General features: G+C 28.8%; 1 protein-coding gene across 2 annotated transcripts; it reads right to left on the bottom strand.

Annotated features, from left to right (window-relative positions):
• Positions 1–2,524: 2,524 nt before the first annotated feature.
• On the bottom strand, positions 2,525–46,840 carry LOC107171299 (uncharacterized). Of its 2 annotated transcripts, XR_016191507.1 has the most exons (5): positions 46,349–46,840; positions 24,329–24,964; positions 9,768–9,993; positions 5,426–6,171; positions 2,525–3,669 (listed from the first exon to the last, which is right to left on the bottom strand). XR_016191507.1 is itself a non-coding variant. In XM_089226413.1 (4 exons), exons 1-4 carry the CDS (start codon positions 46,491–46,493, stop codon positions 5,487–5,489), a joined length of 1,692 nt encoding a protein of 563 aa, XP_089082539.1. In that variant the 5' UTR covers positions 46,494–46,840; the 3' UTR covers positions 2,525–5,486. The 2 variants fall into 2 exon arrangements, 1 of the variants encoding a protein (XP_089082539.1); XM_089226413.1 differs by having other exon boundaries at positions 2,525–6,171.
• Positions 46,841–60,948: the final 14,108 nt, after the last annotated feature.

The raw sequence follows: 60,948 nt of genomic DNA, 5'->3' as shown, positions 1-60,948 counted from the left end.
ATAACTTACACAGTAATTATTAACACTGGTTTCAGATATTCGTAACCCAAACTTACTCTCCATGTGTTGTGTTAGAGTTCTTAAAAAAAATCCAATGTATTATTAAAATTTCACGGCTGCAGTGAGCACGTTCAATGTACGAATGTATTATTGCATCAAAATACATGCCACCCAAGTACCGTAATTGTATAGTATCATTATAGTTATTGTACAGCCTGTAGAAGTGTAGACTCCCATATTTCTATGTATAATTTACATATATGGAAACAAAATGTCATGCTATAGATACAAGTGTATATCGTAGACGTTTATATTTTATTCATAATATACAAAATCGTGAATCTTATAAATAAAATGTTCAACTCAACCCATAAAACGTACCTACATTTATAAGCGATTTATTTATAACAAATTTATTTTTAAAATAATTGAATATCTTACATATTTCTCCCATTTTTAAGTCATTTTATTTTCCAGTACTTTAAATAAATCTAAACACAAAAATATTCGCTTTTTCTGGAAAAATTGAATTGAATGGTTGTAAAATTTTCTAGAAATCCATGATATATAAAAAAAAAAAAACTTCTCAAGTAATTTTATTTACCAGTACTTTTAATAAGACTGCACGTAAGTATGTTCCTGTATTTAAGAGAAAATGAAATTGAACGATTTTAAATACCTATATAATATAATATATATTTTAAATCCATTCAATTTCATTTGACTATCATTTTATCGTTAAATAATAATTCAATTCAGTATGCACTTACTTTTTGTTTCCAGTTAAAATTATTTCAAATTGTCGTTTTATACATAATTGACTCTTGAAAAAACGTAATTTTTTTTTAAATAATACGATCTCAATTCATCCATAAATTTCTATACAATAAACATTATTCAACAATTTTTAATCAACATATTATATTAAATTATACAATTTATTGTTCTGCCACTTTTTTAATGAACTTCATTAATAATCTTACTTCATTTCCATGGATATCAGATTGTCAAAAAGAATAAAATAAATAATAACAGACAACAGACAACAGACATAAATTAAGACTCTAAGGTAAGAAAATAAGGTAAATTAATAAAGAATGTTGCTATGGTAACATTTTTGAAAATAAATATTATATTATAATTTACAATATTCAATATAAATGAATAAACTTTGAATTGACGGAACGAATGCAAACTTTTTTATTTTTACAATAATAATCAATGCAGAGTCCATGACTTGCAGTATGATAAAAATGTAAGATTTTATTTCGGCCAATCAAACTTAGTTAATTTTAACTTTATACCACAATTAAACCCAAAATATTAGTGGAAAATAGAAATAATATCAATTTCTAGGTATGTGCTATTACAGAATATTATAATTTATAATACAGACTCAGAATCGGACATACGTGGCTTACACACAGCCTTCTCATGAGACACGACGATCCTGCCCAATGTACAACCTGCGGAGAAGCTCTAACTATCAAACACGTCCTTCTACACTGCCGAAATTTTACAGATACCAGAACCTCCTTAAACATTCCAGAACACCTCTACGAAGCACTCGGACCGGACTATGAAAATTCTATTAATATTCTAACTTTCCTAAAAATAACCAAACTTTATAACCTCATATAATTTCATATGTTTTCCTAGATATTCCCCTACTTTAATTACACATACCTACCAAGAATAATTTTATTGTAATATTGTAAATTGTACCTGTATATATAAGTAATATTTTAAAATATGTAAGCTAATAACCTTAGTTGTTGAGGCTTTAAAGTAATAAAAAAAAAAAAAAAAATTATAATACGTTTTTATATGTTAGGTAAAAACTAAACGTTGACGGTTGGTTTTTAAAGAAATCTGAAAAGTCTATCATGATAAAAATTCATAATATTTAGGATGTTCATGCTTAAACACCATCACCTAAAAATTTAAAACAGTGTACATATAATTATGAATATGTTTGCCTGTCGTTAGTTTATGGTTTTTAAGATTTGAATAAAAAATAACACTACATGTCACTTACTCGGACGTACTCGTTATAAATTCTGAGTAGGACCTTAGGAAAATCATCTAAAAAAAAAAAAAAAGGTTTGACAAATATTTTATTCGCAAGGTCTCGACAAAATATAATAAAACGATTAACAGGTTTATAATATAGTTATTATATCCAAACAATATTATTATTATTGTTTTACAGAAGAAGACAATAAATGAAGTTATGTTTTTTCTTTTAATCTTATTAATTTATAAAACACACATACGTTGAATATCGATTACAATAATAAGACAGTATAATATATATTTTTAGTATAACTATTTTATTATGTTATTGCGTCGCTATATTAAAACTAAGTTTTTAAGTGTAAAATGTATATATGTGTATAATTATATTTAACTCTACTAACTGAAATTATGTTTAAACATTGAAAATGTGATGTATAATACAATAAGCTTCTATGAAGATATCATATAATATTATTACACATAAATAATATTCTATAATAGAGCGTAGTACAATACAATAAAATGTATCATTATTCTTTGGTATGTCTAGCCTTGTAGATTCTATATAATAAAAAATGCGTATTTCGTAGGTATTAGTATAATAAATATTTTATAGGATATACGTAATAAGTAAGTAATAACAATAAACATTTATAATATCTCGTTTGGTGTTTAAGACAACGAACCCGAGAAATCAAAAATTAATCATAAAAATAATTCAACAAACAAACACGACTTATAGTAGTAATATAATATTATAGTATAGTAGTGTCCCACTACAATAAATGATTATAATATCAACACAAAATTTCCTTAAATTTTAGCTTAACTAAATTTAAAAATCGATTTTTAATTTTTCACTACATAATTATAGACTAGAAATGTGTATATAATAGTGATGGTAGTGTTAAAAATTACATATTTACAACAAATAATAATAATAGTAAAAATAATTAAATATAATAAAATAAAGCTGCGGGGAGGAAAACATAAATACTTTAAGACATCTGCAAAATGTCAACACGCATAAAAATGATTAATTAGAGATTGGTTTTATATTGGTTTTAATATATTGACACAGACTATATAGGTGGATAGTAATATCGTTTATGTATTGGTAAAATTAAAATTGTGGTGACTATAATATATCATTATACCAGTAAAACGTGATTTAATAAGAAAAATTGTACATAATTTAAACATATTACATAAGTATAATAAGAATAATCGACTAGTGAAAAATAGTATATTTATAGTTATGCCATGCAAAAACGGAGTATGTGCAATCAAGACGAAAGTATATATTATTATATTAAATATACATTTTATATTAATTATACAAACGCTATTTGAATTCTCCCTGCCGAGGGGAATAAAAATGTGATAACCATTTTACAACTTCATCTGCAGTTGACAGTTTTGATCGCGTTTCGATATTTTGTAAGCACACATATACAATGATCGTTATAATTTTAATTAATTATACATTTATTATAACTTTATGACGGTAATGAATTTTAACACGTGTCTACGGACGTCATTAAATCGACTTGTTACCAGTAATAATGTTGTTCAAAAACCACAAAATATAAACAAATTATTTGTGAGTAAACACTTTTGAGTTGAATGATGGAGTTAGGTGTATGATATCTGTAAAAATATGAATAATTATAGGTATGTAATATATTATATTTATTTAAAATTCTCGTCATTAAAGAACATTACGCTGAAATATATGTTTGTCGAATGTTGAAGGATTCAATTCGATGCATGTATAATTTTATGTAAAAATTCGGTTGGTTTTAATTTTTATACAAAGAATATAAAATTTTAAGAAATATCGTTAGACCTGTTAAATATTGGATATAGAAAATTCAAATAAAACAATTTTTTCAGGTAAAGCGGAAACGCTTCAAACAAATCTGGGCGGTTCAACATAACTTAGAATAGACGATTTTCGACGGACCTTTTGCCAGTTATTGTATATTTAAATCGGACAATCATACTCTTTTGTAGATATCACTATGTATCAATAGAATTAAGATGAATGCGCAACACGTATACATAGCTATTTCCGATGAACTACGATATTATTTTACAAGTCATTACCTAGTCACAATCAAAAACGAAGTGTGATTAAATCGTGTTTTCTAAATAATTACTATGGCTATAGTCTATATGATTAAATTAGTTCCTGATGATGATTGATTTATACTCACTAAATTAATTGTTTTCAAACTGAAAATCGAAACGAAATCATATTAAAACCACCTACACGGCGGAATTCTATAAATTGGATTTCTGCGTTTTAACTGCGTATAAGCGTATCTCACAAAAATTCTAATAAGACAGATATAGTCGCTTCGATACATATTCTCATTTAAAATAACCTTTAAGATTTTTATTTTTTTTTTCAAATATAAGATATTAAAACTCATTTTATGAGGTAATATTTTTGCGGTTAATAAAAATCGTTTTGGATGTCATACGCCAAAGCTGTGCTCGGATCATTTATATAGTGGTTTTCGATTCTAAAAAAACTTACAATATTGTGGTTTTTCTTTTAAATATTTTTTTCGTTATTTATTATATATAGGTAGGTACACATTTTAACTGTATTAAAAAATTATCATCTACATGTTATCAATCATACTATTATATATTGCTGTATAATATATTTGAAAGAATAATTTTAAAATGTTTTAACTAAAAACTGAATCTATTTTGTTTGTTTTTTTTTTCAAATGAAAAAACGATTACCCGATTGGTTTTCTAAAGCAGCCACGATAAAAACAAAACACAATTTCTATGGAACTATCCCAAATCAGCAATTCAAAAGTTTTGTCGATTATAATTACGTATTATATGAAATTATAACGAGTTAAATCCAGCATAACATACAAAGTCCGAGCAATAATATTGTAGGATGGGTTATAGTAGGAGGAAAATCGAATGTAATGAATACGACAAAAGGTTCCGGTACACAGAGGGTAAGACTAAGCACCGGAGCACGTTCTGCTCTCGGATATGAAATGATTGACAGCATGATGTGCGGTAAACCAGGCGTAGGATATCTAATCGCTGGTTGGTCGGATTGGATGTTGTCCGAGGACAACCTTATGGTATACTTAGCAGCCCATGCGCAAGAGAAACAAAGTGAATTCTAAGCATCCCGTCAGCGGCGATCTGAGGACAACAACATCGCAGACATACTTTAATAATAAACGATATGGTGACAAGTGGACCCTAACCTATATGGGTAGTAGTGGTTAACCGGAGCTTACCATTTCGTTGGTTCGAAATTAAAATGAAAACAGGCGAGAAATTAGGTAACACTTTGCAGTGTCACTACATCATATGATATTACAATGTTATCATATTATTATAATAATACTATGACTAATACCATTTCACGTGATGGGGTCGGAGGCGGTCGGGACAGGAGCGAAGTCTTCGCATCACGTGGTTTAATGTCGGGCGGCGGCGGCGGTGGCGGTAACGACGGCTACAGCAGCGATCGTCTGCATCAATCGGACGACGACGGCGGAGAAGGACGGTGTGACGCTAGTGGCTCCGGAAGTAGCGTCGTCGTCGGAGTTTTGGGAGTTTAGGGCGTCATCGCTGTCAACGCGGCCACCACCATTTTCGTAGTTGTCGGCGTCGTCGTCGTCGTCGGCTACAGACGACGCTGAAGACACGGCGGCGAACGCGTCACCGGGCGGCGTCAAGTCGTTACGGTACTTGTACGCCACCGACTTTCGGGCAGAGTAGTAATGGTCGGCCGGCCGGTCAGCTTTCCAGTGGCCATTGCCGGCACCGTCGCCGGGCACGCGCAACCGACACTCCACGTCGATGGTGTTCCGCCGGCGCTGGTGCTGATGCGGCTTGCTGTTCCGGTACTCCTCGGCGTCCTTCAGGGACACTACGCTAGTGGCGGTCACCGCGTACTTTTTGTACTCCTCTTCGCCGCCGCCACCCCTGTTACCCCTGTACCTGTTCCTGTAAGCCTTTGGCTTGGCTGTGGTCGTCGTCGTCGTAGTCGTCGTAGTCGACGTCATCGACGCGGTGGTCGTCTGTGCGGCGATGCCATCATTGCTCTCGTCATTGTCCCCATCGTCCACGGTGACCACCGACTTCACGGAATCCAGTGACCTGTTCGGACAAAAATCGATAATCCGGAATGAAATCACCATCGATCAATACGTAGTAGCACTGTGTCACTGTATTTATTATGTTTTTACAATGATTTAACAATCTTATTATTTCATAAGTTCCATCGCTAATGGTGCCTAAATATTATTATCTAAAACCTATTGTAAAGTAATGAAAATCTCTCGACCCAGAAACACGATTCAAATTTCGAACATATTTTAAGGATATTTATTGGTAACCTATGTAAACAACAGAAAAATGTAACAGTTAATAGGTACATTTTGAGATTCAACACTCATCAAAGGTGATGGCACTGACGTAATTTTTATTTTTATAGGTGCATCATGTTAAATTCATTCATCCTTTAAATCGCTATCGTAGTTATTACCCTGTATTACTGTCATATTATAAAATAAACCGCAATCTGCATGAAAAATATGCAGCACGACAAGATCAGCTTTCACCAGAAATTATTTCTACGCATTTTTTATAACACAATTTTGATATACTTGAAATTTTATACCATGGTATTATTTTCGAGTCAAGAAATATTTTCAATATACGCAACTGATGATTTTCGAATAACCTAACAAAAAAAAAAATGTGATTAGTTTTTAACGAGTTTACGATGGGGACACGTGTATTTTTCGCTCAAAGGACTACCCTCATAATTACAAAGTAGTTTAACCCACGTAATTGGTATTTTGTAATTGAAAACGGTTTTTGCGTGTGTGAGAGAGAGTGTGTGACGTGTGCCTAGTGTGTGCCATATACCATCATGTTTATTTTGTTGCCGCCAAAGATAATAATCCGGGTAAAACGACAACAATGACTAACGAATCTACACAGCCACACACACGTGTATTGTTTTATCTACGTTCGAAGGGTGTTTAGACTATATTAATATTATATTCACTGGACTGAATATTACACGTACAAAGTATTGTTTCACATAACGGAAAATAGTTAATAACGTTATTTCCTACGTCAGATATAGGTATTGGATTATATTATCCGCACAGTTCACTCTTGTCTGTTTCATTGATGATTACACTGTTATTTTGCCACATGTGTTGAAATAAATTAAATTTGAATCGATTCATTTATAAACTGTTTTAGTTATGTTTTTGGTGGTAAGTAAGATATCTGTGTGGTAACGGTTATTATTACCTATGATATCAACGCCAAAGATATTAGAATGCATATCACTTGCGTCAAAATTAGTAGGATATAAGCGTCAAAAATGTAAAAAAAAAATATAATATAATTTGAATATGATAATTATAAGATAACAATCATTAATCTATTATATTATAATATTGCATAGCAATAGATATCTATAATTTTGTTCATCAAGCAAAATTCTTAAAAATCTTTTATACACAACTAGTTTTCTAAAATTAACTGTCACTAGTGTCAATACGGTATAGCTTATAATAAGACAATACTATAATAAATAACAATACAGGGTATCCCACAGAGATCTTACATTCTGACAAATGAAATAACTTTTGTTCTAATCAACATTTTTAAAAAATTTCTTTTAAATACATAATAATAATTAATTATTATTATTATTATTATATTATATTATATTATTATATATTATTGTATTATATTATATATCATATTATTATATTATTATATTTATTATTATTATTATTATAGTATAATTCATAGACACTTGCGCTACATTTTTTATTTTTTAATACTGAAAATAAAAAACTTAAAAATTGATAAAAAATATTTTCGAAATATTCAATATAGCCAATTTGTAAATCTGATTTTTAGAAAAATGTATATGGTAAAAACACTTATTTAAGTCAAATGGCTGATTTTTTAAAAAATTTTTAAATATCAATATTTTCGTTAAGTAAATTACGATCTAGTTTATGTTAGAAACCTTGTAATTTCAAATAATAATAAAGTTTAAAAAAAATATTTTATAAGAACATTTTTAAATAAGTGCATGTTAAAATCTAATTATTTTTTTATTGTATTTATTTTAATAATATTTGATGTATAAACTATAAATTACTATAATTTACCCAACGAAAATATTGATATTTAAAAAAATTGCAAAAAATCAGCCTTCTGACTTAAATAAGTGTTTTTACCACATACATTTTTCTAAAAATCAGATTTACAAATTGGCTATATTGAATTGAATATTTCGAAAACATTTCTTATCAATTTTTAAGTTTTTTATTTTCAGTATTAAAAAATAAAAAATAAAAAATGTAACACAAATGTCTATGGATTATATTTAAAAGAAATTTTTAAAAAATATTGATTAGAACAAAAGTTATTCCATTTGTCAGAATGTCAGATCTCTTTGGGACACCCTATATAATGTAGTAATACAAAACTTTGACGCTCTATTGTGATCATATAATACATTTGTTGATTAAGATTATACGTTTGGTGTTTTTGAACGATAAACCCCTATTAGTTCTATATTTAATATCCGGGATGAAGCACACAATATATTGGATTTTGGCGCATTTGTTCTATATCCGATTAATATTTTTTTCGATATTGTCTTGACACTAATGTATGCCTATGGTAATGGATACTTTACTGATAAAATGATAAATCTATTAATTTTACTGATATGAGAGATGACATGAATTTGAAACTGGATTTTATTTAACCACTATTAAACGATATTTTGTCCATATGACCATATATAATATATTATAGAAATTTCATTTCATATCAATAGTTGTCTCATCTGCATTAGCTAACAGCTTTCTATTGATAGGCCTTTTTTTTTTTTTTAAATAACTTTTTACGGTAGGTACATCAAAACTATCCGATTTTCTACTAACATACTATTGTATATATTACATTTTACTTATGATCGTCACTGGTGTTGAGAAACTCAAAAAACGTGCGTAATTTCGTAGTTAGAATTTCAGAATAGAATTAAACGGTGTTCTTTTTTTAGATAATTTTACTGTAAATGTAAGAAGTGTGTCTAATCTGCACATTAAAATAATACCTATAGGAACAACATAAACGTACCTACATAATAATAATTGGATAAATAGATGCACAATATACGATTTCACTAAAGCCCACAGACATAAATGCAGAACAAACGTGGTTTTTGATCGCATCATGACGACAACAGAGCACAGAGTAAAGGAAATTATAAAATTTATGCACTACATTGTCGTGCAATCTGTTTTGCAAAAAATAGAAACCATTTACAGTCAAAGAAATTCTCAACCTCAAATATAATAATATTATAGTGATTTTACCTGTGGGTACATGGAATTTAATTATTTAGGGTGTTAGCAGTGCGCGTCTAGTCGTCTACATCGCCGACGGGCACACGTGATATTATTTTATTATAATCATGGTGTAAGGACACGCGGCGAGTAGAAGGGCATGAGGAGCAATTGTGATGTTATTGGGGTAGGTAGAAGTAGGAATTATAAACTTTGTAGGTACATTAAAAAAAGTTATTTCGTTTAGGAAAAAAGCCGAAAATGACGTATCCAAAGTCACAAGTACCAAATAAAATAGAAATATGTAAAAAGAAATAATAGTATATCGTATTAGGTAGTTATATAATATAAAATACGTACACTCCATTCACCCAAATGCTCATAGACGGCTCGGGATGCATGCCGGCGGCGTAGCACGTGATGTTGATTTCAGTCGGCCACTTTTTCGGGCCAGTCGACGGGGCGCTGCTACTCGTCGGCTCTGCCGGTGTCGTGAAATTCACATCGCCGCCACTGCCTTCTGCGATATCATCTTCGTCATCATCGTCGTTATCGTCCACGGATATTTTGAAAATTCGTTCCGGTGCTAAAAAATAATTATAATATTAAAAAAATTAATAATCAAACTACAATAAATTCTAACTTAAATTTCGTATTTTAAAATTCTGAGACTTTTATTAACTGATCCTGTTAGTTAATTTCAGAGAAAAACACAAGCTCATTTATTCACTGTAAATTGTAAATCGAGTAGTTTTTTTTATGAATTCTTTAACTTATCTGAAATACATCGCAATATGATATAACAATAATCATTAGATCAACGTAATTTGTCTACAAATTCGAGAAACGTGATTTTTTAGTTAATCATGATGATTAGCTATGTAATGGGAAATATTGATGATAATAACGAACTTCATTAGATATGCCGGATATTTATTAATTATGATTATGCTATTCATCGGTGTCTGATCGAGTCAGGTTTAAACGAACCAAAATTCTATATGCGCGAAAACTGGTAGTAATTGTTGTAACTTCTACCTAGCAGTATAGTTGAGTTACAGGCTTTAAGGGTGTCTGCGCTTGCCACTGCTAGCCTATTTCAATAATAAACCTTGTGCTTGCCGCGGGGATGACAAGTTGTGAAACAGTTAACGTTTTGGAAATGCTTCTTGTAAAAACAAACAAGTTATAACTAATATAATAATAAAACGCCGTTTTAGATTTTAACAGATTCCTTCCATCATGGTGTTTCAATTAATAATATTTAACTCAATAAAGTTAGCAGCACACTCACATCATGTGTCTGTCAAAGTTGTGCTCTGATAACTTTATGAGGGTATATTATTTGGGATTCATGTGAACATCTGGTGTATGGTGAAAATTACCTGTTTGATATTTTGGTGAATATACGTAGATTATGACCGGTAAATACTTAACGTTATTTTTTGTATTTAATTTATCGGACCATAATAATATTTATAGGTATCATATTATAGGTTTTATGCTTGCATGTATTAGAACCATTAGTCCTTATACCATATTCTAAACTTATTATTATAGACTATTGTCCTTAGTAAATAAAGATTAATAACTCGTTGCTTGTTTAAATTTAAATCAAACTAACATGTTCCAAAAAAGACATTTACCACCATTTCATAGCAATAAAAAAATAAAAAATAATTTAATAAGGATAATTCATAAGTGTACTGATTAATTCAAAATATCAGATTTTGAATAAATTTACAGTTAAAGCATAAATTCAGAGTTGAGCGTGTTTGGTGAATCACTCTATATAATACATTATACGTCTTGACGTAAAAAGTGTTATTTATATAATATTGTTTATAAAAATTCTCTCTCGTGGACTAAGTCCCGTGGTAAAATACAAAGTTTACAAATCTGAACGTATACGTTAGAGTTGTGCACTTGTACAGTTGTACCTTTATAATATAAATGTTACAAATATGTAGATTTCAGGAATTTCCATAAAATGCAAATTTACGATTATAATATCATATTTTTTAAATGACAACGACGAGCTGTTCTAAAACCCAATAGGACTTATATCCTATACTTATCCCTCATGCGCACGGTGCACGCACATCACTTGTTCGTGGGGTATTATTCAGTGTTTTTAATAGTAATTTGTTTGCGTAGGTAATGATGTGTGTATAAAAAAATAATCCTCATATATATATATATATATATGTACAATATTAATCTATGTACTGTGCAAGAATTAACATTATACATAGGGAGTATAGATACGGACGATACGGTACATATATTATAATATTGATGTATAAGCAATAAATAAATATATTATACGTATATATGTATATTATGTGCATCATAAAAATATATATCATATGTTCTCGTACAATTTCCATTTATTCGTGATGGTTGAATAAATATTATATTGTAATTATACTTATACTGCAGAATTTCGCACTTAAATCCTATGATCTAAGATTTTCCCCTTTCCTGTACAGTAGGTACTATGCAAAACCAAAAACGCATAGACGATCGTGAAATAAATTTTCCAAAATTACACTAATACATGCACTTTAATATGATATACCTATATATAGTACCTATACCTAGAGAGAGTAAAATTTGTTTACTCCGTTTATTTTTTTTGATTTAACGGTGTTTAACAATAATGAATTGTCTGCAGTTTGGCGTTTTTAAAATGAATACATGATATTATTCGTACCGTACTAAAGCCTAAAGGTATAATGAAAATTATTTTTCAAAAATAAATTATCCCGAATAATTTTAATGTTAAATATACACACAGGCTACACTATATATATATATATATATATATATGCATACTTAAACCAATTATATACGAATATAACATTATTTATATACCTGAATAGCCGCATAGGTATTTTGCTATCTGCTTACTAGCTGTCGTGTAAGTAAACATTGGGGTCCGTTGTTTTTTTAGCATATTATTATATATTACACCGAAAGAAAGAGTGAAAAGAGTATTTTTCTGCAACGCACCATTAGGGTTGGTTTGTGAAAACAGCATACGTCATAGTCTTGTTTGCGGAACACGTACGAAAAAGAAAAATGTATACAGAAAAAAAAAAGAAAACACATAAGTTGATCGGTGGGGATTAAATTGACCGATTCATCTGCTACAGTGTGTACAATATTATATGCGATGGGCAGGTAACTTTATAATAAGCGAGCAATAACAGCTGAAACGTGTCCAGAAAGTTTGGGGAGACGCTAAATTTCCAGCGTAAAGTCAACCAGCATATTATAACAGCAGCTGTGGGTAACTATACATATGTGCAGTTTTGTATGCAAATATATTTATATATTTATGCATAAGACGAATGGTTAATTAAATTAATCTCGGAGTATTATCACTTAGTTATAGACACCATACGATGCACGATCAACCATCAGGCCGAATTAATCTTGAGTTTCCGGAAACTTTCTAGACAGATCTACGCTGTGCAATGCGTAAACCAAAATGTATATTTATATGTATTTACAGTTGTAGGTACTTGTAATGGCAAACATAATATAAAGTAACGGAGGTTCAGAAGCTACAAGCTGAGTTTTGCACGCAATATCCAATATTATATATGCATGTATTATGTATATTGTGTTTGCATAATGTATGTATGTGCTGATTGTGAGTGTGCATGATGTACAAACAGGACTCGTGGGGTGATGTGCACATGACAACGCCAGACATTTTCCACAAGACGTTTACTTATACGTCACAGACATTTCTGCAAATCCTATTTTATCTCATAAATATAATAAAATAAAATATTATATTTTATAGCCTATAAATAAATAAATAATAATTTATAATATTTTATATTTATTTATTATTAATTATTGATTTATTATTATTCATTATAAATTTAAATATATATATATTATTTTTGGTGCTGCTGGAATGAAAGGTTGCCACGCAATTATATGTTGGTTAATAATTAATAAATAATTGTGAAGCTAAAATCCCGTCACGGGCATATAAATATGCAAAAATCTATAAATGTAGATTGTCTGTTTGTGAATAGTTAGATAGGTACTTAGAAAATATTTATAACACACCAGTATACTTACAATAATTATCAAACAATATTACGCACCTAGTAATTATCTGTTAATTTATAAGATTCTATATAATTATATAAGTTGAAATGCTTTGATATTAATACATTGAACTTAAATAATTTTGTTTACCTAGTTTACCTATTTTGTTTAGATACCAATTAAATCCGATGTTCTTACAAAAATCACCCCAAAGTTGATGAAAGATGCATTTCTACTGCATGCTCCAAAAACTCAAGTGGCACTAAAAACAACAACACATATATTATCGTTCTAAAACGAATGCGTTCATCGTATCGTTGAAAAATATAAAATATGGTTGGTTCACCAGTTTATTGAAAAATCGCCAGAAATACTACAAATTACAGAATGACTTCACCTCAATCGACGACCACCAGAGGAAAAATAAATTAAACTATAACATCCTTTGTTTTGTAGGCCAGTCACTATATAGTTGGGCTACGAGCTGTAATAATGCTGTAAACTATCTGTAAATTACCAACAGTTGCGTTCCCAAAACGATTCCAGTTTTGCGGTTTATCTCGATTTTCCTATTCAATAAGCGTTTAGAAGATTCTCAAATCACATTTTTTTTTTTTTGTAAATTTCATTTTTTTTTTTCATGTTCAAGAATTAGGCTATATGGTCTTATGGATTCTTAAATTAAGTTATATTAAACGCAAGTTTTGTTTTCAAATTTCAGAGAATAATGAACTCTATGTTATTATTAAATGTTTTAATATTATTCGCGTTATCACCGCGAATTCCAATCCAAACATTTTAAACGATGCTTGTACGGATAAAATATGAAGTAAACATTGAAAATAATCTAATAAACAGAATACGAATGAAGTAAAGTATACCCAAAGGCCGAAATTAGCTTTTACGTTTCTAGTTAATCATTCATACAAATATCTATGAATAATAAATATAATATTATGTATAATAAAACGCACAATGGGCAGGTGGGTCAAATTTCCCAGAGCCAAGTGAAAACTTCATTATCCTCTAGTTATAATTTTGTTATACCACACTCGAATTAATTAGGACAAGCCAAAAATCATCCCTTCGTGGTATAAAATGAAATGAGACGTGTTTTTTTGTTTTTTTTACGGATACCTAGTACACCATCACCTACAGTTTTTCCGGCTAAAATCTATACACAAACAAATATATCACAACGTCATCACATTCTATCGTTTATATAATATTATCGTATAAAATTTTACAGTATACGGCGTAGTCTATAAAAAATACGCTCAAATCCGTTCGAGTGTATAATAATATTACTATATAATATCAACCAGCGATGCGGCCGATCGATTTCCACTATCCGGTTTGCCTGTACACGCGTACAAATGACATCTTCGTCGCGCACAATTACGCACTGCCGGATTTGGAAAAATTTGCTCAACGTGGCAGCTGTGTCGGACCACCTCCGCCTAGCCTCTATTCAATACCGTCATGTACTATTATACACGTTTATCGTTTTTGGTATACAATAAATCTTATAAACTATGTGCATAAACATTATGTTCTTATATACTATTCAAGACGGCCATCGAATCTCGTTTATAAGTCTCATGCCTGCACCGTTACGCGTCGTATACTTTTCGCTTTGAATATTATTCACTATTCTGTGCATCCCCAATAATATACTTAATATTATAATCTAAACTTTATTATATATATACGATTTGTGCCGACTACGGAAACAATCGATAGAGATCAATATACGAACCGTCGACGAATCGAGTCCGCCCTAGTCGTCTCCGCGTCTTCGTTTGCGGTATCAATTATTCTACGCGTATTATATAGGTGGTAACATGCACTTACCTACACATATACGTCTTTAAGGCGCGCGGAGAAACTACAGTACATTGTATATACTATTATTATTGTATATTATTATGTTATAATTTATATATAGCATGTTCGCCCCAAATATGTGCCCGTCAAACTTTGACAGACACGTTTCCACGGTTTTCAAAAACCAAAAATTCGCTTTACGCAGCGACCGGATAAACGCGTTGAATTTAAATACGAATGATTTTTGTAACATAATGTAATATTATGTGTGTGTGTGAGCTTATTATAATATACAACCAGTATAGTGCGGATATAATTATATTTTATATATATAAAACAATATTAGGTGGGTAAATCAAATATATTGTTGTGCAAACAGGGTAAGTCCGTGTGTGGTAGTTTCAAAATTATATTTCCATGTACAAATCGAATGCGCAAAATGTTATTTATATTTGAAGATATTGCAGCAAGCCGTTTAATTTATAATTTATATAGGTATATGCTTTCCGTTCACGTCGTGCGGCGTATTTAATTAACCTGTCTTCTACAAACTTCAGTTAAACTTTATATTGGGTGGTTATTTAAAAAAATCCAATTAATCTTTTATAACAATATTCAATAGAAGTTTATTCAGAGTTTTGATTTTTTTTCAGATGAGATGAACGCGTGAGTATACATATACATTATTAAAACTTTTTAGCGAAAAGAATGTCATAACATTTTTACTACATCCTCATCGAACCTTATAAAGTTATAACGATATAAAACCACGTAAATGAATATATCGCTTGTTGAAAGAGTTATATGAAAATGATAAACATTACGTCCATGATTTGAAATTATTTAAAATTAAAATTTTATCATCTTTCATTTTAATCATTAACCAAATTTTTAATTGAAAATTTGAAAATTTGGAAACTGTATAGAAAGTAAAGAAATCGTGTTTAATATCAACCAAACGTTGTAATGTTTAAAAATACTCACTGATATGTGCTTAGAAAAAGTATAAATTAAAACTCTTTGAAAATTGACGTGACCAAGTAGAATCAATCAAAAACTAAGAAATTTTATATTGCAAATCGTGATCGTATTATTTGACGCATCTATTAAACATAATAATATATAGTTGATAAAAACAATTGATGAGAGTGTAGCCTTCATTTGTTTTTTCCCTTTTCCTTTTTACGATTATTATTTAATTCACAATGCCCATTGTTACTGTTGTACACATTCTTAGAATCAAGTTATAATTTAATTGTAAAAAAAAATATTAGAAATAACAAATCACTCCATGTGTTATAGAATAAATGTTTATTATAGTTTTTTGTATCTAAGTAATGTAAAATACTAAATAGCATAAAGTTGACAGAAATATAGAACTCATGATTGCAGTAAAGAGAACTATTATTAAACGTCAATCTTTTAAACTAATTTTAAACCAAATGTTTGGCCCCTTATAAAAGCATTTCAGTTAACCCCCCGCTGTGGACACACGTAGTATAAAATATGTATAATATTTTGAAATATCACACATCTCTCAATCTTTCGAATGTATAAACAAAACCGCTTCATGATTTTGTTTCAGTTTAAACACCACATGGATAAAATAATCTGTTTTTAGTTTTTTACATCTATCACATTTGTTGGTGCGCCAAAAAAGTACTGTCGCATTCATAAAAAGAATCTGGGAGGAAAAAACTTGGATACCTAAAAAAAGATCCAGGATTCGTTAAAAACAAGCAGTTGCTCAAATTAGTTTATCGTGTTTCGTTGTTGTTATTTTTCATGATTATTTTTAATGGGGGAAATCTCAAAAAAATGGCCAGTTTTCGAATGCAATCTGTGTTCACTATCCTACAATTGCTACAATTTATGTGTTTTGTGAGACTTTTTCTAAATGTTACTACTACAGAAAGTTTGAAACAAAAAAAGGGCATATTATTGTAAAATCTGATTCTTTATTCATTTGACCCAGACCCAAAGTATAAAAATATTATCCAGGATATTTTGTATTGAAAAATTATAATTTTTTTTTCTGTACGTATACTATTTAAAATCTGAAATTCTCAATTTCACGAACATTTCTTACTGTTGATTCGTCCATATCGATGCACAATAATAAATAATATCAAGTCATGCCTAATAGTCTAATGCTTTTATCTTAGACAAAAAAAACCAGCGATTCAGTGTTTTATATGTCGTATGTTTTCGATACCGTTACCATTAGAGTATAGTGTCACGTTGTATTATGTAATTATGTAAATAGTGTAACGCAGCAGATTGCTATAAAAAAAAAAAACTGAGGTTTTTTTCAAATGATTTATATGTGGTATGTACTATGTATAAAAATTAATATACCCGCCTGTACATTATACTATAAGAACCGTAATTAGGTTACTTTGTGTCTGTTTCTATGTCTGTGTCATTCTCATTCACAATTATTAAAAAAATATGTCAAATATTCAGATCGAATAAAACGTGACGAAAATGTGATAATTATTTTCAAATTTTTTTTTCTCTTTTATTTTCTTGACCGCGAGTTTTATTATATTATATATTGTCCGGCGACGGCGACGGTTTCCTCTCGTCTCCTCCTACAACCATTGCCTACGCGCAACAAATAACATTATTTTATTCATACACGTATAATATGTAATATAAATACAATGTCTCCGTACACGTAAAAATAATAATAATCGTCCAATAACGCGTAGTTAAACGCGTGTGCGGGTAGCACGCTGGAACACAAAAAATAAACACAGGGAGGTGAAGATAACGCTTCATAATAATAATAACGATAAATAACAATAATAACACGACCATCATCATCGTGTGCACATATTACAATCATATATTGTTATTATAACGTGTATGCATCGTACTATTATTTTTTTTTTTAAGTCGAGGGTTTTATTGAATAGCATGCTCTATCGAATAAAACGATATACAATAATACGGCTACAATGGCTACATATTGTATTTTGGGATTTTATTTTCTAGGACTTGCAAAATATAATTTACAAGCGAAACACATCAATATTGACCAGCGCGTGTACGGTACCTATATGGTTGGGGAATAAGATAATTTTTTTTTTTTAATTATATAATTCGGATGAAATTGAGTGCAGTTTGGACATTTTAAAAACATTTGCTAGTTATTATGAAGCACTAATGACTTTTTTTTATCATATTTAAATTTTTAAAAATTTTCTGATTTCAACTATTATCTTTAATAATATATTGACATATTATTATAAGCAAAATGGTGTTTAAAAATAGTACTACGCCATTATTACCATTCTTATAAAATTAAAATATTTACATATAATCCATATTATAATATTAGACTGTTGAATATATTTTATAAAATAACATCTCCAAAAATATTCCACTTTCATTTTTCAATAATGAAATAAAAATATTAAACTATATAATAATATATACATATGGACGATTCAAAGATGATCAACTATTTGATTTTTCTTTTTAATTTGAAAATGGAATACTATATAATAGCAAATATCAAATTGTATATAATATAAAACATTTCTTTTCGATAACTAAAAAATCGACTTTTAATATTTAATTTATGCCTATGATTATAATGTTTTCAGAGCCGATGATAGTTACCTATAGCTTCTATGGTTGATGCTCACGATTAATGACAACCAATGGCCACACACTTAGGTGTGAATATCAGTATATCTAAAGAATATAGGTAGGAACCAACAAGATAGGCATAATATTGCTATAACAAAAATTACAATACATACCTACGTGTGCAAGCGCGTGCGATCGTGTTTTCCAATCGCGGCGAATTGTATTATTACATATTTATTATTTGTGTTTTTTTTTTTTAATTTAGGCCATCGGATTTCTTAAGAAGTAGTTCGTCGCGGTGGACATCGCGAGCATAATATATTATATTCATTACATTATATATTATAATAATATAATGTTTTTAGTTTTTTTTTTTTTGAGCTCGTTCTCATTATTCAGGACACACATACATTTACTTGCCGTCGTTATTATGTTTTCAAAAGCGTAAACAAAACTACCGCAGTTATAATAATAATAATTGAGGTTCGGTGTTGATTTTTCAGTTTTTTTTTAGATACTTATCATAAATAAACATAAAACGTACATAATATTACGGAGATTATACTATAAAGAATAATAATCTTCGCATGCTACACAATTATATTATAAAAAAAAATATAGTTATTATATTCTTGCTATTGATGGCTCAGATTTTTTATTTTTATTTTTTAGGTCTTCTCTCGCACATCAGCAAGATGATCCGCAAAGAAAATACCATTATTATTTATTATATTAAACACATACAGTTTTACAAACCATCTAATATAATCGTTTACCATAAAATAAAATCCACATGAAATTCGATTATTTAAAAAAAAAATTTTACGGCGTTAAACTGTTTACTATATTGTATATATAGTTGTGTTATATAGGTCATGTAAGGTAATAGGTACACAGCAAACAAGCTTTTAAATTGTTTTTAATTAAAACTTACAACATAGTGATAATTGTTTTATATTATAAAATAAATTTTTTAACATTTTGTAATAATAACAAAATATTAAAACACTCATACTTTTCACATTATGAAAAAAAAACATTGAATTGTTCATTTTAGTAATAGAAAATATAAATTGTTTTCGCTCGAATAAATAAATGATATTGTTAAACGTTGTTTCATATATTTGAAAATAATAAATTATGTTTGTAATTTAAACCGATATTGTTATGGTCGCTCGTTAAACAGAATGTGTGCATATTTTAATAGTTTTGAAGTGCTTGGGCTTCCGGTTGCTGAATATAACCCTTTCAACGTGTGTGTATTAGGGAACAGGAAATTATACTCAAAGCTGAACGGCTAAAAACCACTAATAATGATTCAGACAATATTCTGTAGTAAAATATAAACAAAAAACTAACCTACGTCGGTTAAATAAAATAATATGTTCTCTTAGGTTCATGAATCATGATGCATCAATATTTCAGATAACATTTGATACGTGCAGGATGGACATATATTTATTTTACAGAACAATAATAATGGACATATTATTATAATATATTTCAGTTCATCGAGAGCATAAATGCAACATTTGGATCAAATTCCGTTTTTGATTTTTTATTACCATTATTTTTTTAAACAACATATTCTTATATTGTATAGTATATATAACAACTATTATTATAATAATAACCTTTTTAAATTCGATGCTCTTTAGGCGCACATCACGTTTTGATATTGTTTTTCTTTTCATTTTATTATTTTTTTTTTTAACCACATACCATAGTAACGGAAACTCCATTGAAAATCGAAGACACGCCTTACATATTTACATTGTTCGCTAATATAGCATTTGAAATTAAATACAAATAATACATGTGTTGAGTGGTAGAAAAACACTGACTATACTTGTAAATGTTTCTGAATCACCCACGACCTCCATCTTTTTGACACAGTTCTTCTGCAGAATAATATTTTAACGTATATATATATATATCGGTACAAATGTGGCTATTTTCATTGATTGTGTTTAACCATGAAGAAAAATCGATCGTATCAATAATACAACGCAATCATGATGTGGAAAAATTAATTATATATTATAAAAATATAGTATTGTCGTTGAGTTAAACAAAGAAGATGAAATTTATTGTTAATGTAAGTTCAACTGACATTTATTTGTTTACAATAGTATTGAGCTGATGAAATATCAATGTATGATGGCTATAGCCTGCAATGATATTTTAAAATACGGAAAGTATAGTGGTTATTTATTTTATTGTAACAGCTACAGCAAGTTATGATTGTATAAAAACTACACTAATCTTGAGACAAATGATTTTTTATAAATGTTTTTATATAATTATAGATTTAATAATTTTATGAATTTGTTTAATTTTTTGTAAATACAAAATATTAAAGAGTATGTGATTTTTCTTACACGTGCAGTATGCAGTGTGTGCACGTTGTATATATTTTACCAGCGGAATGTTTGAATATTTTATTCATTATAATATAATTTATGATTAAATTAAAATTGCCAAAAATATAGAGAAACGCACATATAGTTCATCCAATCTTATATTTAACATCAATCTGAATTAATATTTCTTATTACACGAGTAAATCATGATGAGTTAAAAAATGTCTCTATACCTATACCTACTCTTTTATTTCATCATATCGTTTTTATCTATAGCTTTTTAATTTCATATATTTTTTAAAAGAATTTAAGCAATGTTATTCCATTATACAATGGGAACGTAGAACTAAATAATCAAATCGTTTGTTGATAAGACATTGTGCTCATGATGTCTGCTTGGTGAACTTAATACCTTTACCAGTACCATCTGACAATAACGAAATTATCCTAAACCTGATGCTATTACCCATAGCATATACCTATATAAAATATAAAAGTACCAAATTGTTTTTTTTTTCCATTTACTCGAATTACATAAATCAGGTTTAGAGTGAGCACGTCTTAAATTGCTATACTGCACATAATTTCAGGACTCGCTATACAGCAGCGATTTAATGCAATGCCGTTTTGTATACTTACATATATTGATAATACAATGCGAGTATATATACTGGATGATACGTATTTCAGCTAATGAGAACACTTCTTTATTTTTGTAACCTTAAGTTGAAATAATATATTACATGGAATGCTTAAATACTTTGATGTTTTTCTTTAACTCTTTTTAAATTTCATATTTTTTATATTACCTATACCTCCATATACTATACCTATACCTACGTATATCATATACTATTCAACAAGAAAATAATGTAAGTACCTATACTTTCAGACTACAATAAATATTTCATCTGGTGGTCACATTTAGACATTCGGAAAAAATCAAAATCAAACCGTTTTACCCAATTATTGTGCTATAGATCTATAATACACAAAATAATAATATGTGTGGTATTGTATACTGGATATTAACATCTACAAAGTGATCCATTTCAGTGGGCACACTAATTTTCTAGAAAAGTATTAACTTTTTTTGAATTTTTTTTTAAGCTTTTAAGTTTATGTTTTTCTTAAACCATATGATGTTTCAATTTTTTCATCCTTATATTTATTGGTGAAATCATTTTCAACTTTTGATTTTTAAATGGTAACAAATAATAAAAATATGATGGATTAATAAAACTATTTTTTTCATGAATTTACGTGTTTAAATTTTATTTTTCGTTAATTTGTTTACGAGATACAGCTACTAGGGAATTGGTGGTTTTTAATATTTTTCTAATAACCGTGAAGACCAGGAATCAGTAATAAATTCGATATCACTGATTCAAAGGTAACAAAATAAATCCAATTAGTTCAATTAGCTGATAAGTTAATAAATGGTTAGGGTTCAAAGAACAATAGTAATCTTTAATTAATTTTCATTAATTTTGTTATTTTAGTTTCAGCGATATCACATTTATCACAAGCTTCTGGTCTTTACAATTATTGGAAAAATAGTAAAATCCACCAATACTTTGAGGAGCTGTATCTCACAAATCAATCAACGAAAATAAAAATGTTAACACGTAAATTCATTTTTTAATTATAATATGTTACCATTTGAAAACCAAAAGTTGATAGTAGTTTCGCCAATTAATATGAGGGTGAAAAAAATAAAAATATTATACAGTTTTAGAAAAACATAATCCTAAATGTTTAAAAAAAAAAGTTATTACTTTTCGGGATAATGAGTGTATACACTTAAATGGATCACCCTGAATATGTGAATAAAACAAAGGGACGATAACGCAAAATATATATAATATTATGCTAATATGTCATTCGTAAATTTTACTAAGATTTTCAAGCCTAGAGTTATATATACATTGAAAGTACAAAAGTACGATCGAAAATCGTTTTGGGCTAAACTGACTAAAAAAATGACAATACGACAAATCATGTCATAAAATGTCATAAAATGTCATAAAATGTATAAAAAAAGAAAATATCACGGTTAGATTAGGGTCTTTATAAATGAAGAAATAGTATAAACAAAGTCGCATTCACTGGCCATAACACCTTCTTCAACCTCTAATAATTTGAGGAGATAATAATTAGAGTACCCACTGAAATGAATTACTCTGTATAATAATAAAAGCCTATTAATAGATAATTACCACTGAGCATTGCTAGTAGGTATTATTTATTACAAATTAATAACTATGTATGTATTACTCAGGATAATAGTTCATAACGATAGAGAACAGATTTTATATGCGAGTAATTAGTGATAACATGTTTTTACCCAGTTGTAATATTTGATAAACTATGGTTAGTTATATAAAACATGTTTCATGAACATTTCAACAAACATTAAATACATTTGTATGTAACAGATCAACAATAGATACTGATTTAAATGGACTTTATTAAATTTTGACAATGTCCTTTAAACCTTATATTGAAATATGTTATTCCCAATGCCCATCATATAACTTATTATAATTATTAAAAATATAATTGAATATTACTGTTTACATAAATAAACAGCTAGGTATAAAAAAATTTCAATATACTTTTTGACATCATCTCTAAAAAATAGGTATTATTATTGTCGAAAATACGTTATTTCTATGTTTTTAAATTTGAATGATTATCAAATTCTGTAAAATTGATGTAGAAAAAATAAGTGCTATATTGCATATAGTCAAAGTTTTCGTATTATTATAGTACCTACCTTAATTTATTATTATATTATATATATTTATACACATAATAATAATACCTACGTAATAATAATTTTGTAATCACGAAACAACTTGAGTAAATTATTTTTAATGGATATTTAATGAAAAAAAAAAATTGTAGAAATATTAAAAAACGACCTATGCCATGAAAAGTGAGTGTAACTTGTGAGCAGTCTGAGTTCTAACAGAAATAGGTGACATAACTGCATTAATTAAACCTGAAAAACATATTTAAATTAAAATAGTATATACAAAAATCTGTACTCACTGTATACGACCATGGGGTGCCAGGCGGATCGGCGTTCAGAGTTCCAGTCCTCCACTTGACACCTGTACTCGCCGGTGAGCTCGGCGGTGGGCCGCTCTACCCGAATGACCCGGTGCAAGTACGACCGGTCTGCGCGTGGCGTCTCTGCGGTAACGTCGACCGTCCTTCCGCTGAGAGGACCGAGCCCGCCGCCCGCCTCGGGCCCTCCGCCAGCTATCCACTGATACACCTGCTCGTTGTCGTTGATGATGGCCATCGCGTCGTTGGGTGCTACCGGTATGGGGTTACGCCGGAAGTACCACTTGACCACCAAACCCCGTAGCCGCTGCACCTCCTCCATGGCCTCGTCCATGGCCAGGTCCGGTGCCGGCGACGATGACCGCCGGTCCCGGGCGCCGTTCGCCGTGGACGCGGTCCCGTTGACCGTCCGCGATGGTTTCGTCGCAACGATCACATCGCCGTTCTCGTCGTCGTTCTCGCCACCCTCCAACGCGTACACGCAGCCCAACAAAAGCGGCGGAGGTGCACCGCCAATCGCAGTGGTCGACGGATCGGGTTTGGCATCGTATGACCGAACCACTGACGGCACGTCCACCCTGACCACTCGCACAACGTTCACGGCCAACGCCGCCTGATCTGTGGACAGACAACAACATCAGTTTGAGATAGTCGTTCACATCGCGGCAAAAAGCCTCGTCCCGAATCACGGAAATAACTATTAGTGTATTACTGATGTTAATCATGGTTTAGATTCCGACTTAACGGTGTCAAAAAAAAAAAAAACTATAATTATCGCAGTCTGTCAACTGAACATAACGCATTACTGTTCAATTATTATAATATAATGGTATTTGTAGTTTTCAAGTTTTGTATCCACTTTTAATATTACGTCTCATCATAGATGAAACAATTTTTATTTCAAGCAACTGCAATGTTTGTGCCTTAAAAATACTGTTTTTTTTTTCAATTCTATTTTTTATATATCGGATTTTAATATTTTCGATAATTTAATATTTTGAATTTTCTGACCTAACCAAATAAAAATTAACGAGATAACTTATAATCATGCTTAAATATATTTAAAATAAAAAATTTGAAAACAAACGTATTTACTGAAATAATAATTATTTTAAGTTAATTAAACTACTATCCATATCTTATAATATATTATAAAATTATAATATATTGCATTGTACATACAATATACATATCTTATATATATAATATAAAGGATAGAGTGTATATTTATTATATTATACATAATACGACATATCATTTTTTTCTATTATAACATTCTTTATTGTCTTCTGCTTGAATTATGACGATAAATTACACATTATATTACTTTATATAAAGCGGCTGTTGTATATATAACATGTAAACACCAAAGTTTGATTATTTCCTATTACGCCTCCAACCGATAAATCACCGGACCAATATATATATATATATATCTGAAACTCTTCCGGTTAGTATAACACGGTTTATATATCATGATTCATGATGATCAATTCAAATACAAGTAGGTTCAGAAATTGAAAAAAGAATATCACATGATAATATTGAAATACACTTTTGTGTATTCACTCTGTGGATGAAATATACCACTATTGAGACAAATACGTTTTATACAATATATGATAAGTGAAACAGTTTAGGTATACAGTAATAATAAATAATATAGAGGCAATCGCTGCAATAACTGTGTAGGTACAATAATTCCAATAAAAACTAAACATATCGCTGAAATCGTACAGTGACCGTTTGTAATGTAACAGATTTGACACCATAAGGCAGACAGTGCAGATGTTTTAAAACTAAATAAATTATCGATGAAAAGTGTTTTTTCCAGGTAAAGGGGGCGTGAACGTGAGTTCAGATCGTATAAATATTAAATAACAACTATAGCTAAGAAAAATATCGAAGAGCATACTAGGACCAAGAGGTGTGGCATTTGCAGATATATTCATTATACGATTATAATATGTGAGAAAAATACTGCTGACCTTATAGATACCCTATTGGCTCATGCGGGGTAGTTCACATATTGCAATATGGGACCGATAGGTGATGCGCAATCATATTATTGAAAAAAAAAATAAAGGTAGGTTATGTATGAGAATAAAAAATTCCTTATTCTCCTTACGATTCACGCACAACAGTATTATATACCGAAGCGGCCTACGACGACAGGTATATATCAATCAAAACGAGAAACATATTTATATGCGTTTGTACAAATAATATATTTCTAACAAAACTATAGATAATAATATTGCTTATATGTACGTATATTATATTATAATATGAATAATTTGTTTTTTTCTGTGTATACTCGTGGGAAATTTCTAACGTAATATTATCTATCTCCTTCTCTCTCCTCATATAAGTATGTATCATAAATATATATATATATGTATTCGTATGTTATTATATGTTTTACTATCCTACGTTCGGAGGTAAAATATTATATGATTTAATATAATAATAGAAAATTGGAAAAAATTTGTATTTCCGTAGACAACGCGTATACTCACCACATTGTTGACTACCTATGTTTGTTTATTTGTAACCACTGATGCCGAAAAATACATAAAATATTATTACTATTAGAACCAATTTGACCGAGAATAACGGTGTATAGGCCGGCCGTAAATGTTACACATAATAATTTTCGATGGCGCAACGATATCGAAGGCTGCGGACCGCAATGGTCTCATCTGCTGTAGTGCACTTAATTCGACATGGTGTCTATCATTTTTGGCAGTTACGACAGATGTTCGGAACGTCAAAATAACATTAAAAAAATATATACATGCTTACATTCACCGACCATGCATTCGGTTGTTTGTTTCAAATTGACCCCGAATTTAAAAAGAGAAGAAATAAAAAAATGAAGAAAAAAGCTGTATACGCATAACGTGGCATAGGATTGTGCAGTGCATATCTAATTAAAAAAAATCAATATTGGGATATGAGCTTTTGAAAATTTTTAGTACAGAAACCTGACCGAAACCCTTTGTTTATTCTCTGAGAGCAATGGCTACCGTGGTGTCCGGTAGTATAGATTTTATTGTTTGTAAATTAAAATATTATTTTATTATTTTCATAAGTACCTAGTTCTTTGATAAAACGTATATAATATATTTAATACTCAATAGTATTGTATATAAATTTAAAAACAAATAATTTAATATTATTTTCTTTATATGATAATTACCTAAGTATTTATATGTATTGCTTTTTATCATTCCTAAGTCACAGGTTGCAAAAACTGTAGTTATCTTAACTTTAAAAACGTGTATTCGATTAAAGTAGAACTGAAAACCTTTTTATGTTTTATCTGTATTTTTAAGAACCAAATAAAAAAAACTATAAATGTTTTATTCTCTGGAGTGGTCATGATTATAATAATTATTGCTTATATATATATATATATATATATATATATATATATACACTAAAAATATTATTATAGTAACGTAGCGTAAGTTTTGATGAATATATTAATATTTAATCACTAACCGTATGCCTTTCATTAACAAATGTTTAAATATAATAAGCTTTCATATTACATCCATAATACGTATTATAATGGGAAAGTAATTCTGATTACAGCGTTTACCTGTGTGTGAGATAAATAATGGAGCTATATTATATTATCATGACGAGGGATTTAGGTTTATATATTATAAGTCGTATTCGTATACAAATGTCAAATATACAATTACGTATGATACAAACGTGATAGTAGCTGAATAGAGAGAATTAAAGGTGCGAATTAATGTACGCGTTTCGTAAATGCGAATTAAATCCCGAAGACCGTGTTTAAAACTGCGTATAGGTAATATTAGTAATAACTTAAGTTGATAGGACTTATTATTTTACATTATAATAGACATTATTGTGAGCAGGCTAATAGTGTAGATCGTAAGTTAATCAGAAATTAGCATTCTTGGACGTGAGTAAATGTGAAACGAAAAATAAACATATTATATATTATACGCAATTGTACAATATTGTGCGCACCGACGAACGGTGTAATAAATTATAATATCACCGCATCGCAAATTGAAAATATTAATATATTGAGAATATTAATTGTAGACGGTTTCCTGTAAAACATTGTATTAAAAATATAGTTGAATTAGATTTAAAATATTCGGTCACCGTATATTTGAAATAAAATATTATCATGAATACCTTTTCGAAACGTTTTGTTAATTTGAAAACTAAACGTTGTAAAAATATTTTGCTATAATATTGTGAGGACGTTTTTTCTCTTGCCAAAAAAACATTTCCATATTATGTTTTCACAATATTTTCACATTGTGATGAATATTATTTTCAACAATATTTTCATTCTGTTCTAATATTTTATTAATACTTTTAAAATGTTATTTTTCTCTTTGGGATTGTATGCGGCTATAGTGTTGGTCGTAAGTTGATTCAGCAATTCATATTCTCGGACGCGAGCAAATGTGAAACGACTATACACATATTTTATAATATAATATTGGTACACACGATGTAAATTACTATAATATTATCATTCAGACTATTTTATAGTAATATTATTTTTTAACGAGTATTAACGACACAACTCTAAATAAATGTCGAGGGAATAATACTAGTTTTGCGCTATTCGTAGTTTAATGGGACACGTTGTGGAAAAATGATTTTTAAACGAACGCCAAATTGGGCAATGGGCTGTGAAACCGACAATAACCAGTCAATACTATATATATGTATGTATAGGAATATTTTATACACTGTATGTAATATTATATTATATTGTGTCAGTGTCTGAACAATAATTATAAATCTACGCGTGAGCACACGCGTGAGGTGAATTTCCTTCCGGTAAACGGTGGTGGCAGACTTCCGGTGTGGGACCGGTCGTCAACCATGCACGCAGACGGTGTGGTACTGACGGGGTAGTACCAGGTGGATAGATCACGGTGGGTGTGTCATAAAAATAGACGATCCGAGACAATAATAAATGACTGGACACGAGCGCACCTCGTATACACAATATTATTATTATTATTATTTATTATTATTATCGTCACGTAATCCTATATCGTTTTAATAGTGGCCGCGAAAAAAAGAGTCAATATAATGAAACGTTTGGCGTCCGTCTTGCGCCGGGGTCGTGCACGGGTTTTCTTCGGGCAGAAATCGACCCCGAGCTCGTCTTACCGGATGTGTCGTATATAATATTTCCCGTCCGAGACGAAATCTTAGTTGTTCTATGACAACGACCCCCGCACATATTGTGAACATCCGTTGTAATATATACGTATTCCCGGAGAAAGATACAATTTATTTCGGAACTAGCTTTTATTTTCGAAATCCTATTAAGACTAATGGACGTTTCAATATTGCATTATATACGCACGCTGTATATTAGGATATAGTTATAAAGTAATATAATACATACATATATATATAGCATTATAGCCGTACACGAGTATTACATTTTGGCGACTTATTATTACATTGTTGTGCATTTTCATTCATGAAATGTTGTTTTTTTTTAACGAAGTCGATTCGTCGAAATTCATAACCGATTATTTAGTAAAGCCTGTTTTCATGAAAACGTTTTTATTTTCTATTTCCAAGTTATTTCCGCGGACTTGGGCGATATTAAGTGGAAATAAAATAGTATTATATAAAAGTATAATAAATATTGTATTCCATTGAAATACGGATACCTATAGAACAAAACGTGGGCAAAGTATAATGCAGGTTGGTACGTCAGATCTTAAATCATATTTTCCAAAACCAATTATTTTCCGTCTGTAATCGTGATTAATAAAACAAAATGCATGTCATACACTCATACACATAATAAAGGTTTAATTTATGGTACTAATGTATTTAAGAAAATCGAAAGATGTCATAATGTATATAATAATATAAAAATGTCATACAATATTATAGAGTTCTTTCGATGAGTAAGATATACCATAAATATAATGCGTTCGTTACGTTTAAAATAATATACTTAGCCTCATCGCTAAAATATTATTATTAGCAACGAAATCACAAAAACGAACACGGTCGCTTCAAAAAAAAAAACATAAATATATAATAAAAACTGCTGCACCGTCGTCGTCGAGTTGGCGACCCAATGCAACGTTTAAATTTAGCAACCACCACGCGCGAAATCCTTTGGCCCGCCGCCGCCGTTTTATAAAATATTACGGAAAACAGTTTAATTTGGATTTTCTGCCATACGCGAGGTTACACTATCAATGGCATAATGTTGAATATAATAGTCTCAACCTCAACAAATAAAAATATATAGAAAATCAAATTGACTAAATCTAGGCCCATTTGATAGAACAACGATGGCATAATAACTTCACTTAGACCATTTGACCATCAATAATGGTTTAATTTTAAAAAACAATATCATGGTGTAGAGATCTTTTAACATAGAAATATTAATTCAAAACTAAAAGTGTCATCATTGGGTGGCTTCTTTTATCAAATTTCTCATGTTACTAATTTAACTTATAGCAAATACTCTTATTGTACCTTTTAGGAACAGATTGTGTATATATAAATAAAGAAAAAAAACAATATCATAATCCTTTCATGATAATAACTGTTATTGTTTATTATTAAAAATTCATAAGATTATCGACTATCGCACTATGTGTCTATATAGTTTGCATTATAATATATCGTACGTTCGATTTCATATAATAAAAATGCTAAGATGTTTACATAAACGTATGATAATATTATATACGTATAACGTATATAATATTATAACGCGCATAAGCACAAAATAAATAGGACAATTTTATCATTTTTTTAGCGTCGGAGGTCGTAATTAAGTCCAACGTTACATTGATTTTTTAAAAAAAGTTTTGGCGCTTAGCCCTTCACGTCTCATATATTTATGGGTAGTTATCGATATACGAAAACAAATTATTAGGTAGTATTTAGTTACATAATCTATATATCTACAATTAATGTGTAGGTTAGATTGTATTGTACCTATATGGAATGTATGTAAGTATTTTATATTAATTATAAACGGTATTTTATCGTTAAAGTAAACGGAGACTTATAATCATCACCAAAGTTAAACCGGAAATTGTATTTACAGGTTAGGTTAGTATTTGAAGCATAATTATTACTTTTAACGTATAATATACTAACTATATTAAATAGGTAATGTGCTATATTATGTCTATACCGTATAAATACTCGAAAATTCTCGTAAAATTCCAAAAAAATTGAACATTGTTTATTGTATCATAGTTAATGTTTTAAAATAAAATATTATTTAATAATATTATATTTTGTTTTTAAATATTTATTATCTATGCTGTTGAAGAATATTGCCTATATTACTATTATATGAGTTATAATAGCCAGTAATACGCGTGCGTTTAATGTTTATAATATGCTAACACATAGTTCAGTTATCACCATAAACCATAAACCGCTAATATGGTTTTTTTTTTTTATATAAATTCTCAAGAGTCCCAAACCATATATTATCTTTTGATTTTCAAAGTAGTTTTAAAAAAAACCATCTGAGACTTCTTCCGTTTTTTTTTCTGATGACTCAGTTATTATTCCTTACGCTTAAAGTAACAGAACAGAAAATAAAAGTAATAAATATATCTACTTTGAAAAACCTACCAAAAGCATCAACCAAAATGTTAAATAGGATACAATGATAAATAAAACTTTTTGATTAATCCTGATCGAAAGTGTGCACAAACCAAAATTTTAAAAACGATGAGGTAAGTACATAAATTATAGTTTCGAATTTCAATGGGAGTATAACACATTTTTATTTTCGTTGTTTGTCAACGTATAAGTAGTAGAATAATACGTAATAATTGGTTAATAATTATATTTATAAATAAGTAATACAAAATAAATAATTGATGCATTAAACATAACATGATGTAATTAAACACAAAATGTTAAATTGTATTTTTACTTAAATGTACAACATAACAAAATCAGCGCGACTAATAACGTTAATTTTTAAATTTCAATGAAATAAAAGGTAGGTAAAAATAATTATTATTATAACCAACTCATTATATTCTATGTAAGTGTTTTACAAATTTTCCGCCAAAAAAAAAATCGATTTCTCAATTATTTCATACTGTTGTGATATTATATTATACACTAAAATATTATGGTACAGTGTACACACACTTCCATATTTATATATATATATATATATATATATATATATATATATATATATATATATATATATATATTAATACAAGTTCATATTACACAGAGAAATTCGCATTTCTTCAAGCACGTCCTTGGATATTGTCAAGCGCCTTGTGTAGAGTAATTATTTATCGTAAGCCAGTGGATTACACACATTATAACATAATGCATAGGTATATAATTTTATTCTGCTGTATCGTTGTTTTATGACGACACGACTATTATTATTATACTATAATATAACGTATTTCTAGAAATCATACTCCTTTTAAATTATTCTGCATTGCATCTCTAGTTATAATTAGTGGATGAACATATCACACGATTAATACATCTTGTCAATGTTGATATTTCCCGCCTCGGTTTATAGTTATACCATCATACCTATGTATATATATGTATAAGAAATATGTATTTTTCTTATCTTGAAATTGTAACTATAATTTGATTGTAAATCTGTATATATCTAATTTTTTTCCCAAAAGGATAGTCCCGTAGATATAAATAATTTTAAACAATGAATGTCGCTGTCGTCGAACTGTCGGCTACGCACTCGTGATATAAATTATATAAAATAAATATACAGTCCACTATTACTAAAATTCATTTTTTTAATAAAATAATTTTATAAACTAACCGTGTTGGTAAACTGCGTGTCATGGACAAAACATAATGGTCGTACCTCATATGATAAGATGCACAGTGGAATGTGCCATTTGTACGCACGCATTGCACTTTTCGAAGGATTGCGCTTCGGAGGATAACATAATATTATAATGGTAACTAATATTTTTGTTGTTTTTTTACTCCTCTATTTTCAGCGTTATTATTGTATGGGTGGTGGTGTATTATTATGTGGAAGAATGTCATCGATAGGCTATGATGAGCAATTTTTTGGTACCAAAATAGTCATGTTCTACAGTAGAATATAATATTGATAAAAAATTGACATTGGAATATGTATTTAAAATAACTAAATTTAAAATATTTATGTAAGAAAGTCTGCATAATTTAAAAGGATATTTTATTTATTTTATTATTTTTTTGGACATAACTTGTATCGCTATATTTCGCATTTAATGGCATTATTATGCGTCGGTAAGACTGTTAAATATGTATTATGCACCAAATCTAAGTAGCTATTATTAATATTTTTTTTTATTTACAAAAAAATAAATAGATTCATCGCCTGGAGCCTGTAGGTAATAAGTTATTTTTATACATGGATATATTATTATCCTATCTAAAGTGTAACTTTAAATACAAATCACATCTATTAGAATTTTAAACATAAAACACAATATCAAATCATTATTTTTAGTCAACTTGAAAGTTGAAACATTCACAAAAGTTGATGTCAACATTTTTAAATAATTTGCATACATAATTTTTTATGAAATTCAATATGCTTGAATTATTTCGTTTAGATTACTTTTGATTCATATTTTGTAGTTGTGTATGATTGAATGAATGGCTTAAATTACATTTTTAAAAGAAAAATCATACAATTAATAAAAAGTAAATACATTCGATTATATCCACATCTCCAACTCCGAGTAATGAATGTACTATATCTTTCTTTTTCTCAATATGATGAAAATAGTTTCATGAAAAAAAAAACATTTGCAAAAGTATCGATGAATCAGATAGTACTATGATGACATCATATCGATATAAAATTAAATATCAACTATATTTTTTCAGATCAGATTATTTACCAATATAGATACTACTATGAAAAACAATGTAATTTAAAATACATTTTCAAATTTTCAATTTTAGACAGACACACAAAAAATATTCCACTCACTTTGTGTTCACTCGCGTGAAATAATTTATTAGTTTCCACGTCAGTCGCTCATTTAAATACAAAATAATTCATCGATGTGACAATAATTACTATCGGTGTTATAATAAACAATAATATATTATAATATATACAAATACAATTATTGTATGTGTCCAGCACTTCAGCGGCGTCAAATTTCGACGTATTACAATATTTTATTGAACCACCACACCTCGATTTTACCGATGTATTATATTGTAACCATTCAATGTTTATTTTGCTGAACAGTAACAATGCGTGATATAATTACGATGTCACTTTGTTGTTTTATAATTTACACGCACTCGCTTTGAATGCATTTGCCGAAACCCAATTATCATATATAGACGTGTGTCCGAATTGCCATATCTAATTAACGTGTACGTTTATTCAATTTCTCTTAATTGCAGCAAATACAAAATTAGTCACAGTCCGTGGTGGTATAGAAATGAAAAGTTTCTTCGTTCTTGATTAAAATTTGATTTCATAAGGATTATTCACTATATTCTAGACGACAGCCCGGCTAACTAACCCACTTGTTTGCCGGGATTAATTCACAATTAAAACTCAATTAAGAGTTTTTAATAAAGAAACCTTTTTTTTTTATATATATATTAAAACACGTTTGAGTATTAAATACTTCCCATACAGAATTTAGATATAAAATCAAATATATCTTAATTGGCGTCGAAATGGTGTAGAATACGAAACAAAAAACTAACGTGCACGGAAGATGCTGTGATTTAAAGTTTATAAAACAGAATTAATTCTAATAGTTGGTATAGTGTGGCAAATAGAAATACCTAATTTAGACTAAAAGTATTTGTCTTTTTTAATTAAAACGAAATACTTTCGTCCCGGGATTAACAAACGTTGGAAACTCTTGAAACGATCGTATGAAAGTCAAAAGTTCTAGTTTTGACTGATTATATACATGCACAATATCACTACAAATACCTAATATATAATATACAATAATCATTAAAACTTCTAGTTTTTCAAGCACAACATTTATCTTTAATTTAATAATCTAAAAAAGAATATTTATTTAACTATTTTATGGATATAAATATCAACTGCTGAACAAATATAATTTTTTTTTACTGCTGAAACCAGTGAAACTTTTAACGGAATATTGGATCACAAAGATCACGAAATATACCTTGCTGCTTTTTACTCATCTTAATCTATTTAAACTGTTAATAATGCTCATAAATAAAAAACTATTCATTCAATATTCACAAAAACGTGATATATTATGAAATTTAATAATACATTTTCGTTTAACTTAAGGATGCAAAACTTAGAACAACATAAAATGTTTGAAATTCTCGATCATAAGTTTTGAAAAATGTCAACACTTTTCATAATAATGAGTATTATTGTCCTGTTCAAAAAATCACTGTATCGTGTGCAACATAAAAGGTCACTGAAAAAATAAATTTAATAAAATAGATTTTTACAGACCATGAACAATACCACTGCGTCTATATTCTATATACATAAATCAGTTTGATTTTAGTTTCTAATTGTATTGTTTGAATGTTGATAAAACTCTGCGCCATTTCCGTCACGACCGACGAAGGGATACGTCTATCCGATGCAGATTATTGTTGGCATGAACAGATAGCCAATTAAAAGTTTAGGACATCGGTATAATAAACGCATGAATTCTGGATAGGCGCATCGAGACAGTTAATGCAATAGTAGGTATATGACTACAACAAACTATATAATATATTGTATTGCGATGAACTCGGGATTAAAGTCATCGCATTTTGTTTGAGTTCGGAACGTTTTATTAAAATAATATCATTATACGCCACACACGGCCGCACATCGCTTTGGCGGCACATGGTGGAGGTAAACGGTGTATATGTCGATGCGAAAGAATAGCGCGTATCGAATTATGCGATCGCAACGCGTGTGCACAATCTTCAGGGGCGATTTACTGAGCGTAAACATCGAAAACCCGTTACGTCTTGGTCGGAACAGCCTACAGGAATCGATTACTACGGTGCACAATCGACCGAAGGCGATCGGGGGTATCATTAGCCAAAAGACAATAATCTCAACAAACAACGATGACAACGACGTCAATGATAATAATAATAATAATAATATTATTATGTATAATATTATTATTGACGGTCGCGATCGTTGCGCGTGGTTCGTCATCAGATCGGCAGCCAATTATTATCGGAAACATGACTGCCGCGGTCGTAACCCTCTGGCCCGAGCTCGGTCAGGTCTCGCGCGTTGGAGCTGCAGCAGCACCTGCTCTCAAGTCCGAGATAACTACGTTTTATAGTTACCGGAAACGCCGAGAGACGATTATTATACAAGCGTTCCGCTGGTCTCCTCGAAAAAACGTTGTTGTCGTCGTCGTACGCCAACAGAGCACAACGGCCGATTGCGACACACACATGCACACACGGTCGTATAATGGTATACGCAGACGGGGTCGAAAGGGGCTGATCTAACCGTCTCTCTCCACTCGCAACCAGTTTGGGTCGGAACACGCGTTCGCCGTTCACGTTACGGGTTGTTGGAGTCGCGTTCCGCAGACTGCGGTCCGGCGGCCGTCGTCATCAAACCGCGAAAATATAATAACTACACGTCATATAATATTATGTGTGTTGCTTTGTGCGCGATAATAATATCATCGTACAATACAATATTATTATTATTATGGAAACCGTATACATAGTACAAGCATTTCACGTAAAAGAATGCCTGCAGCACGTGTGCGTGTGTGTCACGCATACCGGTTACCGGGTCGTCGGTTCGTCTCTTCTAGATAATATACCATTATTAGTATTATTTTATACACATATATCATATGAGTACAACTGCAGAACTCGACGTTGGCCGTATGCTCCGCGCGACACGCTCCTATACGCAGATATTATTGTTATATTATTATCACTATATATTGTGGTGTGCGTTGCGCCCGCATCGGCTAGCCACTACGTCTCGGTCCAACGCGCCAGGTCGGTTTTCCTTCCAGCTCGATGTGTACCTATATTTCATTATGATATCGTATCGCCGTTTCTCTTTCTCGTACATTGTACTCGGAGACCGTTGCTCGAGTTTCGTATAATAATAATAATATGCATCATGATGACCGTCGTGCGCCTAAATTATTTATACGAGTAAAATATAAGTTAGCGCAACCGTTCGTCTATGCAGCAGTGCGAGTTTATACGACTCACTGCAGTGCACAATATGCATAATATCCACATAGCTGCTAGGTGAAATGCACTATATATAGTATATAGGGGCAGAGTACCTACTCGCGCGACAATGCTCTCTCTGCCCACCAGCACTGCGCGTACCTATGCAATTATAACATTACTAAACTATTATAGATAGATTATTCGACATTTGTGAACGAGATTGTTTTTAATTTCACATTTAAATAAATAAATCTATCCTAATGCGTTTATATATACACAACGTGCCTATTATATAATTTATATTGATGCACACTGCATATATATCATCACGGACACTACGTGCAAGTGTGCAACTTTGAAACCATCGGTGTACCCGCGCGTGCAGGTGACATCTTCGTGATCACGGTCTACAGTATAAACTATATTTTAGAGTATAGTTTGAGTCAAAAGACTTAAAATATAATAATATTACCTATTATCATTTATCACTATAGTATAATATATGCGTAAACCTAAAAGTTTAGACGGTTCTTCGTTGACACTGCGGTGGGACACTCATAAAAGTTAGATAACACATGATTTCAGTATAACGTAATTACCTATATTAATATACTAATATCAAAATGGTTAATGGCCCGACACTCTGACCGATTTTGTACACCTCTAAACCTATTATAATATTGTAATTAACAATATAAAGTATAAAGCCGGTCGCCAGTCACCTATGTAATTTGATTATAATGAAGTTCGTGAAGGCTACCGCCGCGTGCTCATATCATGTAGTTTATCGCGTTATAAGGGTCTACATTTTAATAATGACAAAATAGAAGATAAATGAGATTTTCGAGATTCTCGGGTATCTCCAACAAGTACGTTTTAAAATATCCACAACGGAATATGCGAACCTAAATATTGGAATAATTCTACTCACTGTTTGTAGAGGTATATATATAATATTATGTTTTAACAACAACAAAAAAAGCTTTTAAAGTATTAACAGGACTTTGGTTATGTAATACAATATAATAAGTAATACGTGACGATTGGACAGATATTATTTTATAGGTATCTGGTACAAAACTAGGGGATTGCAGTAAACCAAATTAATCTCGAACGAAATGACTAAAGCGTAGAGTACCTACCAATCTACAGCTATATACGCCGAAACAGACTTTACCTATACCGGGATAATACCTATTATTATATTTTAATCCATTAAAATTACCACTGTAACACGTAAACATGTAACATTAGAAAATAGAAATATATTGTTGAATACGAACCATATTATATAGTTGCAGTGTTAAATCCGTACATTAAACACACGAAAGTGTACTATACAGTATGACGTATAGGTCGTATATGTGCGCGTCATAATGTCATATTATATTCACCTCCAGCCAAGTCTGTTATACACAGTACACACATAGCACGTTCAAAAACATGCACCTGTATTTATATTCACAAACAATTATATTATCGGTAAACTTCATTTTCAGGCAAGAAATGAACGTCAGAACGTGTAATGCGTATACTCCCTTCCAATAAACGCCCACATAAATTATCCCTTTGTTTGGTTTCAGCTCATCGGCCTACATAATAGCAGTAATTATAATATTATTATTATTATGATCGAGTTTACACCAATACGAATAATACGACCGGCTCTGGTATATATTATTATTAATATTTGTATAGGAAATATTAATTAAAAACCCGGAGTGTCGTACAAAAATTACGCCATTATAATTTATACTACATATTTTATTAATTATTTATTACATTGTTATAATTTAATTTTAAAGTATAATATTCACTCGTAACATAAACAATGTTTAATGAGAATAACGTTATATAAGTGTGGAGAATTCATGCAATATTTTAAGCTTTTACGAAATGTATGATATTTTTACCGTTTTACAGAAATACCATTTCGAACAATTCTCGCGCAACTCCTGATGTTCCATGTTTACACAACACAAATTACAAAATAGAATTTAAAATTCCGATAGGTATATCGTATATCGTATATATTTCACAACTACACATTTCACAAAATGTATAAACTTTCTTAGAATTGTTATTTTATATAACTTTAAAAGTTATTATAAAAACACAGTTCTTCAACCCTCACGCCTCTTACTGATCAATTCTCATCTTGATAACAGTCCCTTAAATATGCTACCAATCAAGATATAAGAAAACACTTCAAAATAAAATATATTTTTATAATTATTATACTCAGTACGTGATTATTTATTCACTTAACATTGGTCGGCGGGACTAACAACCGTACACTAATGTTGTTGGTGGTATATGTTCTGTTTTCACATTTCATATCAATTTCTTAATATACGCGCCAGTTCGCTATCGACCGTGGAAGTGTTCGTCTAAAAATAGATAGGCCAACAGAGCACGGGTACGAGTGCATATTATTATTATACAAAAGGAAATAGTTATAATATATAAAAACTCACAGCTGCTTGATGTAGTCTACGATGCATGACAAATTTAATACAGGACGGTTCACCAATAACAATACAGCACAGTAAATTATGTATAGCCGCATAGGTCTCTACTTGAAACGTTGAATAATAATATATTATGCTTTGAATTGTATTTCTCTTAATCAGGTACCCTAATTATAGTGTAAAAAGAGACTACACTCGCTATGATTGTTATTTGTTGATAAATAAAATATAGATGTTATGTATGTATTATGTATATAGTATAATATATTAGATATGTATTGAATATTTCTTGGTGATCTCACTTTCTACTGAAATTATTTTATAATTAATGTATAAGTTTATTTATTTATAATTTAAAAGTATACTTATGTACTTTAAATTTTAATTACATAATATATTTTAATTTTATTCTTAAATTTATCAAAAGAAAAATTTTTTTTTTTAATTAAATAAAATAAAACTATTAAACTACATTATTTATTGATGCCAATAATGCAACCAGTATTTTTTCAAGGGGTGCCCTCGGTCCATACTTCATTAGATGTGCCGAATATTGTGAAATAGTTTTCATAGTAATAGTGGTATGATAATCACACGAATTATCATAAAATCATTATTAGTTAATAATTCATCCATATTTTAAGTATACTCAAGAATAGATAAACATATTAATAATTTTCTTTTATACAGCCCAGTGAGGCCCTGCAGGTTGAGCCACTGCGACTGACGCATTGTATAAAACCATTAAAATGATAACATTGTTAAATCAATATTCATAAGGTTGAAAAATTCCAATTTCAGATTTTAGACTGTGGCTATTAATTATTATTGAAAATGTATATAGTTCAATACAAAATTAATTTAAATAACCCCCATTTATTTAAAACGCAAAAGTTTATTTTTTTCATACATTATAATATCTATCCTCTATAGAGAGAAGTATTATTATCTCTCCAGTTCTTATCATACGTAATATTTAAAGATAAAATGATTCCTGATGGCTTTTACGGTTCATTATAGAGATCCAGTCATAAATCACGTGAATGCTTGGGTAGATATGGTTTATGAAAAAAAAAACCGGTCAATGCGAAAGAAACGAGATCAGTGTGAAATTGATTGACAAAACAACCGAAGAAAGGACTACAGAAGGATGTGGAGATTATAATCTGATGATAGTGGACAATGACCGCGGAATACAATAATAAGAGTAGAAAAAACGGGATGCAAATAATTTATTATGGTATGTTGATCGAATAGAACGAGAGGACAAATTAATAATAATGTTTTCGTGTCTGAGGTTTGCGATTGCGAATTACATATTTACGAGAGAAGATTAAAATAAAACGAAGACACATGCATAACTTTAAATAGCCATTAGTAAGCCAACATTGAGATCCTTTAATACGTAACATCGTGCAAGTTTTCAAACAGGAATATTATAGAAATATATTTTTTTTATAAAAAAAGTACTCTCACAATTTTATTCATTTGCTTAAAAAAACACGGTTTATTTTTAACAGTTTGATACAAAAATAATACGCAGTTAATAAAAATTTTTAAAACCTTGATAATGATTTTTAGAATAAAATGTAGGTAGATACTCTGTACGATTTTATTGTGAGACAATACATAGGATAAGAATCATTGCAGTATTAATTTTTCATCATTAAAAATAATATCTATATATAAATATAAAAAGTGTATATTTTCTATATATACTAGGTATTACGAGCTATACTATGTTAAAACAAATCTAAAGGAATCTAATGTTCATAGGTACATAAATATTACATACATAAATGCCCAATTGCAAAACCAAATTTAATTAAAAAATGTTCACTTGTTTTTTTTTCTATTATTTTCTTATTTATATAAAATTATTAAATAGTTACCTATATAAAAAAGTTGTAGTAAGACATAATAACGCCAATGTTATTAAAGTGATTGAATAAAACAAATAGGGACTGATAATTGTATTATAACGATATAAAGCAATTTCTTATGCAAGACTGAAACCTAATTTTATTTTATTTTAATATATAAAATATGACATTATTACATAAGTTGAAAAAAATTGATATAGCTTATATTTTAGGTACTTTGTTAAGAAAAAACCCATTATTTTTTTATTATTATTCAAAACATTGAAAAACAAATAAGACGTGAATAATTTTCTTCTAAATTTTTTTCAGGTAAAATACTAAGATTAAAACATGATGTCATTAATTATACTACTATGTATGTATATAATATATATATATATATATTTATTTATTTATTTATTCCTAGTTATTAATCTAAAAGATTTGTTATTTACACATTTTATAAAAATGTTGAGTATTAGAAAGTAACTAAGCATAGAAACATCAATCAACTGATCCGTCAAATATTTATGATTTAATTAATATAAATTTATATTATCAAGTTTAATATATATCTACATGGAAATGTTAATTAATATATAAAACATAAAACTTTGGGCAAGTGTAATAACTTTTAGTTTTAAATCTACATTATAACTGACGAAGAAATAATTTGTTATGACAAAATTTAGAGATAAATAAAGTTTTAATTCGTTTTTAAGACATTGTTGAATATGTTTACAAAAAATACATTAAGAAAATTAAAAAGAATTGAATTATCATTATAAAGTAATTCAGAACATTGTAGATAGGTATATTAAAATTAATTGTTACAATATTATCTTAGAATATATTGACTTAAATAAAGGTTGAAATCACAGTTGAAATGTTTTAAAAATAAAATCTTTTGATACATTTCTTAAAATAACACCAGAATGAATAATTTAATGTTATATATATTTTTTTCGTTTATATATACTTAGGAAACGAGTATTAATACTAAAATCAATAACAAAATACAATTAAATATGAGCATAATATATATTATATATAGAGCAAAATATTAATAAGTAATGATAATATGATATTCGTTTAATTTCATCTATATAAGAATATTTAAACTACTACAAGTATAATTTATTTGTAATTCAATTAAAGTTGTGTAGTTATTTTCAATATTGTGTTTAAGAAATTTCTTTGACATTAAACAACTATTATGCTTTTATTTTAAACCAAATAATTTTGAAAAAAAATCATTATTAGGTATACTATCTTTATCGGGAAATAAACACAAGAATTAATGCATTCTCTGTGTATATAAATATAATATTTTGGTGAAGAATACCTATTTACTTGGAAGATTATCTTCTTAAGATTGTGAACATCATTTAATTTTAAACCATTAAACATAAGGTTGTGTTGGATTTATATATAAACATCTTTAGCTTTAACAACGTTTTAATAACATGCAATTAAGGTATGAATTGTGGTTTATCACTTCATCAGCTATCGATAATATAACGCAGGTTTTTTAAATTTTCATAATATTTCTTATGAATTTTGCCATTACAATTTTAATGAAGATGTGCCTTCGTTTATCGTACTATAATTGAAAATATAAACCATTATAAATACAAACCACGTTTGCAAATTTAAATTTCGTTCAAGTTATCTCAGACAAAAGTATTTAATAATAATTTAAAACTTAAATTGCATGAGATAGTTTTCATTGGCATATAACCACCAACTTAGTCTGCATCTTGCCAAAAATTAAATCGTGCGCGTTTCATTTTATCTATTTCGTACATTCATGTACAATGATGTTCAACACTTGTGAAATAAATATTGACTCTGCGTATTCAAACTTACTGCATTAAATTTATTATAATTGGCGAATATCAAACGATTAATAAATCAAACAGTAGATAACGATATATATCTATAGGACTTGTAAACGGCTATAATTGAATTTATCTTTATGGGGTGCTCTAATGTCATCACTACTCGAATACATGTATAGTGTGTACTTTGTACATTTAAAGCATGAATATACTATTATATTTGGTAAATTACAATCAGAAATCCACATATGAACTTGAGAATTGAAAAATAATATGTAACTTTAATTATGATTGTAAATATTCAAAACCATTTTCCGTGAAAGAAACGCTCATTGCAATCAGCAAAAGCCCTACATATTATAATATACCTACTGATTCTAGTTAAATATTTAAACGTTGTACGTTGATACTTGTGAAATAGAACATTTATATAATTTTATAGCCTTGACAAAATAGAATCCCAAAGGTCTTTTTAATGTAGGTATAGGAACTCTGGGATTCAACTCACTTAACCCCCCTTCTATAGCCTTTAATTTAGCCCTGATTAAACAAATTGAGAAATAAAAATTGAATTAATAATTGATTGTGCACAAATGATAAATTGTGTTTATTATAAATGCTAAACATAAACATAAATTAATTAATTTTAAAAACTATGTTAGGTATATATTTATATAGAGTTTTATATAGAAACATATATACCTATGTACTTATAATTTATACAATAGACATATTCTTTTCTTTTTTTATTAAAATAATCTTCAGATTAACTGATTCATTAAAAATGTAAAGAAATAATAACGTCTATATCATATAATTTTATGATTGCACGATTAATGATGGTACATATTATTGTAGTCAGTAGTTATTCTACATCGCTATGAACTATGTATCATAAATTTAGTATCTCAGTTATCAATATCTTTTTTTTATTTCTATTATATACATGTTATATGTATTAGGTACTAATACTAAATAATATCGGTGTTGATGTAATACACATTTTTTCTTTATTATAATCTAATAACATTGTAAATTTAATTTTGAATTCAATATTTAAAATACGTGCCACCTACTGCAGACTACATCAACAACGTTTCTTTCAACTAGATTAGGTACCATCGTATAAATATTATCTTATTAATCACAATTACCTAAATTACGTAACTATTCATAAAGCGATCACTATTTCATTATTATAAAATTAAAATATGATTTTGATGTGCAATCAATTGATTCGTTAATTTAGTTTGATAATAAAAGTGTTAGACTTGCATCTACCCCCACTAAGTACAGCTTTTACCGGGGGTAGGAAAAGCACGACACATTTCGGACAATTCTCCTTGATCACTGCATGTAATTATCTAGCATATAGCTTAAGCAATCTAATTTGAATAAATATAAACTGAACTATATTTGTCCAAATCGTTATTAACAATTACTGTCTGACATTGTGTATATATAACTTTACGGTCGAAGTATAAAAACTTGAAGACTTAAAAAAAATACTCTGCAAATTCAGTTTACATCTCAATTAACACTAACATATTATGTATTCATATTAAATAGAATAGCTCCCTTACGTGGCACTTAATTCGTGCCATATCGTAAGATTTTTTTGTCGTGAGACATTTAATAGGTAAAACAAAAAATATCACTTGTCCAACAAAATGTTTAGATGGGTTACTGCTTAGGTTAAGTAAGAATCTAGTTATATTATACTTGAAATCGATATTAATTATGTATATATAAGAGTAGGTACTATAAACCTTATGTTTATAAGGTACATTAAATTTTCTTGTTGTGTTACTATTAAATATAATATAGTGTATGTGAGTTAACGTTACAAAATACTTATTATTTTATATATGAACATATATTTAACATTTAGTTGTTATATAATTTATGGATTTTCATTGACATATTTAGGAAATACTACTAAACCCTTCTTTTTTTTATTGTAAATTAAATGTATAATATTATACATCATAATTAACAGTTACTAAACACTTATTTGTATTACCCGAAAGATACTGATTTAGAAATTGATTGTAATCAAGCAAGTATAATAAAGTATTGTCAATAATTATTATGTTTCAATCTAATTTGTAAATACTAATATACTAATTCGCTTTTACAATAAAAGTTAACTGACACAATATATAACACCATCAAAACTTTGTTGCTCTTAAAATGTCGACCCTTGAGATAATCAACTTCCCCCTTGAATTGCAACCACCGACAACTTGATAGTACTTTATTTCACACGTTATGACACTACTGTCTGCATAAAATGGTCATTGCCCATGTTTGCTGAATTAATTTCTACATTTCCCGAGCGTTTTATTATACACAGGTACTTATTATTGTCCGTAACATAATATAATAATTTAACTAAATACGTATTGTACATTTAGATATAGAAATGAAATGAAAAATAAAAAACATAAAAACATACAAATTTGTTCGTTTAAGGATTATGGTACCTACTTAATTGGGTAGGTAATAAATTATTTTATATAACTTGTTAAAAATGTAATAGAAATATAATAACTATAATACGGCAAAAAATACACATCGTCACAAGTTCTATATATGATATTTGTATATTACCTGTGTTGGAGATGATTTGGAAGACGATCAGAGAAAACAAGACGGCGACAAGCGTTGACGTCATCGGGAAAGCATCGACGGCGGCGCGACGGCAATAGTAATAACTGTCGCACCGAGACGTCGACCGTTGCAGGCGCGACTCCATAACTGGTGTCGTCGCTACCGTTTAGGCGGACGTGCAGATTATACTTATGGTAGCGAATCCGGATCGAAAGCCGTCGGGTTGATGGGCGACTAGCGCGCGCGCACTTCACCGACTTGACGCCCGGAAAGAGTCAAACGGTTTTTTTGTATCTTCAAAAAGTCCGATCTACCGGATACGAAATTGCAGTTAACTCGCGAGAGACCTCTTGCAAGTGCTTTAATTATAATAATAACGATAAAATTGTTGCGACGCCGCCGACGGACTGACAGACGGCAGCGGTACACACGGGGCACGTGACTACGGCAACTAAATGTTGCGGACCGAATAAAACCCGCTACGGCGCGCGAACACTAACAATCGCCGCCGCCGCCACCGCTGCGCATCGTCTCTCTCGGTGCGCGCCGCCGCCGATGGAAGGTGTGTGTGTGTGTATTTGTGTGTGTGTGTGTGTGTGTGAGAGAGTGTGTAAACGTGTGTGCGCGCGCGTACGTGTGTATGCATGTGCGTGTATATGTGTGTGTGTGTGTGTGTGTGTGTGTGTGTGTGTGTGTGTGTGGATGACGGTTGGGTTGGGGGAGGCGACCCGAGCATCCGGTGGCGGTCAACTGTAATAATGATAATAATGATAATAGTAAAATAATGTATAATTCCGTCGCAACGGCGGCGGCGGCGGCGGGCTGCAGAGTGCAGATACTCCTCAGGGGCGCTTGCTAATCCTGTGTGAGCCATGCACCATGGTACGGGTGGACGAGAGCTGTTGCAGGTGATCGACGCTACTGTATATAGCTGAGATTAGGCCTCAGTGACGATAGTCCGACCGAAAGTAGAACTCGGAAGTCCAAAACAATTTCCGGAGGGAGGGGGAGCAAAGCTAATATGTTTTTATCACACGCGTAGACAAATGGAACAAAAAGTCCAAAATAGAGATACTCCCGTTTATCAAAAAAACCCACCTGCAAAACTCAGCCCATCGGAAGAAAAGGCCACCACAATACATTAGATTAATGCCAAAAAATAGTATAGTAATTGTAAAAAAGTATTTGAAAATAAGGAATTTAAGTATCTATTATTTTAAAATTCTGATAATCATAATTTGAATAAATGCAATATTAGAGGATTAATAGGGATGAAATTATTTTGTCAGTAAACGTGGCTACAACACCGCATCCAGAGAATAATATTCATAATAAATAATAACAATGAATAACCGTCAATAAAATGTTAATGGTTTGTTATTTGTAGTATCGTCATGTTAATCTATGACCAGCAAATTCAAATTGTTTTCTGAAGAATTGTTTTGAGTTTCTGAAATTTTTGAATACTGCAGAATAGTATTCAAAATGACAAAATATTTTATAACCGTATACTGAGTTGGTGGAACACTCACGCATCCGGCTATATCAAACTATAAATTAGGGGAGGGTGTCTTATTAATATCACGCCAAAGTATATTATTAGTTTAATACCTATATGATTGAAAATTTAAATACTTGAAGTATTAGAAAATAACTGATAAAAACTTAAAGTTCTTGAAAAAAACTATAAAAAAATTTTTTTAGTGTACATTTGAGATATTAAACACATCTTTGAATTGGTATTGCCTGTTGCCTGGCTCTTCCCCTGTGGTAGTGTTATGAGTTATGACTTATAAGTATGAAATATTTCACATGTTTAATATTTCAGTAAAATAATAAAAGAAATATTTTTTAATTTTGTGTTTTTTGATAGGTATGCTTCGTAAAACCATCATAAAATGGTCAAACTAATTTTCATACCTGAATGATGATTATAAATATTTAATTTCCGATTACGATGTAAAGAAGAAGACGATTGATAATTATCATGTAATTTATAAAATGTAAACAATATTCATTTAACATTTAACTAACGTGTTTTATGATGATATACAAATTTGATGTGAGGAAGTATATAGGCACATTATATAGTATGGATTTCAAAATTATTATTTAATATATTTAATTATAAAATCAGTAAGTGTTTAACACTAATCTTACCTATTAAGTATTAATAAGTGTTCATTCATTGAATAAAAATTAAAATAAAGTGCATAATTGTTTTAGTCCTTTTAGTGAAACTATAAATTACATTATTATTATTCATTCAAATGTCTTGTATTATAATACCTACTATTATAATTATTTTTTAAAAGTATTAAATAAACACTGCGTGCGTGCGTATATACAGCCAATATCATGATATATAATGCAAAATCTGAAAAACGTAAATAAATTAAAAATCAGAAAATGTCCAAAAACTAATTTCTTATTAATTTACATAATAATAATATATTAATATGTATGTTTATTATGTGTGTACATCGTATATCAGTATTATGTGACCTACATTACTATACTATAGCTAGATGATATAAAATATATTTTTTATATTTTATTCTTGATATATCCTGAGGTATGGTCTTCGCCGTTTTAGATGAATATTATTCAATGCATAATAATGTAGTAATATATATATATATATATTATATATATAAGATAAGATAAGGTGTACGACTGTAGGCTATGCTATCGGTATATCGTTGGGTTTTCCTCGTACCTTATACTTATAGTCAACTTCAGGCGCTTCAGCCTTCTGTCTTTTGTCAACTAGTGTAATAGTAGTGTTCATATAGTACGTGTGAGCTATATAGTGTGCGCCACGTACTGTACCAATAAGTGACAGAATTACTTAATGTTATAACCGAATAGTATTTTTTCTTAATTATATAAAAATACGTTAGACCATTCATTTTAATTCTTTTCTTTTCTTGTTATTCAACCCCATCCTACAATAATATATTATTTGATATTTTTATATGATTAATAGGTGTTACAAAATAAAATATTACATAAAAAGTAAAAAAAAAACACAGCCATCATTATTCCATTTTTATCCATACATTATTATTTTAAAACGCAGAAATTTTTTTTAAGTCAGTGAAATGAAATATATACTCATTAGAGTCGTGATAAAACTACTGCGCTTATAATAATTTAGGTATTGTAAATTATAATTTGAATATAGATATGAGTAGGCTAAAAAAATAAATAAAGCTATTTTAATTTAAGGTGAACGTTTCCGTTTCTTTAATAGATCCCAGATATTGATAAAATTACAACCTATAAATGGTTTTTAGCTTAACTTAACTCGACACTCATTTGGAAAACTCTTATAGGTAGTAAAATTGTATTGTAAAAATGAATTTCGTAGTATTTTACTGTGTTAAGTGATAACTGAATGATCAGTGGAACACTAATATTCGCTTATTGTTGGCATATGTCGACAGGGCCGGCCACAAATTAAGGCGTACCTATACCTACTTGATTTCTATATATGAATATTATGAACATTCTGGTTACAATTTTAGTTTATGAAAAACCTGATTTCTTTAACAGAATAATTGCCAACAAACATCAAACTAGCATCTTTTCATTATTTGGCGATAATAAAAATACATTTTATTTCATTTTTATAATGATCCCATTGTAAAAATGCGTTATATAAAGTAAATAATATAATGACTAATTATATTTAATTGTTTTAAGACAATATAATAATATACATATAATAATAAAAATAATTTTATGTATAATATTATTTTAATTATTTAATCAATGTTTTAATAACTTACAATCATAATCATAAATAAAAATTATGTTGTTCATTCCAAAATAAATTACAGGGTGTCCCGCGAGGACTTACCCATTGCAATATCTCCGTGGATAATAAATATATCATAATTCAATATATCATAAGTTTGTTTTTTGTGTTAGACTCACATAGACAAAGGCTACATGTATATAATTTTAATTTTTGGTAAAAAAGTTAAAAATTATTTTTTAATTTTTTAATTCTTGAAAAGAATAAAGATACATTTTTTATAGAATTTATTTTGCAAAAAATGTTGACCTTTAAACATTTTGTTTTCATTAATCTCATGATGCGTAGTAATTTTTTTAGTTAGGCAAAAAACTGGGTTTTATCTGGGCAGCAAGCCCCCCCCCCCCTCTACGGCTAATAGTATATCCACACGGGACACTGTATAACTTATAACAGTTATAACAATCTACCTGGGTAGGTATCCACATTAAGGTATTATTATTAAACTGTTTTCGCCGTTTTCGGGTTGTCAAAATTGGTTCCGAAACTTCCGAATCAGTGGCGTGAAACCTAGAGTCCAAGTGTTGCTCAAGCAACAACTTAAATATGGGTGGGTGGGTGGGTACTAGGTGGGTTTTGCATATTTGAAGAATTTTAGAATTTTAGTGCTACTTTTGAAGTTTTGGTGCCATGTTTTGTTAATATTCTTAATTCAACGCTTTATTTTCTACTTTTTATAAATCTCGTGACAAATGGTAATCATTAATGCGAATCAATAAGAATTGAAATTTTATTCTTATTTACTCAGATAATTTTGAATAGTTGCGTACAAACGATGTCATAATTCAAGTTATCAATAGATAATCAGTACATACAAATTTTTTTAAACTGCATACGGGGATTTTAGTTTTTTTTTTATAAATATATGATAAATTGAATAAAATTGTGATTTGTATTTATTTTTATTTGTTGCTATTTTTGATTTTTTTAGGGAATATTTATAGAGCATATTTTACGGTTTTTTTTGGTCATATAGCGCATATTTTAGCATTTTTGATGCTATAAAATCTGAACCATGATAATAAACATAATATACAAATTCGACATCTAAAATAACTGAAAGAAACAAAAAAAAAAGCTAAAATAAATTGATTTATTTGGAATAAGAATAGCGTGAGTCTAATTGATGTATATAAAAATTAAATTTCTATCTCCTACCTATATGAAAAAAGAAGTATTTGCTTTAAAACCCTAGCCCTACTTATTATAATTGTCATGACCTTATGATTAACAATATTATTATGCTACGAAGATGTGTTTAGTGAGATTGTGGTGACACATGATTGGCATATTGGTGGCTTTTGCCGTACCTAGATAATTAATTAATTATAATAAATAACAAATTTTTAATTAATTATTAGTTTCGTATTCGGAGAAAACTTTTGACTTGGAATTTTACAAACTAGCTGTCGCCCGACATGGTCGGTACGGAAAATTAATGTGTAGTGTGTACACTGTATAACTTAATTTTTACTTTAAAAAGCAGTAATCACATTTATTTAATAGTTCATAAAGAAATATATTTTAGTAAAAATATGCATGTGCTTCTAACATTTAAACACCATCTTAAATATTCTTAATCGATAATCTAAAAAATAAATTTAAAAAAAATAATTAAAATAATACCAAGGTTATTTTGTTATACATAATTTTAATTTAAAGTTATGCATTATTTCAGTATAGTTATCTCATTTCATTATTGCCCGATGCTCTGCAATGAACAGATTGTATACAAGAGCATCGTTGATACAAAAGTAGTATTATAATATATACCTAGGTATCTATGGATTTCTCTTATTGATTTAGTACAATATAATCCATGGCGATTGTCAAAGTCGTTGCGGAGAACGCAGTCTATTAAAAATTCTAACATTTCAATTAGATAGCAAAGTAGACATGAACGAAAAACATCCTGTTTTCCGTTTAATATTTTTTTTCATAAATCACATTATTTTTATACTTCAATTCAGCAGTATCTGATGCGTTTCCATTTCAGCGTCGGAGTGCATACACGTCGCGGACTCTAACAAAGCCCAAAATAATTGATATTTAAGGTAAGTTTGTTTTAATACCAATTCTTTTGCGGCTTAATATTATAAAAGAATTGAGGTACACGTTCGTACACTTTTACAATGGTGATGTTTGCAAAGAGTTCTTTACCTTTGCATTTGAAACTAAAAACTAAAATAGGCACTTTAAACATACTTTATATTGTGACTTTTTTAAATATAATAAAATATTCCCTTGAACCCAAAAAGTCAGACTTATTATGGCCTTTTACAATTTTTTAATTAAATGCAAGACTGTCATATTTTGATAAGTGGCTGTATTGCATACAGAAATTGATTTTCAGACATACCAAAATATGGCAGTATTGAATTTAAGCTATGTTTATTTTTGTGTCATATATCCAATTATGGCAGTATTGAACTTTAAATTATTAATGAATAATAAAATATTATTAACTGTTAGTTTTTTTTGAAATTTGATTAAAATTATTGTTGTGTTATAATTTATAATTGTACAGTTAATATATATAAGGATGATAATTAATCATTTAATAGTTGTAGGTATGTAATCAATATATTTAAAAATAATTTACTATAAAACACTTAATAAAAAATAAAATACTACTTCCTCTCTTTAAGTCAATAAGCTTATTTTTATGTATCAAAGTAACAAATAATATGACAAATTAAAAAAAAAATATATTCTAAACTGATAATGACTATAAAATTATCAAATGCTTTTGAACAACAAGAGTTCAAGACTATAACATTATGTACAAATTTGAATAATTTATTATTATTTTAATAATATAGGAAATACTTGTTTGAAATACAATGTAAAAAAAAAGTTACTCATTATAATTATCGTGGCCTTATGTTTAATAATATTATGCTACCTATGGCTTTGAAAATAAATAAATAATAAGTCTAATTTTATTATATAAATTAATCACCATCTTCATAGTTTTTTATTATTATTATTATTTTATTAGTATTTGTTATAAGTATTATCAGTTTAAGATATTTTTAAGTTTTTATAAAAATGATAATAAGTATCTGGAATAAGTTTTGCTTTGCGCAATAAAATTAAATATTTTTTATTTGTAAGATTCCAGGCTTTTCAATAAATGCAAATTTCATATGTAATGTATGTTTGATAATTTTATTTTTGAATTTCTATTTTTCTTTAAAACTATAATTTCTTGATAATTTGCTTGTCCATAAGTTGTTTAAATTGTTGTAAAAACAATTTATCAGGGAATTCTTTTTTAACTTTAATTAATTTAATATCTCTCTATAAAACCATTTGACCGATAGATTTTTATTAAAGTTGTTACAAAAATCTTTACTATGACACCTTGTTCTAGTTAAAATGTCATCAAATTCTGATTTCAGACCTTTCGTATGATGTTCCTGAGCTTTTATTTTCGTTCCAGTCATTGTCATTAATACTATCATCAAAATCTTCATTATCTAAATCTGTAAACAGAATACAAACTGTGTTGTAACATAAAGTTCATATAAACACGAGATCATTGAGATCAACATAAAATTATTATTTATTAATAGAGTCAGTTATTTAATTACACTAAGTTTCCATTGGCACCTACTAGCTCAATGAAACTTTGTGAACTTTCATTTGATTTGTTTAAATGTTTCATGTGTGGTTGTCAATGGTAAATCGTCTAAAAAAATATTATAATAATATAGCTTGTAAAAAATTGCAACTGTGTAGCTGCTAAGTTCACATATTCATGTACTTATCATTGAAGGTGTAGTATTTAACCATCCAATATTACTTTATTTGTAATATTAAATTCTGCATTTTTAATAGCTGTTAATATTTTCATAGAACAATAACACAATTAAATTAAAATTTATGGTTGATTAGGTTTTGTACATTAGAAATTATCAGATAATGATAAATATAATGAATTGCATTCGTATTTATTAGGGTATATAATATTATACAAAATATATACAATAAGCCAACAACTGACATAGATTAATATATTATTACCTATTTATACATTATATTTTTAATTCATATTGCTTAAAAGTTAAACCATTTAAAATTAAATTAAATTTTTACATATGTATTTTTTTTTAATGAGCATATTCACATCGACAACAAAGGCCATTAGTTACACTTATTTACAATAATGATATAATATAATATGTAGGTACTGATACAATGGTAAGTTATTTAATTAGGATAAAACATTTTATTATATAAGATTGAACAATTTAGTTTTTCTTAAAAAGTTAATTATGTGTAGATTTTTTTCATGAATAGGTTATTTTATATTTTACGTAGGTACCTAATTCAATAATTTATTAAAATTGCATTTATTATTTATTTTCTAAAAAAAATACAATACTCGTATATCAAAAATTAATAAATAATAAATTGGAATAATATTTTTTTAAATTATCGAAATAAAATAAATAAACATTAATACAAGTAATTATAATTAATCTTTACGTTATTAAAATAAAAACGAACCGGTAGGTATCCGAGTTTTAGTGGATAGCTTGTTGTGGTTAGTTAACTAGTGAAGAAATAATAAGATCTTGAATAAAATATTCAAAAAAAATAAATTAACACATTATAACTAGGTAGGGAAGATAAAAATTAAACATTATCGGATTATTTTAGATATATAATACGTGTAATGCATAAAAGAAGCATGATCGTAATCAATAAACAAACAAAAATAGGCTAAGAAAAATAATATATTATATTATAATTTAAATTTAAAATTACAAATATTTTTTGGTTATTGTTGTATCACATTTAATTATTTAAATGAACATTATTCATAAACGTGAACCTCCTTGGTAATAGAAGTTTTATTGAAATATTACACATCTTTGGATTTATCCTATTAGCGTAACATAATATAATCTGTGGCAATTGTCTTTTCAGAATCAGAAGTGGCAGTCGATTAAAGATTCTAAAATTATAATTTCGATGAGCAATAGAGCAAACATGAACTATTCTGTATTCCGTATAATTTTAATTTCATAATTAATAATATTTTCAGACTTCAATTAACTTCAATCTGATGCGTTCTTACGTTGGTATCGGAGTGTCACGTCTCGGACTTCACCAAAACCCCGAAAAAGAGTCGATGTTTGACTGTTTGAGGTAAATTTATTTTCATATTCTTTTGAGGTTTGAATCTTATGTTAGGCTTTAAATAAATATTTAACGTCACGAAAAATATATTCCCAAGTTCCAAGTATCGTTGACGCATATTTTATTTCTAAACGCGAAATTAAGAAATACGCGAAATCGAATAATATAAACGCGCTGCGTCGTTTCAGGTTGCCAAACGTATAATAATTATAATTTCATAATTATAACCTAGGTATGTGTTTGTAATCGACATTTTTCAATTTTTGTTTAGTTAGTTAATTGTAATATCCGTTTTAACTGATAACTTCAGTATCCAAAACTCATAGGGATCAATTTTAATTCGTAAATGGTAATTTGTTCGAAATCCAACGTTAGAAGTCAGGAATTTAGAATAAAATATATTTTATTTCGATAAATTATGTACATTATAGATATTTATAGTTATTTATAACCTTTATTCTTTATCTTATATCTAATATCATAGGTACTTATTAAGTTATTACATTGTAGGTACACCTATAAAGCCCTATTAACTAAAGGCTAAAAGAATTGATCACTGAGAGGTGAACTAAGCGGTTATGAAAAATATATTATAACTTAGTTATCATACATATAATAAATATCTGTTAAAATAGTGTATCTACCTAATACATACACACAGGAGTTTATTATTTTCTTCAAAATTTTACAGTCATTATTTATAATGAAGTTACGTAAGGTTAGGTAAATAAACAAACTCTAATTTATTGCAATCGAATTTTTATTAATTTTATAAAACTTAATCTTTCAAAAATGATTATAGAATAATAATTATAATATTCATGAATTCTTGAAATAAAATAAATAAACAAACTATAATACGCAATAATAATTAAAGTTTGTGTTATGTATCATTGTATATGAAAAACGATTTTGAACGGAGATGATTTGTCAGTCTAGGATATATTATATTTAAATATTATCATATATTCGATTTTGAAACAAATATTTTATTTTTCAATTAAGACGCATTGTGCATAATGCATGGTTAATCAATTTTTCCAAAAACATTGCATGTAGTTATCATAATTCATAATACCTTGTATTATCATAGATATACATATACTTGGTTTGAGGATAAATCGTTATCATTACGCGATTTCATAAAAATTTAAAACTCAAACGCTCAAAACATTTTTCATATAATGACGCATCAAATTTTCTCTATAGCTATTTGAAACAAAACTTATGGACAACTTAGTGTTAAATTTTATAACCTTAGATATATAATATACAAACAATATTATGAATTTTGAACTACAAAATAATTTACAAATATTCACGGTTTTGACGAATTTTTGTCAATATTTGAAATTCAAATGCTAATTAAAATTTAATTTGAATTTCCGGAAGACATTTTTTTTGTGATAAAGATTGAAAAATTTGTAAGGAATCTTGTATTAAATTTTCAAATCTTAGATTTAAAAAGAAAATTTTTATGAATTTCTAGCTTAAAACAATTTGCGAATTTTTGTGATTATTACGTATTTAGTCAAAATTCAAAATTTGAATGCTTATAAAAGAAATTGTGACTATGAATTTATTTTTATTTTTCAACTGCTATTGTAACAATATGTTAAGAGAATTGTATTAAATTTTCAAGATTTTCTACAAAAAAAATTAATTTTTATCGATATTAATTTAAAAAAACTAATAATGATCGAAAATTGCATATACTTATGAATAGTTCAACTTAAGTCAAAAATTTTTGAAAATTACATGGTAGATAGAATATACTTATATAAACTTTCAGTGAAAATTTCATGTATCAATGGTCAATTGTTTTAAAGTTACATCACAAATCAAAATCGATTTTGTCGAAAACTGATTGTGCGTATAATTTCCCGTTTTTCCCTTAATTTTTAATTTGTTTATCCCGATTATTTACAAAAATATTAAGAATACTTTTGACCACCAAAGTACCAACTAGATTCACTTTTTGATCGAATTACGTACTGAAGTCAAAAATCGAAGCACATTTACTGCCTCAAAACGTGATGATAGACACAAAAAAAATATATTCATGGTTTTGACGAATTTTTGTCAATATTTGAAAATCAAATGGTAATAAAATCAAAAATTTGGCCTAGGTATTCTTATAATATTTTAATCACAATAAGAATAACTTATGAAAAACTTTATATTAAATTTTCAAGTATTTGATAGGGCCAAAACAATTTTATCGACACTTTAAAAAAAAATTTCCGGTAACATTGAAAATTTCAGTTATCTATAAATATCTCAAAAAAAGTCAAAATATTTTGAAAATTAAATCATGTAAAGAAAATTTCTTAAATAACTAGTAAAATTTTCAAGTATCTACGACTTATACTTTTTGAATGATAACAAATATTTAAAATCGTTTAAGGATAAATCGTTATCGTTACGCTATTTCGTAAAAATTTAAAATTCAAAAGCACTTAAAATTTTTCCTATAATGATGCTTCGAGTTTTCTCTATAGCTACTTGTGGGAAAACGTATGGAAAACTTAGTGTTGTATTTTTAATCCTTAGTTATAAACATAAACATTTTTTGATTTTTCAACTTCAAAATTGCTTGCAAATTTTAGCGTTTTCGACAGATTTCGTAAAAATTTGAACTATAAACGCTTATAAAAAAAAAATTGTGCCTATGTATTCTTATAATTTTTTAATCACTATAAAAATAACTTATGAGAAACTTTGTATTCAATTTTCAAGTTTTTTTATAGGGCGAAAAAAAATTTATCGACACTTAAAAAAAAAAATTTCAGAAAAATCTAAAATTTGAGTGGTCTATAAATAACTCTAAAATTAAACTGTATATAGATTAAACTAACATAAACATTTGGTGAAAATTTCAAGTATTTACAGTGATTAGTTTTCGAATTACAACCATATAAAAAAAATCGATTTGGTCGAAAACTGGTTTTGCGTAAAAATTCCGTTTTTCTGTCATTTTTTTTTTTTGTTTTTCTCGATTTTTTTGAAAACTGTTGGAAAATGTTTACTTTTAACCTCTATAATGCACCAAGGCAATTTCGATTTTGAAATGAGATTAAGGCTCCAACCAGTTAGGTACCTGTTTGGATACTGGTATTTTTAATAAATGACGGTTCCAAGTATTTTGGATAACGATTCTACAGCAGAACGTAAACATCAGTCGCTTTAGCGGACACTTAATATTCACTTTTATATCGGAAACCAACCGCAATGTTTGAAGTTGAAGCATTATTTCGACTAGTTATGCTGTACAGACACAAAAAAAAAACACACACACATCATTGTAAAATCAATACATTCATCACTTCGTTCAGAATCTAAAATGAATAGGTCAGAAAATATTGTTGAATATTTTATTGAAATTTCAGAGATGGTATTCGTCAGTGAAGATTTGCCAACCAAATATCATATTCGTTGTGAAGCCTATGTGAAATGTATTAACAATGTTACAAAGATGAAGTTTTATAGTAGATTCCGATATTAGGTAAGTGATTTTCTATTTTTCAGTAGGTTTATTTTTATTTTATTTATTAATTGATCAGGGGATAGATTACTTGCAATTTTTAATTTATTCGTTTTGTAACCACTGGTATAACACTATTCAAGTTATCAATAAAATCATGATAAAAATTATGAAATTGGTCAGGTATAATATTTAAATTTTTTTTTTTTTAATAATTTCCTCAATGATATTTAAATATTTTCACCAATTATCAGGTACGATGACCTGTAGGTACTATAGGGACTGGGAGTGTGAGAGTGGGGGCTGAGTAGGATAAAGAGATAGGGTGGTGAGAGAGAGAGAGAGAGAGAGAGAGAGTGAGAGAGAGAGAGAGAGAGAGAGAGAGATAGTGAGGAGTAGTGTAGAGAGATGGTAGAGAAGCAGAAGAAAAATCGAGAGAAAAAGGGTGAGAAAGAAAAGGAGGGATATTAAGAGAGATAGATAGTGTGAGGTAAGGTAGGTACTATAGTGACTTGTAAAGAGAGGGCGAGAGAAGGATAGTGTGAGAGTGAGTGAGAGAGGTAGATAGGATGAAGGATAAGGAGATAAAGTGAATGAGAGGGTGCAAGTGTGAGAAAAACGGGTAGAGGGGGAATGTCAGACGAGTGTGAGAGAGATAGGTGAGGGGGATGGTGTGAAATTGATAGGGTGAGAAAGAGGTAGAGTCAAAGGGAGATGATAAGGTTAGGTGGGGGAACAGAACAAAAAGCGAGAGAGAATTGTGAGAGGTTGTGAGAGACAGTGAGATAGGTGAAGGGGAGGGCGTGATAGGGATAGGAAGAAAGAGGGGTAATGGCAGAGAGAGAGGATTAGGTTAGGTGGGGGGAAGGGAGATAGTTAGGTAGAATAGTTATGTTAACAATTCTGAATATGTAGGAAAGGATCTTAATTGCAAAGGTCACTCGACCCTTTGAGTGATACTACCAGGTTAGGTAAGGTTTACAACCTTCGACTTATGGGATAGAATAAAAAGAGAAGGTTGGTTAGGCTGATTAAGAGGATGTCAGTGGAATTTTTTTCTCCGACTCTTGCGCAATATATCAAATTTTATGTTCACAATAATCATAATAATTTCAAAAATTAGAGAAAAATGAATGGTTAGATTTTTATCTAGGGCATATCATAGGCTTATTATACTTTAATTATTAAGTGAGTTATGAGTATTTTAAAGTATTCATAACTCGCTTCAAATATATCCTATAAGATGCTCTAGGTATTAATCATAAGTATCTTAAAATTTTAAAAGAGGCCATTTCAATCTAATTTTAGAAATTATTATGATTATAGTGAACGTAATATTTGCTATGTTGTGCGTGGGTCAGAGAGAAAAAAAGAAATGCACTGACATCCTCTTAAGTGTTATCAAGTCAAAAAAGCTCTTGATTGTTGATTGTTTATATTATTATAAGTCTTGTAAAAAGTATGACTTTGGCATTACATATTTTGTTAAAATATCACATCAATCAAATGAATATTATCTTTAAAATAACAAATTTTATTTTTATATACAAATTTACAATTTCATTAAACATATTATTGTTAATAGTCTTATTATGAAAAGTATTGTAATGCTCAATAAAAAAAAGTATTAGAGTTGTGGCTTGATAAGTAAAAAAATTTAAATATTATAAATTCGCATTCAAAAAATATTCATCTTAGGCTTCAATTTCAAAATAAAATATTTGAATATTTTTGTTTAATATTACTTTACAAGATTGTACTATGATTGTGATTAAAAAAATAAACTTGAAAGTAGGCGCATGATTGGAAGTAAAAGTTATAATTAATAACTGTAGAGCTAGGACTTTTATGTATTTACTAATAATTCATCAAATATATGCAGTTAAATATGCCTTAAAAAAAATTACATTCTTTTATTACACTAAAAAAATTACTTAATTAAATATTTGATGCATTTTATCATATGTTTATATAATTATATATATATATATATACCGTGAGTCCCACAAAACAGGGTAGGTACACTTTATCACTCATTAGTTTTTGATTTTGGTTTCATCAAGGCATTTTGTTGTTGTGATTGAATGTTGAAATATTACGTCTTCTTTAAATTTATTATCTTTAGGGGGTTTTTTTTTAAAA

The sequence above is a fragment of the Diuraphis noxia genome, unplaced genomic scaffold (assembly GCF_037042655.1).
Source record: "Diuraphis noxia isolate RWA-SAM2 unplaced genomic scaffold, SU_Dnox_SAM2 contig0004, whole genome shotgun sequence".
In the NCBI taxonomy this organism is placed as follows: Eukaryota; Metazoa; Arthropoda; class Insecta; order Hemiptera; family Aphididae; genus Diuraphis; species Diuraphis noxia.
The sequence above is the reverse complement of the archived record's forward strand: the minus strand, read 5'-3'. Positions and strand labels throughout refer to the sequence as shown.

What these genes read in the sequence shown, in the direction of transcription:
- LOC107171299 (XM_089226413.1), bottom strand. Translation starts at nt 46,493, where the DNA reads ATGGAGTCGCGCCTGCAACGGTCGACGTCTCGGTGCGACAGTTATTAC. An exon ending in CCAAATCATCTCCAACACAG is followed by an intron (nt 24,965 to 46,348) that starts GTAATATACAAA and finishes GTCTGTCCACAG; the next exon opens with ATCAGGCGGCGTTGGCCGTG. An exon ending in GCACCCCATGGTCGTATACA is followed by an intron (nt 9,994 to 24,328) that starts GTGAGTACAGAT and finishes ATTATTTTTTAG; the next exon opens with CACCGGAACGAATTTTCAAA.